At 53.7% G+C, this 68,352-nt stretch overlaps 1 protein-coding gene across 2 annotated transcripts; it reads left to right on the top strand.

Moving 5' to 3' along the window:
• The first annotated feature begins 35,259 nt into the window (after window positions 1-35,259).
• Window positions 35,260-45,011, top strand: RASD2 (RASD family member 2). 2 transcript variants are annotated; one of them, XM_034987265.1, is made up of 3 exons: window positions 35,260-35,937; window positions 40,715-41,108; window positions 44,448-45,011. In XM_034987265.1, exons 2-3 carry the CDS (start codon window positions 40,838-40,840, stop codon window positions 44,975-44,977), a joined length of 801 nt encoding a protein of 266 aa, XP_034843156.1. In that variant the 5' UTR covers window positions 35,260-35,937; window positions 40,715-40,837; the 3' UTR covers window positions 44,978-45,011. The 2 variants fall into 2 exon arrangements, with proteins under 2 accessions (XP_034843156.1, XP_034843155.1); XM_034987264.1 differs by lacking the exon at window positions 35,260-35,937 and having other exon boundaries at window positions 40,291-41,108.
• Window positions 45,012-68,352: the final 23,341 nt, after the last annotated feature.

Below are 68,352 nucleotides of genomic sequence, written 5' to 3'. Positions count from 1 at the left end.
CTCTGACCCCAACCACGACGCTCCCCTGTGCTGGTTCAGAATCAGCAGATGTGGTTTCGAATCCTGGGCCCAGCACTTGCGGGCAGAGCACCTTGGACTATAACATCACCCTCTAAGCCCAGTCTCCTCATCTATAAAAAAGCTGCCTCTTGGGGCTGCTGTGAGCTTCGGGTAATTTACTGGAGCTCTGACTCAGCCCCCAGAAGTCCGCCAAGTCTTCATTTCAATGTTGCCTTCTCAGCGAGGCCTGGCCTGACCATCCTCTTTACAATGGCAGCCACCCCGTTCCTCTTGCTCTGCGCTACTTTGTCCTGTCCTCTAGACCCCGTACCATCTTTTGGCCGATTCCATTCATTGTCTGTCTCTGTCGCTGGCATGCAAGCTCCAGCAGGCAGAGCCTCAGGCTCCTTAGTCTTCCAGAACAATACCAGAGTGGTCAGCTAACGTGCGCTTTCCGAGGGAGTGAATACACAGGTGGGTGTTCTCATCCCCAGTCTCAGGTGCCCCGCGGAGATAGGAGGACCCAGGGGATGAGATCTAGCTGGATCTTATCCAGCTAGATGAGGCTGGAGCAGCTGGGGGGAAGGTGTTCACAGAGGGTGAAAGAAAGCACATGGGATTCTGGGCCGGCAGGGAGGGAGGCACAGGGAAGGATGGGCTTCTCAGGGTGGGGGGCTGCCATTTCACATTTGTCTCCTGGTCACCCCCTCCCCGCCATGATCCCTAAGCCTGGATCAGCTGGTCCAGAGCGTGCCTTTACCTTCCTCCAAACTCCCCGTTCTCTCCTTTCCCCGGGGGTCCCCAGGCGACGCAGACAGGGCCCTCCCTGCCCCACACCCCGGCCTTCCCCTGGCCTCATGCTCAGCCCCACCCTGGGCCAGCACCCACACGCTCCTCAGTAATGGTGCTGAGGAAAGGTCATTCCAACCTCGAATCATAAATGTCAGAACTTCATGGACTTTTGAAGATTCCTATCCTTTGAGGAGGGAACAACGAGCTCAGAAAGGAGAAGTTATCGCTCAAATCAGACAGCCAGGTCAGCCAAATCCTCTGTTCCGGAATGAGTGGATGAGCAGTCCTGTATACCACCCACACTTCTCCCCTGCACCCGCCCCAGGTCCCGTCTTCTGTAAATGCAGCCTGGTCTTCAAGGCTCTGTGAGAGCCAGGCACCCCCCGCCGGTCCCTAGCCCCATCCCCCTCCCTGACCCGGGTAAGCTCCCTGCCTCAGCTTTACTCCATGTTCCAGCTATACTGCACTCTAACCACTCCTCAGGAGCTCACTCTGCCCCTGGGCCTTTGCACAGGTGATTTATCTGCCTGGGATGCCTGCTCTCCTCCAGCCAATTGTCACCCCACTCTTAGGATCCAGAATGGGTCCCCACCTCCTTCAAGAAACCTTTTGTGTCTGCTCTGTGGTTGAGCCGCCAGCTTTGATTTATAGGATACCACCTATTGCATGTTTTCAAATCTGCTCTGAGTCTTAAGGGATCAAGAGGGGATGTAGAAGGAGACAAGGCAATATAGATGGGCCTATATCTTCCTGTTCCTCCAAAGCTCTGTGACCTTGGATCAGCGACTTATCTCCTCTACACCTCATTTTGTCCTTGTAGGAGGTGAGTCTAGTAAAGAATCCCTTCCCTAGCTAACTCATGGGCCCATGGGGAAGGGCTGGGTACATGATAAAGGACAGTGCACATGTGAGGGCTAGCCTCATTCTCGGGGGTCAGGAGCTGCAGTGCGCCCCAGTGAGCCTCCAGCAGGGAGACAAGCCCCTTGGTTGGGTCCCATGTTCTCCATCTGGCCCCGAGCTGCACACCCAGGAGGACTCAGTGTGTATAGGAGCACTCAGCTCAGGGTACTGGAATCATTCCTGTATGGTCTGTCCCCCACAGCCTGCACCCTTCTCGAGGGACCGCACCTTCTTGGCTTCCTCTCCTCAGTGGCTGACATGGGACTGGCATGGAGCTGGGGCTGCGTCTCTGACCCTAGAACCAAAAAGCAGATGTGTTTGATGCTGGGACCATGCTCCAAACCAGAACGAGCCCTTCGAGATCATCTCACCAAACACCATCCTTGTACAGATGGGGAAACTGAGGCCCAGAGAGCGGGAGGGACATGCTGAGTTCTGGGAGTGGCACCTACTTTGGGGACAGACGGATCCAGGTTTGGATCAGTTCTTCAACCTGCTGCGAGTGGGACCTTGGGCAAGTTACTTGTGTCTCTGAGCTTTGGTTTTCCCACGTGGAAGCAGGGTTAACAATGAGGGTTGCCGTGGGGATCACGTGGGGTGGCGTCTAAGCACGTGTGTACACAGGGCCTCACGTGCACGAGATCTCCAGGGGAGGTATGTTCTTTCCTCTTGCCCACAGTCCTGCACGTTACAGCAGATCTTGGGGGGCGGGGGCAGAGCCAGGTCCTGTTTCCCCCTCAGTTTACTTTCCACCTGCTTCGATGACGAGAAGCTGGGGGGTTCCCCTCCTTGGCCCAGGCAGCCAATACCTGATTCCACCCCACGCACCTTATCTATGGAAAGGAGCTACTGCATCTTCCCAGGAGGTTCTAATCAATGCAGCTACAGGCAGTTCCTGCCAAGGTCTAGGTCCGGTTTCCTCACCTTCTCCATTACACTGGCTCTAGCACCATCTCTCAAGTCGCTTCCAGCACCGAAACTCTGCTCACTGAAGATCGAGTCACCTCCCCGCCCAAGACAAACGGTTTCCTTCTTCCCTCCTTCTTAGAGAGGTGCCCTTCCCCTCCAGGCATCCTGGGAGAAGGAAGAGATGCATTCCAGGGACCACAGCTAGACCAGTCAATTCCAGAAGACAGTACCCAGCAGGGGATGCCACCTTCCATGGGAGTGGCAATGTGGTTGGAGGGGCAGGCGCTTTGCAGTCGGACAGACCTGGGTTCGAACCCCAGCTCTGCCCCTTACCGACTGCATCACCCCAGGCCAGTCACTCTGCCTCCCCCTGAATGGAGACCAGAATCTCTACTTTGTACTCTTGTAGGAAGTGCCCAGCATACACCTTCTTTACTTTCGGCTGCTCCTGTTCGGTATTGGGCAGCCCCGTCCTCCTTCGAGGAGGGCCCCATTCCCTGGCCCCCGTTCTCTCTGGCCGTCCTGGGCCCGGGACCACCTCCACCTGCCTTTCCCATCGCGTGTCCGAGCTCTCCAGGGCTGAAGCACCCCAGCACGGCATCCTCCTCACGGTGCTATAGCAACTCATTTAATTCGCATGGCAACCCTGTGAGCATGGTATTAGTATCATCATCCCCATTTTACAGAAGGAAAATACTGAGGCATGGAAGGGTCAAATCACTTGCTCAAGGTCACACAAGTAGGAGGAGGTAGAGCTGGGATTCCAATGCAAGTCCACAGCAGCTCCCACTTCCCCCACACTGTCCCCAAGCTTCCCACCACCCATCTCTCTCGTTGCCTGCTTATGCACCCCTCCTTCCATTGTGCCGTGGATCTGTCCACCCACCTACCCACCCCATCATCAGCTACCACCACGACACTGCCCCCTGATTTTTGCACTGAGCGCCATGGCTACCGTGCTGGCCATGGTCCTGCTCTCACGCATCAGTCTGGTTGGGAAGACCAGTGGGCATTCAGGTGAGGGCAACCTTGTGAGGAGTGTTGTGAAGGGCCTCGGCCTCTGCGGGAGCAAAGAGGAAGCACCTGGCCCAGGCTGGGTGTCCAGAGAAGGTAACCCCTGACTTGAGTCCTGAGGGGAGCGGTTCAGAGAGAGGAAGAGCATCCCTGAGAAGAGAAGGGCAAGTGCAGAGTCTTGGCCTCCCAGGAGATCATGGGACATGACGGAAGCTGCCAGTGAGCCCTTGTGGCTCAAGTCAGGGTTCCAGAGGCCGAAGACAAGGCTGGCAGGGAGGTTGAGGCCAGGTGGTGCCGGGTTGTGACATCAGGCCAGCATGTGGTCAGTGGTGACGGGAGTCACCGGAGGGTTTAAGTGGGGAAATGATGTGGCCATAGGGCAACAATGGGGTACCTGGCCACTGCAGGGCAAGGACAGTGAGGACCAGAGGCCGAGGGAGAGGGGAGCAGGCTGTTGTGGTGAGCCTGTCCCTGATATGATGAGACCTGGACCAAGATGAGGAGGAGAGAAGTGGGTGAATTAGAGGCACGTTCGGGACTTAGCCCCAGTGGCCATAAGTGGTAGATTGAGTGTGGGAGCAGGGATGTCACCTCTTTAGAGATGACCCTCACTTCATCTAGAGCTTCTTCAGTGGCCCCCCCTTTGGGGTTTATATCCCCAGGCTTTTGCATAGGCCACTCGTCCTGCCTGGAAGGCCCGACTCTGAGTCAAGTGAAAAATTTCAAGTTAGCGGGCAGGCAAGCAGGAGGCCCTGTCAGCTTACAAGTAGGAGTGTGGCATGGTCAGGTGCGTGTGTTAGAAATACTTAGGCCCCAGTGTAGGCTCAGCACTGGGGATGGTCAGAGTCGGGGGGTTGTGGGTGTCAGGCCTCAACAGAGCCATCCCTTCTTCAGAGCAGCCCTCTCTGACCCACTCACCCCCCCAGACGAAGCCAGGCCTTGCTCTTGTAACCAATTTTCCCACTCTGGTTCCATACTTTGCAGTTTTATATTTACATGCATTTATTTATTTAATTATTGTATATATTTCACTCTAAACAATATGCTCTGTGAATATGGGGACATTATCTCTAGCAGAGTCCTTGGCACATACTAGGTGCTCAATAAACATGGAGCGAATAATGCACAAACGATCCTAGCTGGAGTTTGGGCAGCACGTTGGATCACTTGATATAAGGCTAAAAGGAAGGAACTGCCAGTCTGGGGGGCGCTTGAAAGCCAAGTTTAGCTGTTTAGATCAGAACCCCAACTTCCTGACACTGAGACTGAGAAATATCCACAGCAGATTATTTTTAGGAATTCTAAAATACTAAATGGGCTGAAAAAGACGTCCCAGAGGGAAGCTGGCAGGGCTCAGGGGCTGCCCGTTTTTTGAAATTACTCATCCGGCGCCGGCTCTTCATTGGCACAGAGAATTTAGCCACCGTCCTGGCTGTTTTGTACACAGGGCCTGGATCTGAACCACGTACTAAATAAAGGCTGGAACAAAATGTACCACATTTCCAACCCCGAACGCATCTCAGAGCTGACGGTAATATATATGTTTTTTTTATTTTTACCGAACTACAAAGTGCACATGATTTTCTCGTGAACACCCGGTGAAGCAGCTGAAACTCGAAGGCAGATGTAATGGACAGAGCTCAGATGCAGAGCGGGGCTTGTGGGGCATGCTGGCTTCCCAGCGGCCGGCTCCGGGACCACTCGTCCCCTCGCTCTGTGAACCTCCGTTTTCTCACCGGTAAAACGAGGTGTGCATCCTCTCCCCCTTCATCACAGGTGTGGTGGGGCTGCGGGATGTGAAAATGCATTGCAAACTGAATGGTATTAGATAAACAGGAGGTATGGCTTAATTAGCCAAACCGATGCACCTTTCAAAAGCTAGGGAACGGAAGCATCCACCTGTCCTTCCAACCTTTGTGAGGCGTGTGCATGCATTGCTGTTCCTGTTGCCATTCGCAGAGAAGCTGGTGGCCCAGCTCAGCTTTTCACCCCCTGCCAATGGGCTGGCTGCTTCTGTGTGGGCGCCTGACTCTCCTCCAATCAGCTGCAGCCGAGGGCTCACGTGCCATGCAGGCCTCCGAGCTTTCTAACACGCCCTTCAGTAGTCCTGGGCAGGTGCCGCTATTATGTCCATTTTACAGATGAGGAGTCTGAGGCACAGAGAGGTACCTTAACCAATGACCAAGAGCTGGTAAATGCAGAATCGTGATTCGAACGCTGGTTTTTTTGTGTTTTTTTGTGTTGTTTTTTTTTTTTTTATTCATGAGAGACAGAGCGAGAGAGAAAGGCAGAGGGAGAAGCAGGCTCCCAAGGAGCAGGGAGCCCGATGCGGGACTCGATCCCAGGACCCTGAGATCATGACCCGAGCCGAAGGCAGACGCTTAACCATCTGAGCCACCCAGGCGCCCCGAACGCTGGGTTTTAAACCTTTTAGTTCCATCATCTTGTTCATCTCTGGATCTTCGGGGCTTAGCAGAGTGCCTGGTGCGTAATAAACATTCTGTATGTTTGCCAAGTGAAGGTTTAGGAATAATAACATTTATTCTACAGGCTTATTATGAAAATTAAGAAAGTTAGCATCAGTGAAAGCGTCTGGCACAGACTCTGGGACTGAGTGGTGGTGAATAAATATGGGTTTAACTCATTCGTGGACCATTCATTCTTCCACCCTTGTGGGCTGGGGCCATTGCTCCTGGCAAACCTGGAAAGAAGGTAAACTCTATCTTCCCTCCGTCAGCCCTGCATTCTGCAGACCGCCTGGCCTTTAGAGACCTGGTGCTTTCTTCCTCTCTTTTTCCTCTGCTCATCCTGAGCATCTTTGACCAGCCTCCCTGGGCCGCCTCCCTCCTCTCCCAGGGGACCTTCCCCACCCCACCCCCCACCCCACAACCACAGGGTTCACTTGTCTTTCCCTCTCCTGTGTTTTGCTTACATCTGGCCCCACTCCTGGTAGGCTTCCTGTCCAGCTTTCAAGGATCTTTTCTTCCAACCAGAAATCACCTCTCCCACTCACTGCCCTCCTCCCCACCCCGGGAGGGCTCCTCTCGTAAGTCACTTCACACCAGAGGTGCCACGGGTTGTCCTAAAAAGCGCGTGGATGCTGGGGTGGGCAGGTGCGGCTGGGCGGGTCCTCACCGGCTGTGTGCTGGGCAAGTCAGGTATCCTCCGCGAGCCCCCGTTTCCTACACGTTAGATGGTGAATAATCACCACTTCTCAGGGCTGCTGTGAAGGTGAAATCAAATGATGAAGTTAGAACAAATAATATTAGTTCCCTTCTACATATGGTGTCGAATGTCAGGCCTGAAAGGGACTTTAAAGGAATATTGGACCCAGCGCTCCTCCAACTGGCGTTTCGCTAAGTGGAACCACCGTTTCACCCAGGTTAAGCAGAAGGGCAGTGTATAGAAACACTTGAACCCCGACGGCTCTGGGGGAGGCGGGGCCTCGAGCTCCGCCCACTCGGCTCCTCCCTCAAACCCCACCCCCAAAGGCCCCAGGGCACCTCCTGAGAGCCTCTCTGGGTAGCAGTCACCTAATCGCCCGGACAGTGACAGTCGAGAGAGCTAGAACATTTCCATTCCCTTAATTCTCTCACGCCCCTTCACAGTCAGTCCCTCTTCCTACTGCCAGCCCCTGGAAACCACCAATTTGAATGAAAGGTTTGATTCCTGTCCATACCATTTTTGTCTCTTCCAGAATGTCACAGGCAGATAATGGTGCGGTGATTAGCCTGTCACTTAACCTACAGTGTTTGACAGCCAACCGTGTCGCCACGTGTGTCCCTATTTGCTCCTGTGGATTGCCGAGTAATATTCCACTGTATGGATACACCGCACAGCCTAATCTATTTATCCCTTTGCCACTTGATGGACATTTGGGTTGTTTTCAGGGTTTGGTTGTTCCGAATAAAGCTGCTGTGAACTTTCATATAAAAGTCTTTGTGTGGAGACACAGTGCCATTTCTCTTACACAAATCCCTGAGTGTGTGAGTGTTGGGTCAGTCTATGTTTAACTTCATATCAAACTGCCAAGCTGGAATCGCCTTTTGGTTAGTGAACCGTGTTCCTTTGTCTGAGACTGTGTGACTCACAGCTTTATGAGGGTTGCTTTGTACTTTTGTTGAGTGAATTATAGCTGCCCATGTTGTCTCTCTCAAGGACGTTTGCATTTTAGCCAAAAGTCAACTGTTCCATTCAACAAACACTCCCCCAAAACCCATAAGTCAAAGGATTAGCTTCTTCCTCCATGAGGAAATGTCTTCCGTGAGCTAGCAGGTAGGGCTCGATCAGCCTAGGCAAGGCTAGGATGTGGGATGCCAGTGGACCATGTGTTTGCCTGGAACTACGGGCAGGTGGATCCCCTGTGTATCTGACTTCTAGAATTCTGCCAAGGAGGGTGACGAAAAAGTGCCAGAGAAAAGGGGGCTGTCAGAATGGACCTTGCTTTTTGCACCGTTCCTTGCTTTTTATTCTCAGATCCCAAGGTTCTCCCTCTCCGACTCCACTCTCTGCCACCAGGTACAAAATGACCAGCTTTTAGACAAAGGAGTGATGGAGGAGGGCTCCCCAGGGGACAATCTCTCCTGGTTCAGTCTCCTCTTCCATTCGAACATGGACAGAATCAGAACAGGACGGGCTGTAAAAAGAATTCAGTTTTGCTCTATGCATGTCCTTTGACTCCATCCCCTTCTCTGCACCTGCACAGCCCTGTTCCCAGCTCCCAGACGATGACTCACTGACCTGCTGACGTCTACTCTCAGCCTATCAGCCCCTTTTTTCCACAGCAGCCAGAGGAACTGCTTTATTCGTGAAGTTTTGCTCTATCTATCCATCAAGAGATCTCGCAACCTAAATCAAGAAACACATGGTTCAAAATGTAAAAGGTACAAAAGGCTGTGCCGAGAAAAGTCTCCTTCCCACCCCTTCCCCAGCCACCTGCTTCCCTCTCAGGAGACAGCTCAGGCACTTGTTTCTTAAGAATTCTTCCAGAGTGTTCTGTGTGTATGTGACTATGTAGACGTGTACATATTTATTCTCTTCCTGCTCTGTTTCACACAGATGGTAATTAAAATGAAAAATCTTTGGAAAATTTAAAAAATAAAAAAATAAAAATAAACACCGTTTACCATGGGAGGCTTCCTGGAGGCAGCAGTTTTCAGGCCAAGAGCTGAAGGGTGGTGGGGGGGGTTCCCCCAGGTGAAATGGGGGCACATTCCAGGCAAAAGGAGCAGCCTCTGTACAAACCATGAGGTGGGTAGGTGAGCCGAGAAACTTCCGGAAGGCCTGGGGGTCTGCACCTCTGAATGGGAGGGAGAGATTCCCAGGGGCGGAGCTGTGCAGACCAGGCCTGAGCCTGAGGCCGCATTGACTTGGTATTTTATCCTCAGAGAAATGGGAAGCCACTAAATGGCTATCCACAGGCGAATAAGATGATCACCATTGCATTGTGAGAAGAAATCTGTCCAAAGATTGGAGGCAACCTGAATATCCATTGATGAGGGACCAAGTAAGCAAATTATGGTACATCCATACAACGGAAAACGTAACGTTATTTTTATTTTAATTAATTAATTAATTAAGAGAGAGTAGGGTGGTGGGCAGAAGGAAAGGGAGAGAGAATCTGAAGCAGACCCCACATCCAGCATGGAGCCCAACGCAGGGCTCGGTCTCACGACCCTGAGATCATGACCTGAGCCGAAATCAAGAGTCAGCCGCTTAACCGACTGAACTACCCAAATGCCCCATCTTACGCTATTTTAAAAAAGAGCAAGGTGTGTGGGGGGGTGATTCTTCATGTACCCAGAGGGAACAGTCTCCTGGTCTGCCACCCCAGAGCACCAGCCCACAGAGCCAGAACCGCAGGTGCAGCCCACGACCGAAGCCACATCTCCCCGCCCCCCACCCCCGCGCCGCCCACCTTTCCAGTCCTTCAAATTATCCCCCTCTTCCCTTCAGCTCCGAAGCTTCTGTGTGATTCTGGGAGTTCCCTCCTTGGATTTATTCTAGCAAAGAAGCTTTGTCTGTGTTAAGTACACATGTCTCTTAGCAACATTTTGTAGCTCGTCTCTTCATGGAAGGTATTTCTCTAATGATCAGAGGTCTATTTTTATAGACTTTTTCCGACTCAGGATTGCAAGAATAATGTTCCTGTCTCCTATCAGGGTTTCCACTCACTATAACCCTGTGTGGCAGCTATGAAACACCCCATTTTACAGATGAGGAACTACAGAGACCACCCCTCAGGGGTGAATCCTGATTGGTCCAAACCAAGCCGGATGTGCTCATTCCCCTTTGTCAGTGATTGGTGTAGGGTGCACATGGACCTGACTCTGGCCAATGAGGTATAAAGAAAGGGGTTTCCTCCCTCATAGAAGAGAGGGCTACCCCTGGAGAAGACAAGCCTTTTTTTAAAAATAATTTTTATTTTTTTATTTTTTTAATTTTTCAAAAGTTTAAAATTTTAATTCCAGTATAGTTAACATACCACGTTACATTAGTTTCAGGTGTACAATATAGTGATTCAACACCTCCGTTCATCATCAGGTGCTCATCAAGGTAAGTGCACTCCTTAATCCCCAGCACCCGTTTCACCCATCCCCCCACCCCCTGTCCTCTGGTGACCATCAGTCTGTTGTCTATAGTTAAGAGCCTGTTTCTTGGTTTGCTTCTCTCTCTCTCTCTCTTTTCCCCCCTTTGCTCATTTGTTTTGTTTCTTAAGTTGCACATATGAATGACATCATATGGTATTTGTCTTTCTCTGACTTATTTCGCTTTGCATCATACTCTCTAGCTCCATCCACATTGTTGTAAGTGGCAAGATTTCATTCTTTTTTTATGGCTGAATAATATTCCATTGTGTGTATATACCACATCTTCTTTACCCATTCATCTTGGGCTGCTTCCATAGTTTGGCTATTGTAAATAATGCTGCAATAAACATAGGGTGCATATATCCTTTTAAATCAGTATTTTTGGGACAGCCTTTTAAAATTTATTTATTTTTAAAAAAAAATTTTTATCGGTAGCTCCTTCTAGCTTTGGATACATTTATGAGGATTTGATATCCTGAGCTGTGGCAACCATTTTGTGACGTGAGGCAGTAAGCTTGAGGATGAAGTCAAAATGCTCTGAATGGCAGAGCAGAGAGCCTGGATCCTTGTTGACATGGCTGAGTCAGGGGCCCAACCCCCTTGGTCTACCCCCTTAACTTTACTTACTTATTAAGTAAACACTAATGTCCCTACAGTCGAGAGGCCACTGCCCTTGGTTTTCTGTAACTTGAAACTGAAAGCATTCTTTACTGATGTCTTCCCTGACCCCTCTGAAATGCCTGTGCCTTAGGATGTGCCACAGGGATCGCAGACACAAGGCACAGGGCAGAAGCACTGACCTGGGAGCGAGCCGAGAGCGTGGGCCCCAGGCCCTGCTCCGCCACCAATTAGCGGTGTGGCTCAGGGCAAAGTCACTCCCTTCTCGCTCTCTTGTTCTCTCAATAAAATGAGGGGTTGCATCGTATCCGGGGCATCTCCTAACAATGACTCACAAGCCCTCTGAGCCACACACGATTGCTTGAACTTTTACTGCTTACGGTGGTGAGTGGTGGAGGTCCATGCTCAGCTCAGTGGTGAGTGTTTGGAGGTGACTCTGAGGATTCAGACGGCTTCAGAGTCTTTACTCATTCCTCTTTCTCATTTGTCAGCAATCCTTCATCGTGCCCCAGTTTCAGGGTGTATTTTTAGTGGAAATAAACTCAAACAGCTCAGGATGACACAATTTGCTCAAAGGGTTCAGCATCATCCCCTGGCGGAGCCAAGCCGGGGAGCGGGGCACGTGGAAGTGGTGAGGCCCACTGAGCCAGCAGGTCAGGCTGGTGGGCTCATTAGGGAAATCATCAAATTGTGCCATAAAACCACAGGCCTCCAGTGGCTGCAAGCCTGGGTTAGATGAGTGTATTTGGCCTGGGACCCAGAATCAGGCCTGCAAGGTATTTACCATCTAGCTAGGGAAGCAGAGCTCTATGAAATGCCGTTTACTTCTAAATTCGGGCCTGGATCTTGCTTGTGTTTTGCTGAGCACATGGATAAGTTTGGAAAAGCGTGTTTGGGAGTGGGCAACTGGGGGGAGTTTAAATCCTCTGACTAAATAAGGGAGGAAGATTTCGTTTCTAGAGCCATGGAGAAGGCACAATGTCATAGATGCTTTTGGTGACCTGCCCGGACCCCCTTTGCAGGACCCATTCGCCCAGGTCCCTCCTGCTGTGGATGTTGAATATACCCTTCAGCTGAGAACTGCTCTCACCCACAGAAGACTGGGAGGCCATCCCACCTACTCTTTTTGTCTTTTCCTTCTTCCTCCTCCTTCTTGCCTGGAACGTAGTTGTGATGACTGGATCTCCAGCAGCCATCTGGAGCCATGATTTGATCCTGAGGGTATAAGCCACACACTGAGGATGGCAGAGCAGAAAAATCCAAGGTTCATGAGTCTCTGAAGACCTCATGGAGGTGTCATGCCAGCCCCTTTTGGTTTAAACTACTAAAGTTGGAACTCCAGTATTCATGGCTGCACCCAGTTCCTGGGAGGCCACCCCACCTACCCTCAGCCAAAGAATGACCAAAGCAGGGGTCTAAAAGCCACCTCGCCCCCCTCCCCTCATCTCAAGGTAGGGTAAATCTGTGGCACCCTTCTTCTCTCCAGGGGTCACCAGGGATTGGGTGAGGCTAAGCTTCCACTGAACCCCACTCTGGGGAACCTCTCCTCCTCCATTCTGCTTCCCTCTTTCCCTTACACGGTCCTCCTGCAGGTATTCCCTCAATAGGGCATTTGCACAAGGTTGCTTGTCTCAGACGCTGTTCTACAAAACCAGAAAGAGGGCTGGACGAAGCCCCTTCCGATGGGACAAAATGACCAAAGTCCAAAGCCTTTTAAGCACATGAATATTTAACATTCCATTTGAATTGCTGCTTATTAGATGGGCGGACACGGAAAAGTTTTTTTAAACCTCTTGCTGCGATGTAACCTCTTAGTCCATTCCCTTTGATCTAGGACACACAGGAATGCCTTGCAAGTACGGATGTGTGTGTGTTTGTGTGTGTGTGTAAGCATGAAACACAGGGTAAGGGGTTGGGCTCCCCAGCTGGACTGACCCAAGGCAGAGACAGAAGTGCAGGACAAGGAATGAAGAAATGGAACGAACTCAGCAGAAACAGGAGCCAGAGGTGGTCACGAGAATGTGAATTCTCTGGGAATTTGCATAAATGTTGGGGAGGGCTTGGGACTTCCTGGGGGGAATAGAATGGATCAGATCTTAAGTAGCAGAAAGACTGCAGCTGGGGTGGACGATACTACCAGTTATATGCACAACATTCCTTCTCTTTTCCTTCCTTGATAACGGAGCATTAGTTTACCCTGGACAACCATGTGCCCAGTTAAAGGAATACATTTTCCCAGAGCAGTTGGATAGCCAATGAGATGTAGAAGAAAATTTTTTTGAGTCGAACTGCTCAGAAGTATCCTTAGAAAGAGAACAGCAAGGGCTCTTTTTGTATTTTCCTTCTTCCTCCTCCTTCTTGCCTGGAACATAGTTGTGATGACTGGATCTCCAGCAGCCATCTGGAGCCATGATTTGATCCTGAGGGTATAAGCCACACACTGAGGATGGCAGAGCAGAAAAATCCAAGGTTCATGAGTCTCTGAAGACCTCATGGAGGTGTCATGCCAGCCCCTTTTGGTTTAAACTACTAAAGTTGGAACTCCAGTATTCATGGCTTCACCCAGTTCCTGAGGAAGGTAGGCTTTCATCGGTAGAGCCTTTGCCAGGTACTTTTCTCAGGATTATCATTGTTCATTACCATATTTTCCTTGGAAGCAACTTTGGGAAGCAGCCTAGTGAAGGGGAAAGAGCATGGGCTGTGTAGTCAGGCTGAGTTGGGTCTGGTCTCCTGCTTCCCACCTGCATGCCTTTTGACAAGTCAGTCTCCTTGATTGTCATTCATTCTGTAAAATGGGTATAATAAAGTTTTCCAAATATGTCCCCAGATTCCTGTTCATTAAATAGAACTGCAGGTTTGTTGTAGGGATCCTAGGGGATCGCATATGTAGAAGGCACCGAGCTTATGGTCTGGCACATAGTAGGTGCTCAAAAATATTAGGTACCTTGACTCCATGGATCCTTCCATCTGTCTGCCTTGATGAAGTTTGAATGAAACAGACTGACGGCCCTGAACAAAAACACTGTCCAGACCATGGGGCTTGGGGTTGAGAGTTGGGTTAAGCAGAGTGGTTTTTAAGACCCTTTTTGTTCTAACGTGATGAGCACCAGAGCTGTGGGGTGGAGTGGCGGAGGGAAGGTGGGACTGAATTTCCTCCTGTCACGTCGTAAATACAGCTCCTGGGTTTACTTGTTCAGGGGCTGATGTTAAAGAAGCCACAATAACTGGAGAATTCTCCCTTTCAGCTCCAGGTGGCTGGGCCACAAACACATGTCCCTCAGCTGATGGCGCCCTGAGTGTTCTGATGTACAATGGGGCGGGGGGGGGCTGCCCTTCTCCAGGGAAGGAGGGGTGGGGAAGCCCAAGGGTCGTAGCCACCCCTTGGCTTAGTCTAAGTCTGTTCAGGCTCAGGTGATCCTCGTGTGTTCCCCTCCTCTTGAATTCGTAACAGCAGGGCGAGACCGTGTCAAATCCTTATACGATAATGACAGCGAAGGCTTATCCATAGTGCTAGACATACATGATGCTTTATAAGGATTAATTCATTTAATCCACAATAACCCGATGAAAGAGGTTCTGCCATTATTCCCACTTTATAATGGGGTTAGTTGACTAAGAGCGGCCGTGACTGACCCAAGGTCAGCGGCTCTGAGCAGAGGGGCCCTTCTTCCTGGCCCCTGTGCAGTCCTCCCGCAGAGCTGGAAGGGGCACTCTGGAGAGGAGAGTATGCACTTCAGGCACGGGGTGGGTGGGGTGGGTGGGGGGGAGCCTTCTGAATGAGCCTCCCTTCCCAGGTGACTTGCTCAGGTAATAAACGCAGCAAGAGGTCAGACTCGGGAATGGTCAGATCGCCCTTGCCATTTCTTTAGGTGCCGCTCGGCGGCCGCACAGAGGGTCTCCCATCAGACCAGCATGGCCCGTTTCCCTCCAGCGCTGGCTCCGATGCCCATCCTTCACCTCTGTTCGGAGGCAGGAGCTGGTGTGTGTTTAGGGTCCCTGGAAAACATGGGTCTCGAAACCCTGGACTGCAGCCAGGAGGGGCGCGCAGGAGCGGAGATGCAGAGGTTGGTGGTGGTGGTGGTTGCGGTCCGGGGCGGGGATGCTCCCTCGCCTGAGGGGAGGGTCTTGGGTGCAGAAGGGGCCATGGCATTTGGGGCGACAGCTCTTATGTGTAACATAGTAACATAGTAACAGCCCCTCATGGGACAACACAGATGTCCTCACATACTTCTAAATGTGGCCTGGGGATGGGGGTGCGGGCAGAGGACCAGCGAGCTGGGACCTCTGCTCGTTGAATGACACTGGGCAGAATTGCCAGGAATTGTGATCTTTCCCCCTGGTCTCCATCTGCGTCTGTCTCCCTTATTGCCCATGGGGTTAAGTGTTATAACTCCATCCAACTCTGGGGAAGCCTGCTGTCACCTCCACATGTAATAAAAAGGAACGTCTGCTTTACTTCCCAAGGACGAATTTGTACTTCTTGTTTGTGCCATTTTTTATAATATTTTTATTTTAAAGTTTGTTCTTCCTTAAGTAGGAACTGTTCCGAATGTTGAAGGGGGTACCACCAGCTTACTTCACACAATTCCACACATACTCTGTGTAGGTCTTTGGTCCACGTTGTCATTCGTTATGCTGAGAATTATTTCTACACCAGCATTTGGAATGGGGAATCAGTGCCCCCAAGCAAAATAATTTCGACCTGTCGAGTTCGAAGCAAATAACCTGAACTGTGTAGTTCTCAAACGTGAGCGTGCGTGCTGGGGGGCTTGTCAGAACACAGATTTGCTGTGCTCACCCCACGGCTTCGGATTCCGCCCATGCATCTGCATTCCTAGCAAGCTTCCAAGGGATGCTGCTGGTCTGGGGACCACATCATCCTCCCAGCCACTGCACTACCCTGATGATAAAGTCTCTTCCCTGTCAATAATTTAACCACTGGGTACTTAACATGTGTGTTCATTTCAACACATGGTTCATTCATTCACTGGACAACTCATTGTGGAACAGCTACTGGGTGCCAAGGTCTAGGCACTGGGGCCTCGGCCATGGAGAAACCAAAGCCCCCTGACATCAAGGAGGAAGCTAACATCCCGGGGGAGGGGGGCGGTGGTGGAGAGGATGGCAAGTCAGAGAACCACTTAGAAACATAACAAAGTGACAAGCAGTGATAAGCACTGGGAAGAAAAATAAAACAGGGAAAGAAGGTGGAACGTGATGGGAGGTGCTACTTTAGAGAGAATGGCCAGCAAAGCACTTTGTAAAGGGGTGACATTTGCAAAGACTCCGAATGAAAAGCATGTGAGCCATGTGGACATCTAGGGGAAGAACATTCCAGGCAGAGGGAACAGCAAGTAGGGAGGTCTCGGGGGGGGTGCGGGGAGAGGGACAGGTTTGGTGTGTTGGGGAACCAGCCGGGACATCTTCAGGGACAGAAGAGAGGAGCAAGGAGGGAAGTGGGAGAAAAGAGGGCAGAAATGTAGGCAGGGCCGGCACATGGAGGGGCTGCGAGGGCACAGAAGGGACTTGAGTTTCTGGCTGAAGGAGAAAGGGAGACAGTGGAGAGCGTGACACAATCTGATTTTTGTTTTAAAAGGAGTTCTCTGGCTGCAGTAAGGGGGGGATAGAATGTAGAAGATCAAGGGCAGAGGCAGGGAGCCCAGATAGGAGGCTGCTACTTCACCCAGGCAAGAAATGATGGTGACTAGGCTAGGACAGGAGGTGGCCAGGCCATGGAGGTGGTGGTGAGTGGACAGATTTGGGGAGGGTTTAGGTGGACAGAGCCAGTGGGGTTTGCTGACAACTCGGACGTGTGGAAGGAGAGCCAGATTGGAGACTAGGACCACTCGCAGGTTTTTAGCTTGGGCGGCCAGGTAAATATGGTGGTTATTCAGTAGTGCTTTACGGGCTGGGGCTGGTGCCTGGAAAGGCCCTAGGGAAAGAGACGGTGAAGACGTGATGTCTGCCCTCGATATCTCACATCTGGTAAAATACTCCATAAACACCGAGGGTCTGGGTCAGATGAGTCCCCAGAGCAAGGGCAGTTCCTTTTGGGCCACCTTTTGTCAGTTTATCGGATTAGAGGTATCCCTTTCCGGGCTCTGCTGTTACAGATCATGGTCGGGGGGCTGTCCTGGAAGCTGGCTGGACAGCCCCGTAGGTTAGAGACGTCTGGTTTATAAGCTTGCTAGACTTGGAAAGAACCAAAGAAATTAGTTGAGGAGAATCCAAATCCCTCAACATCTATAGGGCTGATGATACAGGAATGGTACGCTCTAACAGATTCAAACTCTGCCAGCCATGGGTGGCCGGAAGTGATGTTTTAGTCTTGATTATTCATCACGGGGCTAGCTGGCAGGAGAAATGATGGGGACCGTGGATTTTCTTGGCATTTTTTGTAGTAGTCGATTATTTCTAGGTAATTCAAATATCGGATGGAGCCTTCCTACCCTCTGAGAGCTTCAAAAATACCAGTATGGACTCCCCAGCTCATTTTTCCTCCCTCGTTTCCCACTGTAACCCGATGATAAGCGGGGATCCCATACTGCCCGGTCTTTGCATGGAGTGGTATCCAGGACGCACAGATCCAGCAAACAAAGGTCGTTAAAAAGTAACTCCAGCCCCTGTTTTCCTCTTTCCAACCAAACTGAAGAGGATCTCAGTCAGATGTCAGAATTTCATCTCTCAAGACTTCTCTGCCTTGACAGTCCTGGCTCACGTTCCCGTGTGCTTCTATGCTTTATCACCTGCCAAACCCCCCGAGCCTTCTCCCGCGTCTTCCCCCTGCCCTTTGGCATCCAGAGTCCCTGTTCGTTTATTTCTGACCATTCTTTAAATGAAGTCTTGCAAAAGACCCTAAAATAGGATGTATTAGAGGGTGTGTGCACGCAAGTGCGTGTGCGCGTGGTAGAAGCAAACTTCGTTAATGGTTTTTATACCCACCCCCTTTTCCCTAATCTGCCTACTGAAGCACTAAAGACAGTTTTCTCTGTGCACTTAACCTCTCCCCTCTCCTGCCGCACTCACACAAAGCAGTCATTCATGTGGAACACTTCGCTGGCGATTTGGTGGGAGAAGGGAATGAGCAGCAAGCGAGGGTTTCCATCACAGAAATGCAAGTACCTTTAAAATCACATTAGGCATCTGGGCTCTTAACAGACCTTTCTGCCACCTGCCACTGGAGGTTTGTCCCACATTAGCCCGTCTTAACCCCCACTGTGGTGGCGTTTTTACTGACCTCTGATGTCTCTCTTTTCATGGATTTCCACTCCTCGTCCTTTGTGAAATAGTTCAGCCTGTCCTTTGTGAAATAGTTCAGCCTGTCGGCAAAGGGGTTGAAAGCATGGATACTGGAGTCCATCTGCCTGGGTCAGAATCTCGCCTCTGCAAAGAGCTTCATAATGACTCACTCGCCCTTAGTTCCTTTGTCTGCCAAATAGAACTAGTGCTCTTACCTTCCTCAGGATTGTTGGGAGGATCAACTTGAGTCATCGACTCTTAAAGTACTTACGGAAGTACCCAGGACCGAGCAAGTACCCATGAAGCACCAGCTCTTGTGACTTTGTTTTCTGGGTCCTTGGGCTCATGTGTCACATTTTAACAGAGAGACTTGTCAAAGTCTTTTCCAAACAAAGGCCACTTCCTCCCCACGAAAAATTTCGGTGCCACCTGTTAGGGCTGTTTTGCCTTGTTGCTTCTGTAAAGGGCCTTGGGTTTGAATCCTGACTCTTCCGTTTTCTAGTTTTGTGGCCTCGGGCAGATCCTTCAATCTCTGCGGGTCTCGGTTTCCTCACCTTTAAAATGGGGATAACAGCGGTACCTATTTGCTGTGATTGTTGGGATTCAAGGAGATTGTATGGGAAGCTGCTATGATAAAAATGGTATATCGAGTATCAGCTGGGTACCGGGTGCTTTTCTATGTATTAATTCTCAGCACAATGAGCGGTACCCAGGACACTGTCAAGTATTATTGCAGTTAGCCCCAAAGAGCTGTGGAGTGGTGATTCCTTAGAAGGACAGGTGCTCTTAGGTAACATATCAGTATGGACTCCCCAGCTGGCAGCAAGGAACAAGGTGAGCTCAGGGGAAGGCAAGATCCCTGGGGGCTGGAAAGGCTCCCCAAGGGACAGGGACGGAGTCCTTGAGTTGGGCCTCATGACCAAGGGAGGATTCGAACAGGAGAAAATGTGGAAGGACCTTCAGAGGGGTGGGGCACAGGAGCAAAGTTTGGGGGTGGGGGAGGGGGTGGGGGTGGCCCTGAGCTTGAGTGCGATGATGGACCCCTGGCACCACCGCGCCCTTCTGATTCAGCTAGTCCCACAGCCAGGGAGCTGCGCTGAGGGTTCTCGTAGGGGAGGTGTGAGAGCCGAGAGCAGAAGAGAGAGCTGTAGAAGGTGCCCTGCCAGGGGGAGGTGTTTGGACTTCGCTGTTACAATTCATAATAATAACGAAGCAGTAAGGATGAACATCATTCGTTGTGCTCTGAGATACCAAACTTGGTGCCCTGGGACCGAGTTCTCTTCTTTCTCCCGTTTTCCAGATGAATGAGCTCAAGCCCAGAGAGCTGAGGCCACACGTCCAATCAGTGTCAGGGTGTGGACTGACACTCAGGTCCGCCTGACCCCTGGGCTAAGCCCTGGGCTGCATCATCCTGGCGTCCCTGGCAGCCTGTGTGGTGACAGAGGCGTCTTTACAGACAGTTCTCTCCCAGGATGGAAGTGTGCGTGAGTCTTGTCCTCCTCACCTCGCCCCGCCCTTTCTCTCCCCAACTCCTTCTGCACATCCTCAGGCCATCCTCAACCCCTGGTGGGTCTGCCATCCTTGGGGTGGAGTTTAATGGCCTTCGTGGGTCCCCCCCCCTTTCCTTGCCTGGATGGGACCACGCAAGGTGGAGATGGCGGAGGCGGGAGAGGGAGGAGAGAAGCTTCTCCAGAGAGGGAGGGGACTGCACCTCTCCAACCCTGGTTTGGCATTTTCTGTGTGGGGAATGAGAAACCCAGTGTTGCTATGGAAACTGCCATCCCCTGCTCCCTGTGTCATTCTCTGTGGGAAGTTCCCGCGTGTAAGGGGTGGGGGAGGTGTGCAGGGGACACTCCTGCTGCACGGGGTGCTGGAATGCAAAAGGGCCCGCTCTGGGGGATGGGGGGGTGCAGGGGCGGATGGCAGCTGGGACAGGGGTCCCTGGGTGGCCCTGCTCCCATGACGGGCTGCAGGGCTTCTGACTTGAGGGTGAGGGGCAGCCATGGAGCTCAGGTTGCTTCTCTGGAACCATCCTGAGGATGGTCACTCACACTTGAAAGGCAAAGAACAGTTTGCAAAACCCTGTCATGTGGGCTCTGGAAAGAGCTTGGGACTGACAGTCACTGAGACTCAGGCTTGAATACCCGCATAGCTGGCTTCCCCGTGCCTCAGTTTCTCCATAGCTACAAAATGTGCCGAGGGACATAATCTCATAGAGTGGTGACATGGGACCGTGACTCCATGCACCTGTCCCCTGCCTGGTGTCTATATCGGAGGCAGCATCTAATTAAGTGGGGTTCCCTTCTCACTTGACCCCATTCAGGTCGGCAGTATGAGCCCCACTTTACAGATGAGGAGACCAAGGCCCAATCAGGGGAAGGAAGGGGCTCCCAGTCAATGGGGAGTCGGGGCAGGACCCTTTCCCGGTAGGTCCTCTAGCTGGTGGCTGCTACCTGGAGTTGACCTTAATTGCCGGGTGTGTGACCTGTCGGACTCCCTCTCCCCGAGCCACCCACTGAGCCCCAGTGCTTGCCCCTGTCATCAAGGGACCAGGCCTGTGGCAGAAACAACTCTCTTTTGGCTTTTAATATTAAAGTAGAATAAAGGGCTTTGCTTTCTCTGTGGAAACAAAAGATGGGGGTGGGGAGTAAAATAACCCTCCAAGCTCCAACATCAACACCCCCCCCTCCACACAAGCACCCCTCTCAGCTCCCAGAATGGAAAGGAATCTTCCAGGTGACTTGTTAGCTCTTTCTGGGGCAGAAGAAGGTGGAAAACTAATTTTAACTTCTCAGGGATTTTTTTTTTTTTTTTAGCCTTTATGTTTTTCAGACCAGGGGTAAGACATCAGGTGCCCCCTGAGTCCACAGAGTCAGGGGAAGAATTAAAGAAAGTGGTAATTTTGCAGGTCCTGCAAATCGCAGTAGGTAGGGATGCCAAGAAGTTCAGGGTCTTGCGGTGCTCACCTTCTCCCCTCCCCAGAAAAGCTCCTGCTCATCCCTCCCCCAAATTCAAAGACAGTATCACCCAGGGAATTAGGAGGCTGAAGCCAGATGCATGAATTTTGTGAAATCCAGATTTGCTGTGTGGCCTTGGGCAAGTCACTTCCCCTCTCTGGGCCTCAGTTGCCTCATCTGTTGCAAGAGGACAGTAATTGTTGTCTTGCCCACCTCCCAGGGTAGCCCTGCTAGGGCTGATTTCTTGGCCCCAGCAGTAAGAGGGAAATAGCAAAACTGGAGAAGTTCCCACAATGATTTGAATGGGGCAGGGACCCCCAGTCTACCCGTTGGAGAAGGAGGACCAAGAGATCAGGCTCTGTTTTGTGCCCAGCCCAGTGCTTGACACTTGGCATGTCTCTGATGCGTATTTTTGAATGACAATCAATGAGATTCCCCACGGGGGATGGTGACAAAGGTTAGCCTGGAGAAGAGTTTCGTGGGAAATCGGCTAATTGATCTCCAAGCAGAGGAAAACTGTCATGTAGCATGGGGAAGAGATGGTTAGAGACAGATCCTGGGGACAAATGAGTAGATGCTATAAGGGGACAGATTTCAATTCCATACAAGGGCCGTGCGCTAACAGTGTAACAGTGGGAGCAATGAGCTCCATTAACTCGCAAGCTTTTTTTTTTTTTTTTTTAGTACATTCCCCACCCAACATGGGGCTTGAACTCACAACCTTGAGATCAAGAGTCCCATTCTCTACAGACTGAGACGCCCCTTGGAAATGAGTTCCCATTAAGCTTTTACAATGTGTCAGGGAACTGAATAGAAATTGCTAGGGCTTTACTGAGTCTCAGCCGGAAGGCTGTGAATGTTCTCCTGAAGTCCTGTGAGCGCTGATACTGGGGCCCCTGCAGCAGGCACCGCCCCTCCCTGCAGCAGGCACCGCCCCCCCCCCCCCCCGCCCCCCCCCCCCCCGCCGCAGGCCCCGCCCCCCCCGGAGCAGCCCCCCCCCCCCCCGGCAGCAGGCACCGCCCCCCCCGGAGCAGGCACCGCCCCTCCCTGCAGCAGGCAGGGCCCGCCACTAGGTGAGCTGGACACATCTCCCACCACCGCCACCACCCAGCTAAAGGTGGAAGAGGCTGCTCCCTCTGGGCTGGCCTGTCTCCCACACCCCCCCCTACCCTGATCACCCCAAGAGACGGGCGTGTGTACCCAGAACGAAGCCTGGAGAGTGACCAAGGCCAGTGCTGTCCCGGCTGCAGGTGTCTGCTCCTGCTGAATAAATCATTATCGGGCCCATCAAGCATCTTCCCCCAGAGGAGTGCTCTCTGCCTCCAGATGCTATCTCGCCCCAGGAAGCCAGGTGGCACTTATGTGTCCCTTCTTCAACAGATGGCGAGCAGGGGGCAAGCCTTCCACCTGGTCAGGCTTACGTTTCCCAAGCTGGAACCAGGCCGCCTAGCGATCCGTGCGAAGCCCAGCTAACTGCTGCTCAGCCCCACCACTGAGCCCCGCTCAGAAGCTCCCGGGGCTCCCCAGCAGCTGCTGAAGGGGGCCCCCACATCCTCACCAAGCCCTGCGCCTGCCGCTCCCCCAAACGAACCTCTGCCAGAGTCACCCGAGCATTCTTACACGCTCTGCCTAGGTCCACCTCCATGGCTTTGCTCACGCCATCCCCTCCTGCAGCCGTCTCCCTTCCCATCTCTAAGGCGCACCCTGGTTCTGGGCCATTCCGAGGGCCACACCGGCAGGGCTGGGTTTTGTCAGCTGAACCCCATGTGCTGACTGTAAGCCTCTCCAGGGCAGTGCCCACGTCCCCAGTGTTTCTCAATTAGCACGTTCCGTGCTAATTGCCCGCTCACCTGCCTTGGCCTCCCCTGGACCCAATGTTCCAGAAGGGCAGGGACGTGTCCCTGTTGTCCACCAGTGCCTATTTCTATCTCCTTTGTATTCCCAGGGAATAGAACAGTCTACCCTTGCTCCCGAAAGAAAGAAAGAAAGAAAAAAAGAAAAAGATAGAAAGAAAGAAAGAGAGAGAAAGAAAGAAAAGAAAGAAAGAAAGAAAGAAAGAAAGAAAGAAAGAAAGAAAGAAAGAAAAGAAATGTTATTTGTCTTGAAAGCTGGATCTCTCCAGACGCCTCCAATTCATTGAATCTCTATTTTAGAAACCCTCGAGCTGGCGTATCTTCCTATTGTTATCTTATTCCACCTTTATATCAGGATCCTTGTCTAAAATGCCTTGGGAGCAGTTTTAACTCGATTCCAGAGAAGATGGTTTACAGGTGATACAGACCAGTAACAACTCTTAGATTACGTACTGTTGCTCTGGTTGTTTACGCCGACAGCCGTCAGGCTGACGTGGCGGGGCACTGCTCCAGTCATCCCCTTTATAAGATGACCTTTGCAGGCAGAGAAATTCAGTTCAAATTTGTAACCGACTCTGGCTATCACATGTCTCTGAATATTCTTCTGCCAAAAGTAACAAAATCTGAGGGGATCAGATAAGAAAGATGAAGGATTAATTACTCATCTTGGTTGAGTGCTGCTGGTGGGCTGGGCACGGTTCATTCTCTGGAGAGCGAGGGAAGGAGGAAGGGGTGGGGACAGACGGACACACGCGTGTCACGTTTCCGCCTTCTCCAGACCTTCAGCATTCCTCGTCTCATCCAGTCCCCCAACCTCAGGGTGCAAGAGGGCAGACAGGTCACCCGGTGCGGTCTTGAATCTTGGCATTCTCCCCGAAGATGCCCATCCCATCTGCACAGGCCCAGGGCCGGCGACAGGCAGCAGCTCGCTCCAGCCGCGATGGCACCTTGGTTAGAAGGTGTGGCCGTGGGGGAAAGCAAGCCTGTGGGCTTTGGAGCCCAATCTTGGAGTTCTGGCTCTAGGCAGCTCTGTGACTCTGAGTTCGGTACTTGCTGCCGTCGGGACCTCTGCCCCCGGGGGGCTGGGAAGTGGGGGCATGGTGGTGTGTTTCTCAGGGGGATGATAGAGCATCACAGCGGTTATAGGAGTGCAGGCTTCCCAGTCGGCAGAGTGAGACTCAAGCGGGACTGCCATTTTCAACATGGGTGACCTTGGGCCCGTCGCAGGAGCCTCCGCTTTCCCATCTGGTAAAAGGGGTAATAACAGCACCTCTCACAGGGTCATCATGAAGATTCAATGAAACCCAGTAGCTTGGGACCGAGGGAAAGTAGTGATACCGGCCATCAGTCACATAGCACTTGACTGAACGCTTACTGTTGGCCAGGCTCTGTTCTAGGATAGATGTCCGTGTGTATCCCTAGTTCCCAGAGACACAGAGCTGGGAAGTAACTCTCCCAGCATCACGCCAATGACTCGTGGCAGGGTCAGGATCCAAGGGCAGGTCGTGGCTCCAGACACCGGGTCCTCACCCCGACCTTTACCGCCTCCGAGCAGGGTCAGCGTGGCTGTGTCCCAGTAATCCCAGGCAGAACCCTGCAGACCCCTCTCGTGTTGTGTGTGTGTGCTGTGCCCACACCTGTGTGCGGACGTGCACCTGCTGCTTGCACACCGGAGCTGTGCCGGTTTTTCATAAATCCGAATAGGCGCTATGTTAACAGTGACTAAGCAATAGTAAATCATCACTGATAAAACATAGCTGGTGTTGGCGGGCCATGCCCCATTTTCCGAAACCGGCTCCCATCCACAAAAATATGGTCTGTTGGTCTCATCATAATCCTGGGTGGTGAAGAGGGTTTAGAGAAGGGTCACCCAACTAGCTAGTGACAGCACGAGGAGAAGCCAAATCCGCTGGAGGCCTTCTTCATAGCCCAGCTCGATGAGACAAGGGTCTCTCATGATCTGCCCCTTGGGGGTGTGGCGTGCGCTCCTCCAGGCCGGCCTAGCAATTTTTAACACTTCTAACTTAATGCTAATTTTGTTTAGAAAATTGTTTTGTTTTGTTTTGTTTTGTTTTTTTGATTTAACGATGGGAGAGAGGAACCTGGGGACTCAGAAGCTAGTTAAGAGTTCAGATTAGTCACCTAATGTTATTAGTCCAAGTTTGCGTTTTTACCATGCACGACAAAACCTAACACTGCTTCCCGCCTTCTCTGGATGTGTGGCCCTGAAGGCTGGGGCTGACCGCAGGCAGGCACCGCTCCAGCCCAGCCCAGCCTTTCAGTTTCCCTAATGCGGATTACCTTTTTTTTTTGAAAGCTAAGCACTTTGCAAGCATGCGCTCAGTGAATTGCGACAGTAAACCCATTAAGTGGGTATTAATCTTATCCCCATTTTGCAGATGGGGAAACTGAGGTCCAGAGAGGCTCAGTGACTACGTACTTACAGTTACTAAGGCAGGAAGTGGTGGTGCTGAGAGCCACACCCAGGCTGTGTGTCCCTAGTGCCTGGGGGAGTCACCATCCCCGTGAGGCTCTACGGGCCGCCCTCGACTCAGGCTTCTTTGCCAGGGGGGCTCCTCCTCCGCTCCTTGGACCCCAGTTGGGGAGGACCATGGAGCTGGGAAGTGGATGGGGAGGGAGGGGCAGCCCTGGCCTGCAGCAGCGGCCACCCAAGGCCAGGGCAACTGCGCGGTTAACCTGCACGAGGCGCCCCATCAGGCTGCTCCCTGCAGTCCCTCATTACAGTCCTTAATTATGTACTAACAGCGGTTCCGAGTGGAGGGCGAGGAGGAAGGGTGGCAGAGCCAGCATCCAGATGGCCCTTCTGGCGAGCGTGGGCTTCATCTGGTCTTTATGTAAGAGTCGCTCTGCTTCCCAGATTGCCTTTGAGGCAGACGTTTAAACACTTGTTTTGTGTTTACCATACAGAGGAAGAAATTAAAAGGCCCCCAGAGGAAAAGGAGAAAGGAAAAAAAAACAACCCAGGAGTGATTCTGGGGACTTGTCAGGCAAGATGGAAAGAGAAACCAGGTCTGGGACTCGTTTCAAGAGAACGGCAAGCAGGTGGCTTCCCTGGGCGTGGGTGGTGAGATCCAGGATTCCATGATCACGAGCAGCGAGGAGGGCGAGCACCCTTCCGGTGACAGAACAGGGCAAGAAATGGCCCGTGATCGAGGGCCCGGCGTGTGCTAAGCACTGTGGTAGACTCGATATATTCTCTCTAATTCTCGCGACATCATTACAGATGCAGAAACCGAGGCCAGGGAGGCTCAGAGTCTCGGCCAACATTAGCTTGCCTGAGAGCTCGCCTTGGCCCGGGACTTCTTTTTTTTTTTTTTTTTAAAGATTTTATTTATTCATCTGAGAATGAGAGAAAGAACACGAGAGGAGAGAGGGTCAGAAGCAGAAGCAGACTCCCCACTGAGCAGGGAGCCCGATGCAGGACTCGATCCCGGGACTCCAGGATCATGACCTGAGCCGAAGGCAGCCGCTTAACCAACTGAGCCACCCAGTCGCCCCTTGGCCCGGGACTTCTACAAGTTTTCCACCAGGAACACCTTCCCACACCTTCCCGCATTCCATCCCTCCTCCTGTGGAAAGGCTCCCCGGAAAACCCAGCCCAGGGGTGTGGGCCTCTCCTCCCCAAGTTTCCCAGCCTCATGGCTTCTGAACCAGATCTCTAACTTCCTCTGACCTTGCATTGCTCTGGAGCTCAGGCTCCTCGGATCTGTTGGAAGAGGACTTGGCGGCCATCATTCCAAGCCACTGTTGGGTTTTTAGATTCTCTCTGAGGCACCCCGACCTCTGCTCGAACATGCACGAACAGGGAGTGAACCCTTCGCACAAGTTTGGGCAGAGATGGTGGTTTGGCACTTCTCCGTTAGAGAATCGCCTAACGGACAGCAAGTAACGAGGCTTTTCTTTTCTTGTCGACACCCTTCAGGTGGGAGATTGCAAGGGTATACAATCAATCACCATGCCTTTGTGGATGAGGACATGAAGGCCCAGGATGCTGGGGGTTTGCCCAAGGTCACACAGCGAGCTGGGGACTGAACAGGAAGGAGAACTCAGGCCCAATCCCTAGCCTGGTGCACCTCCCTCTGTCTGCCTAGCCTCCGTGATGAGCCAGGACCCCCGGAGAGGGTGGGGTTCTAAAGATCACAGGGCTTGGTGGGTGGGTGGGGGCGTGAGTAGGGAAATAGAGCTGGAGGCAGAGGGAGGCGTACTTGACATGAGCCCAAAAGTGACCTGATGAGAAAAATAAGGACTCCCTGGATGTTGACTTAGAATAAGCCAGTTTTCTTTCTGGGATTTTATGGGCCTGTATATCCTTGCAAGACACTGGCCAAAATTGAGGGTTACAAGATAGAAACAAAGCAAATGGATCTATTTCTGTTGTTTTTTGTTATATAACAAACCATCCCAAATCTTGGTGGCTTAAAATAACAATGGTTTTATGATTTCTTGTGCTTCGCTGGTAGGCGGGGCCACAGCTGGACATGCATGTAGCCATTCAGCTGGTGGCTGGAAGGTTCTAGAAGGGCCACATCAGTTCCCCTCTATGTGGCCTTTCTCACCACCTGGTCTCTCCTTCCTGGAGGACGGCTTGGATTTCCTTACTACATGGCGGCTGGATTTGGGGAGAGCGAAGGCGGGAGCTTCTGGGCCTCTTGAGGCCCAGGCTGGAACTGTCACTTCTGCCACATTCTGTTGGTCAAAGCGAGTCACGATGAACCCAGGACTCTGGTGGGGAGGAAATAAGCTCTACGTCTTGATGGGAGGAATCGTGGGTGGCCATATTTGCAGACAAACTCCCACAGGAAGTTGATAGGGATCAAGGAACGTGGAAGGGACATAGGATGGGATTTGCCCCAATTTGACTTATGCACAACTTTCTGGAAGCACGGTAAAGGGAGGCTCACCGTCCGTCTGCATGGGGCTGAAGCTGGGGATTCTGCGCAGCTGTCTCCGCCTCTCGTCCACTACCCTGCTTTCTTCTTCTTCAAACAACCGTATTGGCGGGAGACCACTAGAGCGAGAGAGAAATACACCAAGACTACAGTCATTAGCATCCTGGAATATTGGATTCTATTTCCGGCAGATCTGAGGTGGTTGGCAAACCTCTACCCCCTGCGTCCCTGGCTCAGCACTCCGAGGTAATAAGCCCACTGTATTATGTAGCATTAGCAGAAACGCCGGGGCCGACCAAGAGAGGAAGTAGACACCCCATACTCCATGAGCATCAGCATGCACCTGGCGCTTGGGGTTCTGCTCTGGGCTCAGGGGAAGGCAACTCACCTCGACTGAGTGCTCACTGTGTGCCAAGTGCTGCTGGGCACATCTGGCCCCTGCTTTTAGCCTCCACTTGTGCTCTTTTCCCTCTCCCTGCCTTCCGGTCAATCGGGGTGTGTTCTAGTTCTTCGAATGGGCCACTTGTTCTCTTCCTGGCCTTTGCGTGTTCTGTTTCTTCTGCCTAAAACACCCTTTCCCTGTTTAACTCCAGGGAAACTCCTCAAATCAGGACCCCTGCCTTCTCTGCTAGATTGTAGGCTCCCAGTCCAGTGTTCTCCAGATGTTTGTTGAATGACTGAATGACTGACTGAATGAGACTTCGCAATGGCCCCTTTGACAGATGAGACAACTGAGGCTCAGAGAGAAGTAAATTGACCCAGGGCAGAAGGAAGTGAGAGACAGAGCCAGATGGTTTGGTGGCCACGCTTGCATCCTTTCTACCACACCTGGCTGATAAGGGTAAACTCAGGTGTGGCCAGCAGTGATGGGGAGGGGCAGGGGGTGCTGGGAGAATACGTGAGATCCCGGGTACTTCTCTGCCCCATTGCTCACAGAGAGTAATGCCAGACGCAGGGGTGGACCCTGGAGCCAGGCTGCTGAGCTGCACAGTGTTTGGCTGAGCCTCTATGGGTCTGGTCTCCCTCAGTCTCTCTTGAATTGAGGGTTTTCAGGCACCTTCTTGGTAGACAAGAGGTGCCAGACCAGCAACCCAATTGGCTGTCAGAACCTGGAAAGTTGTGCTAACCCCTAGGGTCTTTGACACCCTCTGGGTAAAAGGGCCAAGGGCAGATTCCAGGTCAGAATCAGGAGGTGTTAATCCCAGAGGGCCAGTCAGAATGCTGCATCGGAGATGACTTCCCACCATGGAGAGAGCACTGTCCCACACAGATTCAGGATCCCAGCTCCACCAATAAGAGCTGAGCGACCTTGGCCCAGTTCCTTAACCTCTCTGAGTCTCACTTTCCTTGTCTGGAAAATGGGGATAATAAGATACTCTTCATAGGGTTATTGAGAAAGTTAAATGAATTAATTGTGCAGCATGCTTGGAACAGGGCCTGCCTCCCCAACTTGAGCCTGGCATAAAGGAAGCAGTTGACAAATATTAGGCTAGAAGACCTGGTGTTCTCCCATTGCCATTGAACCTTTCCTGCCTTGGTTTGTCTTCCATGTAATGTTTTGCTCTGCATGCTTCCTGGGGCTGTGGGAAGATTAAATGTGATGAAGGATGAAGAAGACACCTGTAGAGTCCTGTCCAAAGGGCAAGGCTAAAGCAAGTTGTGTCGGCTTTGTGTCTCCATCTGGACCACACCAGGTCAAGGCCAGGGGCCTGATAAACATCCAGAGAGGAGCAGAAATTTTGTGGGCTTGGGAAATGGCGATGGTAAGGATGGTGGTGGTGGTGGTGGTGAGATGATGATGATGGAGATGGAGATGATGATGATGGAGTTGGAGATGATGGAGATGGAGATGATGATGACAATGATATGACGACAATGATGGAGATGGAGATGATGATGGAGGTGATGACCATGATATTGGATGGATAGATGGATGGATGAGAAGGCTCATTATAGCATATTCAGGCCAAGCCTTAAGAAGACAATAGGATGTCATAGAAAGATCAAAGGACTGCTTGTTCAAAGACTCATATGCTTTTCAGTCCAGGCTCTGCCTCTTACTAGTCAAGTGACTTTGGACAAATCACTACACATCACTGAGCTTCAGTTCCATCCTGCTTCCTTCACAGGGAGCACCCATGGAGATCACACCATGATCATTTTCATGCGCATAAGCAGCTGTGGTTGTTGCTGCTGTATCTGAGAGTGAACCCTACCCACAGGCAGTCATTGCCATCAAGTGAATTGACATCAGCACAAGCTCTGTTGCTTCCCTACCCCCATGTCTTTAAGCCAATGAGATCCCTCCCAGCCTCTTCATCTACAAATGAGGCTAATATGCTACCCCCACATAGGGTTGTGGCCTGACTAAAATGGGTTCTTGTAGTTGCAGGGACCAACCCAGTACCTGAGAGAAGTGGGGGCTTCAGAAATGGTCCTCATTGTGACTAAAAGCCTCTGGTCCATTCTGGCTATTTCTTTCCTGGCTACACCCTTAGCTTGGCCTGACCTGCTATAATGATCCTACTCTCCTGGGCATCACTGGTCCCTGCAAAACACTCTTGTGGCACATTCTTCAAGGTCTAGATGAGGTCACAAAAGGCTGCCCCGTATGGTTGTGCAGGTTGCTTACTGGCTCAAGGGTGCTTAGCTAAGGAAATTCAACTTGTGCTCCTCCCTCTCCCCTGCCTGCCAAAGCTGTGAACCTTAGAGAAGGTCTGCTTCTTCCTGAAGGAGGCAACTTTTCTAATTGGTATAAAAACTAGAGCTAGGAGGGTACCAGAGTCATTCATTTAGCTTAGAATTGTAGAAACAGATGGGTGTCTCAGAGAGGATCTGATCCAATGTTCTTGTTGCAAAGAGGAAGAAACTAACCACTACTCATTCATTCATTCATTTCGATTGGACATTTATTGAATACTTACCACATGACAAATGACATCTCTATGCTCAGCAGGAGGCAGAAGTGGTTAGATGAGAAGAAGGGCACAGGTGTGGTTGGTTCACCTGTGTTCCTGCTGACCCGTCCTTACTGTTCCCACCTCAAGGGATGTTTGGCAAGGCCCTGTGATGCTGGCACCTGACCCCATGCTCCTGATCCAGCTAGACTCACGCTGCTGATGACCCAATGACCCAGGCTAAAGGCTCGAGGCTGATTCAGATGCCTGGGCTCTGGGTCTAGCCAGCTAGTAACATGTGTTGAACTTGGTTATGAAGCCACCAACCATCCCTTTGTCTTCAAAACAGAAAGATTGGGCCACATGACTGCTAAGGTTTTGCCAATTTTAATCTTCTAATCAGTGTTTCTCAAACTTTGGCATGCATCGGAATTCCTAGGAGGGCTAGTTAAAACCCCAATGGCTGGGCCTTGCCTCAGATCTTCTGATTCAGTGGGTCCGGGGTGAGATCTGTATTTCTAACAAGTTCTCTAGATAGAGCTAATGCTCCTGGTCCAGGAACCATACTTTGAGAACCACCGCTCTACCACTGAGCAAACCAAGCTGCACATTAGAATCACTTGGGAGAGGGCGCTTGGGTGGCTCAGTTGGTTAAGCGACTGCCTTCGGCTCAGGTCATGATCCTGGAGTCCCGGGATCGAGTTCCGCATCGGGCTCCCTGCTCGGCAGGGAGTCTGCTTCTCCCTCTGACCCTCCCCCGTCTCATGTGCTCTCTCTCATTCTCTCTCTCTCAAATAAATAAATAAAATCTTTAAAAAAAAAAAAAAAGAATCACTTGGGAGAGCTTTAAACAGTGTGGATATCAAGCCCAACACCAGAGCAATTAAATCAGCGCCTCTGAGCAGGAGCCTGGGCTTTGTTATCACGTAAGCCTCCCCCAAGGTGATTTTTATTCTCTGCCAAGGATAGGAACCACTATTCTAGAAAAGCAGCCAGGGATGTGACAGGACATTGGTTGGGCAAACACATTACTTCCCTTTGGAGAAATGTCTTTCGGATCTCTCCCATTAGTGGCCTGGTTCTGAACAGCCTCCCTGAGCCTCAGTTTCCCCTTCTGTAAGTGGGGTTTTTAGGAGAACTTAACGGAACTCTGCCTCGCTATGCGTGCCTGCCCTCCCCTTCCTCTTGTTTCCAAGGAGAGCTTGTGCATTGCTTGTGCTCTGCGGCTGTTGAGCTGAGCACAATTCAACAAGCATTTATTAAAAATGCACAATGTGTAAGATGCTGCCCTTAATGATGTGGGAATACGAAGATGAATCAGGCTCTGTCCCCACTCCAAGGAGCTCACGTGCTAATGGGGATGATGAGGCACGTGTCCAAAATGTATGGCAGGATGTGACATAGGCCATAAAGGAAGTAATCATGATGAAGACTACTGTATGCAGGGCCCCCAGTGCAAGGCACTTTACAGTATATTTTAATCCTCCCAACAACCCATAAGGTGGATACTATAACACCCACTTTACAGGTAAAGAAACTGAGGCTTAAAGGAATGGTCAGTTACCTACATGCAAGAGCCAGGTTTTGGGTTTTTTGGTTTTTTTTGTTTTGTTTTGTTTTGTTTGCCGCGGGATCCCAGAAGAGGACGACACCACTAGAAAGGCTAGGAGACTTTGTGGAGAGAGGTGTGAACACCATGCTTTGAAGGATGTGTAGAAGTTCACTGAGTAAAGATAGAGAAAAAGTTCTCCCAGATAGAGGGATCAGATACACAAAGGCCTGGAGGAGGGAAATCCCAATGTCTTGAGGGACCTGGAAATGGTTTGATTTAGCTGGAAATGCAGGCTGATGGTGGGACGTAATGGGAACTAGATTCTGGTTGGAGGCTTTGGATGCCAGACTAAGGAGTTTAGATTTTATGTCTTAAGCCATGACAATTCTTGAGCAGGGGGTGGCATATCTTTGAAAAAGATTAAAGTGGTCATGGATTGGGGGGGCGGGACAGGGAGCCCACTAAGCAGGGAGGTGACGACAACAAATGGGCCATTCGAGATGGTGAGGCAAATGGGCGGGGGAAGGATAGGAAAGAGGGAAAACTGGGAAGCGTGCTGTTGCCACGTGAAGCTTCTTTGGGCATCGATCCCTTATGTGCACCTGCTTATTGACTGAGCCATTCTGCGTTTGAGGAGGGACAGGGGTAGGGGCAGGAGCAGGTGGGTCTCCCGGGGCCCTGCAGCTCCATGTGCAGCAACCCTCAAGATAAGGTCCGTGGAGCGTGACCGGCTGAGTGGAGGATGGGGCTGAAGCAGCAAGTAATGGGTCTTGGGCTGGCTCAGAGCTAGCCACCTGCCACATTTCCTGGATGGGAGTGGGAGAAATGGCCCGAAGGCCTGAGTGCTTCTGACGCCAGCCTTCCTGGTGAAGCATGACACCTTGCCTGCCTCCTGCTGTCCACTTACAGCCAGCTCAAGGCTCACAGCCTCTGTGTGTCGAGCTGAGCACAAGCCCTCCTGGGCTGAAGCCAGTTCCTAGAAGCAAAGTCTGGATGCGGAAAGAGTGCTGGGCTGGGATCCTGCCATTTGCTGGCTGCGTGACGTTGGGCACATCCCTTAGCCCTAGCCCAGATTTCACATCCTCTGATTGGGGGACTAAACATAATCAAGTAATGCAAGTACCACACTTTCCACCTCCTCCTCCACCTACCCCATATTCTCTGGTTGATGTCCCTAGGGAACCTCGAGACCACACAGCGACAAAGCAGAGCAAGCTACTTTCTATAATCAAAGTCTAAGATGATTTTGGCACTTTTGGCACTCTGTGGACCTAGCATATCATACCCATTTTATAGGTGACACAACCAAGGCCCAGAGGAAAGCACAAGCTGAATTTCCTTAGCTAAGCGCCCTTGAGCCAGTAAGCAACCTGCACAACCGTACAGGACAGCCCTTTGTGACCCCATCTAGTCCTTGAAGATTGACTAGTTATGGAAACATGACTGGCCCAGGGCCAAATATTTGAGGGGTTACAGAGGCAGGACTTGAATGCCAGTCTCTCACCCATTGGAGCTGGACCCTCAGCTTGGTGCCCCTCAGACTCCCACCACCCACCATGAGGTGGGAGGATAGGTCTGGTAGTGGAGGGAAGATTGGCAGACATCCTCCAGGTTCAGGGTTCTGCAAGTGGTGGACAGTTCTCTGGATGATACAAACTATGGTTTGATAGACAGTATGTGTCCCTTCACCCTATCACACAGTGAGAACATTCTCTTTTCAGCCTCCTGAAAGCATGAAGGAAGAAGTCTCTGATGGGTGCTAATAAATAGGTCTTTGACACCTCTCCAAACTTTGCCCATCTCTCATCTTCCACTGAGGGCACTTCTCAAGCCCTGGCATGCGAGTTTCCAACTAGAATTTAATAACCTTGGTTTGTTTTCATTGTGTTTATTTTTACTCTTACCTTCTATTTATGGCAAGTGATACTGGCTTCCCATTTAAGGCAGTGATATAACGATCCTCTAAAAAAAATGTGTTGGGGGGAGAGTGGGTCTTGGACTTAAGAAAATACTAAGTAATAAGTGGTGTCTAGATATGGCATAATAGGAACGACTGATGTCTGCCCTAGGTCAAGGCGGGGAGAATGGAGGTGAATGCCCAAGGCGCCCGGCTCATCCCCAGCAAGACTCTACAGTGCTCTCCGAGACCTGCGCGCGCAGGCCTCCACTCGGTGACTCCGCGGCCCCTCCGGGCGGCACGTGCGGGGTCCACGCGCCATCCCGCAGGGTCCCGCGGGCCGGAGATCTCGGGGCGGGCAGGCCGGACACCGGCAGGGCACCTGGGCATTTCCGCGATGGACGAGGGCACGGGAGTCCTGGCGCGCGGGCTGGAGGGACCTCGGGCGACTGGCTGCGGGACCCTCGCAGGTCACCTGCGGCCGGCGCGGTGTGCGCGTGATTGCGCGTGCAGACGTCAGCCCCCGAGGCCCGGGCCGCCTTCCGGTCACGGTGCGCGCCCCCAGCCGCCCCAGCAGCGGCCCCGGCCCCACGCGCCAGGGCACGCGGAGCGCCAGACTGCGGCGCCCGGGCGGCCGCGGGCGGGGCGGGGCCGGGCCGCGGGACCCGCCGCCCATTGGCCGAGCGCGGTGCTGGGGGCGGGGCGCCGGGCAAGGCGGGCGAGCGCGCTCCGGCAGGCCGAGGCGGGCGCAGGGCGGCGGGACCCGCTGCTCGCGGGCCGGGGAGGGGGCGGCCGGGCGCTGCGCGACGGGTCCACGGAGGGACGCTCGCAGGCGCGGCGGAGAGCTCCCAGGCCTGAGCTGGGCTTCTGCCGCTGGGCTCGCCACTGGGAGCCCCGGCTGCGACCGCTTTCGGGAGGGACCATTGACCTCGCCCTGCGGGAGAGAGGGGCGTTCGCCTCCAGGAGAGGAAGGGAGGGAGGAGCTTGGGCTCGCAGAAAGTTCGCCTCCTCCGAGGGCCAGAGGAGGTGAAGTGGGAGGAGGAGCGGGTTTCAGGCTAACTCGGAGCTACGTGCGAAACCTTGGGGCGGCGTTCAAGGCCCCCTCCCACACGCGCGCGAAGCTGAGCGCCCTGCTCCTCCTCCAGCTGCTGGCGTCGCCTCGCAGGGAGAAAGGAGCCGTCCCTCCGGCGCGGGGAGAGCTGCAGAGCTGCAGGCAGAGGAGGAGGCCACGGCGAGCGGGGCAGCACCCCCACCCCGAGCGACCCCCTTTGGCGCGGGCGGAGAAGGTGGCATAGGCGGCCAGCACAGGTTCGCCCACTCCGGACGCGCACACACGCACGCACCCACAGGCAGCTCCAAAGGACCCTCCAGGAGTCTCTAAGGACCCTCTTAAAGCCCCGGACTCGCCCCTACAGCCCTCCCCCAGCCCCCGGAGACCTAGGCGGGGACCCCGGGATCGGACGTCCCCGCGCCTCCGGGCACCTGGCTCAGCAGGAGTCCCCCGGGTCGGGGCAGGGCAGGGCCGGCGGCGGCGAGCCGGAGCCCGCCCGGTGCCCAGGCCCCTCTGAGCCCTTGGAACCCACCCATGGGGCACCGGCTCCCCATGTCCCCTCGCCAGGCCGCGCCCAGCCCGGAGCCCGGAGCCGCGCAGAGGAGGAGCCCGGCGCAGTGACCCCGGAGCCGCTGCAGACTCTGGAAGCCTCGGCGGCGGCAGCAGCGACGGCTGGAGAGGCCAGCGGTTCCCCGCACCTCGAGGCGCTTCCAGGCAGCCCTCCAAGCTGTGCCAGAGCCCCAGCCCGCAATTCTCAGGTAGGAGAGAGACACCCCAACAGAACTGGGGAGCTGGCCGAAGTGGGCGAAGCCAGATAGAACGGTTTGAGACTTGTGGAAGGAAGGCTTTACATGACCAGGGAAAGTTAAGCTGATTGAGCATCTACTATGTGCGCGGATCATAGGCAACTTTACATATCTAAAGAAAATGATCCTAGTTGAGCACCTACTATGTGTCAGGCTGAGTGCTAGGCCCTTTACCTATCCCAGGTGGGAAAGACGTTCTGAGCTTCTACTATGTGCTAGATGTGTTGCTAGGAGCTTTCCATTTCAGGGACCCAGAGCAATAGACATTTAAATATGAGGACACGGGCTCAGGGAGGAGGGAAGATTAAGGAGCACCTTCCTGTCCAGTGTTCGTTGAGCTTTCTGAGGGGGGTTGGTGCAGGGAGTGAGTTTCCTGGGTGATTCTTTGCCCCGGAAATGTTTCCTGTATTCAGCTGGCCCGGAGGGCCTTCAGATACCCCTGAGGAGCTCTCTCTGACCTTTCCTCCCTTTGCCCCCTGCCCTGGGAGGATGACAGAGGATGTTCAGAATTCACAGCAGGTAGGAGGCCAGGCTGGGATGGGGGCAGCCGGCTCAGGAGCCCATGATTCAGGCTTACCCTGGCGTCCTAGTGACAAGATGGGGCCCCCCAAGACCTCTGCCTGCACTCCAGTCCCACCCCACCTGGCTGTTCTAGGCGACCCCTTGAATGCCAAGAGGGGGTGCCTCAAAGGAACCCGCTTGCTGCGTGTCAAGAGCTGTATTAGCCTCTTGACTTCTTGCTGAACAATCCGGGCCACCCTATGGGGTTGCTTCTACAACAGCAATTTGATAGATGACCAGCCCCACTAAGCCAAACCATTTGCCCCAGTGTGCTGAACTGGTGAGAGGCAGGGCTGGTGTGCTGGAAGCCAATGGCCGCCTGCTTTCTACCATCCCGAGCTGCCAAGGGTGGTGAGGCTGACTTTGCAAAGCCCCCAGGACACCCCTCGGCGTAGGGATGGAAGCCAGTGAATAAGGTGTATGTCCAGAGAACTGGCATGTGTGCTAATGGAGGGGGCTTGAGGTGTGTGGGAGGGAGTGGCGGGGGGGGGGGGGGGGAGACTGGTGCAGTGCACCCAGCTCTGGGGACTCACAGGGAGAAGGACATGTCCAGACTCTTGTCCTGATGTCCTTGTCCCTCTGATCCCCTCCATCTTCCAGGCAGGCCCTGGGCGAGGGGCTTGAGGGTGAAGAAAGGGGTGAACCTACAGATGCAGTTGCTGAGAGCCGGCTGGGCAAGGTTGGGGGTGAGTCCTGGGCAGGGTGCCTGCCCCCAGCCACCTGCGGGGAGAGAGAGGGAACGAGAATCTAATAGGCCTCAGGGTTCATTCTTCTGCCTGACACCAGCTGAGGCTTCACTGAGTCAGGCACTGTTTTGAAAAAGGCTGGTTTTGGCCAGGGGGTGGGTTTTTATGGAGGTAAGAGCCCAGGCTTTCGAGCCCAGCAGCCTAATTCTCATCCTGGCCTGGCCGGTGATCTGCGTGAGCTGGGGCAAGTGACTCAGCTGCGCGGACCCCCAGTGTTCTCGTCAGTCCAGCGGATTGATGGTGGGCTGCTCTTCATGGGACTGTCGGGAGGTCATTGGAACAAGGTACGCGAAGCACCCGGTGTGACGGAAGCCCGTCTGGCTTCGGCTACTCTTCCCCCAGGATGGCCCTGCTCCATCTCTGCTCTGGGACTTTCTGCCTCCCCGGGGGCCCTGGGAATGGTCCTGGGGTGGGGTCAGCTGAGAGTCACAGAACTCACCTTTGGGTTCTCATGCTGTGAGGGGTCCCCATTAACCACCTACTGAGCCTCCAGCGTTGAGCTCTACATTCTCGAAGGGCCCCTGGCCCTCTGCTGGCCCTCTGCTCCTCGCTGTGTGAGGTCGGCCCGGCTGAGGATGGAGAGCAGAGAGCCAGCAGCAGAGGAGAGAAGCCATGCCCACAGCATCCCCCTGTGCCGCCTCTGGGGGAGGAGAGGGAAGGAAGATATGGGGACAGGAGGTGGGGCTCACGGAAGCGCCGTCAGCCGGCGTCCAGGTGTCTGGGTGCCACACACAGCCCCACGTGGCTGGGGCCACGTGAAGACTCACAGTCTTCTGTCAGAGAAGAAAGCCGCTTCCCCCCCTCCCCCTTGCCTCTTTCTGAGGCCCCGTCTCCTCTCTGACTCTCGGCCTCTCCTTTCCGACTTGCTCAGGCCTCTTCAGCTACTGATCCTAGCACGTCTGTACCAGGAGCTCCAGGCTAGAAGCTGGGCAGGCGGTGATGGGGACTAGCATTGTCCCTGGGGGCTGCTGGCCTCCTTCCCTCTCTGTCTAGACAGAGGTGATCACAGCAGAACCCAGCTCCCCGCAGAGGGACCGGGGAGGGGGCTGTCGTGGTGTGGGGCCTCTTTCCCTCCCGTCTCCACTGAGGGCCCAGGCTGGCTTGCCGAGAAGCCTTCGGCCCCCTCTCCTCACTGCGCACCCACGGGTGTGTCCAGGGCACAGAGACCCTCAGCACAGCACCTGGGCCAGCCAGGCAGGGCAGGAGAGGAGGGGCAAGGCCTCAGAGGGAAGCTGCAGGTGAGCTCCAAAGGCAGACCCTTTTGCTTCATTCATTCCTGGATCATTTATTGAGCACTTGCTGTGTACATGGCGCTGAAATCCTGTGGAATAAATTGAGAGATGGCCGCAGGCATGCACTAGAGGGGGATGTGGTGGTCTTCGTCTTGGAGTCAGTGTCCTGGTTCCCTTATTAACTACATGGGCCAGGCAAGGAGACTTTTAAGTATCAGAGTCCTTATTTGTGGAATGGGCAGATAATATCTTCCTTGGAGGGAGGTGGTGAGGAGGCTCCATTGCGTGGGGCAGACGGCCTGGGGTCAGATCTCTCCTTTGCTGGTTACTGGCTGTGTGGCCATGAGCAGTTCCTAAATGTCTCTGGGCCTCAGGATCCTCTCCTGTAACCTGGGGGAACACCACCTTCCTTCTGGGGTTACTGAGGGGTGGAGCAAATGAGTACACGTTAATCAGAGCGCTTAGAACACCCTGGCATACATTGACTGCAAGGTCAATGTCAGCTCCCGTTTTTGTTCTGTACTTAGCACAGTGCTCGGCACACGGCGGGGGGGCTTGGTTAATGGTGATTGTCAGGGCTCCAGGCTTAGGGTCAGCGGTGTGCAGAGCGGGCTTATTGTATGCATCTCTTTGCAATTCATTCATCGAGATCCTCTTGGTAGCTGGGAATTGGCCATGGTGGGAATGTGTGTGCCACGGAGGTGGATAAATGCTACCAATAAAAGCGTTTTTAAAAGGTATTTTTTGAGAGCCAGTTTACTGCATAGTGGCTCTTGGTTGGGCAGGGCGAGCAGAGGCAGATGCCTGGATGCCCCAAACAGGACGTATGCCAGGAGACTCACAAACAGGTCTCTCCACCTCCAGTCTCTTAGTATACGGGCAGAGAACAATGTGCTGTTGGAGAGAGCCTTGGGATAAGTGGATGAGGCATTCCGGCTCCTGAGCTGGAGCAGCCAGGGGTGCGGACCAGTGGGAGCTGGTCTGTACAGCTCCCAGTGCACATTGAAAAGAGGTGCCTTCTCTGGGCAGATCAACTCCACAAAGACAGCCCCCCACTTTCCCACCCAGCTGGGTGCCTTGTGCAGTGCCCAGTCTGCGCAACCGTGCGTGGCCGCAGGCTGAGGACAGAGGGGACCGATATTCCAGCGGGCCTGTATCCATTTCTAGTTCCTCTTCTCTAGAGAGGGGAGGGATTCCTGCTGGGGTGGGCTTGGGAGCCAGAGAAGCCTTCAGAGAGGAGGTGGTATTTGAGGCAGGCCCTGAAACATAAAGAGAAGAGGGTGTTCTGGCAGAGGGACGAGCACGAGCTAAGAAGTGGAGGCAGAGCTCAACAGAGCTCTAACAGAGGGATGGGCTCAGGGATTCTAAGTGGATTCTGGTGGGTGCTGACAGAGGAAAGGAGGGTGGCGGGGCTGTGACTGGCCTTTGGGGTGGGGCTGTTGGAGCCCTGGGGGGTTATCTCCATTTGGGCTTTGACCCATTTGAGCTGGGACCCATTTCAGTCTCTTCCACAAGGCTGGGAAGCCCCCATAGAAAGTTCTGGGTATACCCCAGGACCATAAACACTTGGAGCTCTGAGGGACTCGAGTTGTTCCTGGGTCATTTCTCTGACCCACATCCCCTAGGCCAGGTCTCTGGACCTCCCAAGTGAGCAAATTCCCAGGGCCTGGTGCTGAAATCACCCGGCCCTGGCTAGGGAGGATGTGGTCTGGACGTGGCCTTTTCCCTGTTTCTGGGAACAGCCTTAGGCCCAGGCCTAAGAAACGCTCTCTAGCGCCTTCCCCACGTCGTGCCCTGGAGTCACAGCTCCTGGGAGGCCAGAGTGGGACAGGACCGAGGGGCCAGGGAGAGATCAGGTTCTAGCAAGAGTTAACGTTTTGTGACCTCAGCATGTGCAACAGCCCTGGGAGTAGAGTCCCTTTTATAGACGAGAGAAGTGACTGTCAGGTCAAAGGGGCTTCTGCAAAGCTACCTGCTAGCCCGGGAGCAATAGGGAGCCGGGGTAAAGCAAAAATTCCGGCCCCAGCAGTCCTGGGCCGGGATAAACAAGGGGTGGGCAGACACGAGGGCGATGAGCGCCTGTGTGGTGGGTGGATGCGGAGGAAGGAGGCCGGAGAGGGCATGAATGATGGAGCTGGCAGGGCTGCAAGGCCCCTAGAGACACCCCAGTCTAACGTCCCCATCTTACAGACAGAAAACGGACACCTAGACCGGAGCCACGCAGAGGAGGCCAAGGCTGCCAGCAAGAGGCTGCAGGGCCGGGTACAGGGCCTCCTGACGTCGGCTCCCCGCTCCGTGCCGCCGTCCCGAGCCATGATGAAGACCTTGTCCAGCGGGAACTGCACGCTCAGCGTGCCCGCCAAGAACTCGTATCGCATGGTGGTGCTGGGCGCCTCGAGGGTGGGCAAGAGCTCTATCGTCTCCCGCTTCCTCAACGGCCGCTTCGAGGACCAGTACACGCCCACCATCGAGGACTTCCACCGGAAGGTCTACAACATCCGAGGCGACATGTACCAGCTGGACATCCTGGACACGTCCGGCAACCACCCCTTCCCTGCCATGCGCAGGCTCTCCATCCTCACAGGTAGGTGCCCGGGGTAGGCATGTCCGCTCACAACAAGACTCCCGGGGAGGGGGGAGGGTGCGCCTGGAGGGGCAGAGAGGGCGGCTGCTTGCCTGAGCAGATGATCGAGCTGGGGCCCAAATTCCACTCTGGCTGGCTGTGGATCGAGGATCAAGTCCTGCAGGGCTGCCTTCCAGAAGATCGGGAGCTGATGCAGGGGGGTACGGGGGTGTGTGTGTGGGGGGTAGTCCTCTCTGGGAACTCTCCTGCTGGAGGTAGCCCAGGGTCAGTCTGCTGGCCTCAGATCTCTTGACACCCCAGGCCTTTGCTGTCTCAGTCAGGGCAGGACCCGGGCAGCGGTCAGTCGAAGGGTAGGCAGGAGCCCTGCCCAGGCCGGGAGCTCAGTAGTAATCAGAGTAACAGTGGTGGCCATAGCTAATGCTTATCAAGCCCATTCTTAGAGCTTGGCATGGATTTATTTCATCCTCACAATTAACCTAGGAGATGGGTCTTTGCTTCCACTTTACAAGTGGGGAAACGGAGGCCCAGAGAGGTTAAGTTAGTCCAGGTGGTAACAAAGATGGTCCCTGGCCGTCTGGCTCTTATTCTCTACCACTAAACTGTCCCGTAGTCTCTTGGCCCTGCTGGGAATGGTGGGGAGGGAAGGGAGATTGTCAGGGATTAAGGGGGCGCGTGGAGATGCAGGACTGGGCATTACTCAGGCAGTTGTGCGTGGCGGTTGTAGGAGGGCGGGCCAGAAACCGGTCTGCCTGGGGCAGCGGCTTCCTGGTTTTGTTCCTCTGGGCAAGTGACTTTATCTGTCTGTGGCTTGGCTTTCTCTGTGTGAGAGCATCACGTCAGCGCCCACCCCAAAGGTCACTGTGAGACGGAAATGAGTTAATACAGCAGAAGTGCTTGGTGAACAGAGAGTAAGTGCTCAGTAAACACTTGTCTTAAATTAAGCCAGTATTTATAGAGTGCCTGCTCGGGGCTAGGCAGAGTCCTTTCCTAAGCCATGTTTCTCCCACTGCTGGGCAGTGATGAAGGGAAGGAATGAGCAAGTGCCTCTCTATCCATCACTAAAATAACCCCCCAAATGGAGATGTTCTTGCACCAAGAAACGCACACCATGCACGCTCCTGCCCCTGTACCCTGGCCGAGCCCCCTCCCTGAGCAACCTGGGCAGATGGCTTCTTCCAGCAGGCTGTCCTTGCTGACCATCTGACCCACATCACACTTGGACCCCCCCACCCCATATTTTGGAGAGGCAGTGTGTGGATCGAAGGAGCCCTGGGTTGACCTGGAGCCACTTGGTGGCTCCGATGTGTGACCAGAGGTCTGAGTCTCAGTCTCCCCAGCCGTACAATGGACATCAGCTTGGTTCCCCCCGGTGTGGCTGTGGGGAAACTTCCAGCACCTGGTGGGGGTGCAGGGATGTCCACTCTCCTTGCCTTGGGGAGCGGACTGGGTGCCCACCGATATAAATAAGGCTAACATCAGAGGGAGGGAGAGCGATGTGGAGGAGGACCACGTGCATATTTCCAAAATGCATTTTTTAATTACACCAATGATATGCAAACACACCCTCCTGTAAACACAGAGAAGCCTAAAGAAGCCCCTTTGGCCTGTGTCCCCAACGCCAGCCTCCTGTCCCCTCCCTGGAGGTGGCTGCCCCATCAGTCTGGTGGGGACACCTTTTGGACCCCCACGAACACACTGACCTTTATATTTGTATCATCTTCGTAACAGGGAGGGTTTTTGCCCGTCTCTTTTCAACATGCACTTACGATTCGGAGCACATCTGTCTGCTGCTTGCTTTTTTCACTCACAAGCCCGTGCCTCATTTCCGACCTGGTGCTGGTGCGCAGGAAATTCTGAAAGCCATTAACTCTGCCACCAGCTCTCTTTCCAGCTGCCAGCCACGCTGTCTCTGAAGCTTGGCATCACGGTCTTGCATTTGAATATGTCAAGACCGCCGAGTCCTCAGGGGCCCAGGATTAGCCTAATGGGACGGGGTTGGCAGCCCAGGGAGACACGGTTGCCAGGCTGGGGCCGCCTTGCAAGTGCCTCTCTCAGCAGCCCCCATCCCCATTCTTCCCATCCCACCCCGCCCATTCACCCAGCTTTATGGACACCCGCTGTGTGCTGGGCACTGGGGGACAAGGTCGTGGGTGACACCGTCTCTCACTGTCCTGGAGTGCACGGTGAAGGGTATACCATTGGCCAGAGCATGGTTCTGAATGTGGCATGGGCCTCTCAGCCTCAGTTTCCTTGTCTGGGAAACAGGGAGTTTTGACATCTCCCCACAGGTTCTTACGAACTGAAGCCAAAGTTTGAGTGTGAGCCATAATCCCAGTAGTAACATCCAGAGATTGGGATGTGGGCATTGCCCGGTCTCTCTCTCCTTGCCACCCCCCCACCCCGTCCCCGCCACCCCTGCATGGCCCATTTCAGACCCAAAGACTCGTCTTGAGTAATGCAGTGAGTTGAAGCAGGGACCGCATGGGTCCTGGAGGCTAGCACTCACTTATTCATCCATGATTTATTCAAGAAGCAGACAGCACCTGCGTGTGCCAGGCAGTGGCTGGGTAAGGACAGCAGCAGGTCCACGTCTCGGCCTAGCCATGTTCACACTGTGATTTTGGGCAGGTTGCTCGCCCTTTCTGAGCCTCTGTTTGCTCACCTATCCCAGGAAGGTACTGAAATCCCCACCGCAGAGGTTTTGGGAGGAGTCGGGGAGGAAAGTGCGCGTGAAGCACGTGACCCACACTGGCTCTCGCAGGGGCTTGTTCCCCTTGTCATCTCGATACCTAAGACCTCTGAGCCCAGGCCACTCTCCGTTCATTATCCGGTGAAACCCTCACAAGAAGGTGTATTGCATCCATGTGGGACAGATGGAGAAAAGTCAGGTTTCGAGAGGCTGCCTGACCCTCCGCAGGCTGTGTGATTAGTAAGTGGCAGGGGCCAGATGTGACCCGAGGCCTGCCAGGTGCCGGGACTCTGAGCTCCTACGATGTGTCGGGCACCATTCCAGGCCCCGGGATGCGCTCTGAACAAGTCGGGCAAGACCCCTGCTGCCATGAAAATTGTATTTATTATTATTATTTTAACACAGTCTGCACAAATTCACAAGCAACTCGCTCCATCTCCAGCTCTGCAGCGAAGTGTCGGGGGGATGAACTGTGTCTGAGCCAGGCTGAGCCACACATTCGCTGTGTGACTGTGAACAAGGGCTTTGACCCTCTGGGCCTCAGCCTCCTGCTCTGGAAAATGGGGAGAACAGCCACTCCCCCTTAGGCCGGGAGGGTTGAGTCAGTGACCAGGAGGGTGGCCTCACCACCTGGGTCCCTCTCCCCGCAGGTGACGTCTTCATCCTGGTGTTCAGCCTGGATAACCGGGAGTCCTTCGACGAGGTCAAGCGCCTCCAGAAGCAGATCTTGGAGGTCAAGTCCTGCCTGAAGAACAAGACCAAGGAGGCGGCGGAGCTGCCCATGGTCATCTGCGGCAACAAGAACGACCATGGCGAGCTGTGCCGCCAGGTACCCACCACCGAGGCCGAGCTGCTGGTGTCCGGGGACGAGAACTGCGCCTACTTCGAGGTGTCGGCCAAGAAAAACACCAACGTGGACGAGATGTTCTACGTGCTCTTCAGCATGGCCAAGCTGCCGCACGAGATGAGCCCCGCCCTGCACCGCAAGATCTCCGTGCAGTACGGGGACGCCTTCCACCCCAGGCCCTTCTGCATGCGCCGCGTCAAGGACATGGACGCCTACGGCATGGTCTCGCCCTTTGCCCGCCGCCCCAGCGTCAACAGTGACCTCAAGTACATCAAGGCCAAGGTCCTTCGGGAGGGCCAGGCCCGCGAGCGGGACAAATGCACCATCCAGTGAGTGGGAGGGACGCTGGGCTGGGGCTAGGGCAGTGCCTTACAGGAGGTGGCCCCAGGCGCCCGCTGCCCATGTCCCCCCCCCCCCCCCCCCCCGCCCCTCAACGAGACCCCGACAGCAGCCGTGTTCGAAGGCCTCTGGCGCCAGACTGGGCGACCCCAGCCTCTGACCTCTGTATGTTCTCCTTGCCTTCTCGCGACTTCCCTCTGATTCTGCTCTTCTGAGGTCCCCCTGTGCTTTCAGCTCCTCCGTGCGGGGCCGGAAACAAGGCTGGGAGACCTCGGGACTTGTTCCGGCACCCAAGTCAGAGCCGCCCTATCCTTGGGGTTGATGCCGGAGGGGCCAGACTCCCTACCTTGACGGAACCTCCTGGAACAGTCGCGGGGTGATAACGAGCCCCGGAGCCAGATGGGAGAGGACGCTCACCCTCCAATCTCGGCTCAGCCGTTTCCACGCCCCCCACCCCTGGGGTGGCCCCCAGGCGTCCCCACCCGGGAGCCAGGGCCGCCGACCCTGTGTTGGGAGAGGGGCGTGGCCACGTCCCCAGACCCCGCCCATCCCGGGTCGGCCGGCCTCCGCCGTCTCCCGCAGATTCCTCCCCTGTCTGCTGGGTGTGCTTTGCTGTCCTCACGTACCGCGTTGTGCGTGGCTGCAGGAACGGAAATCCTTGTACTGTAAAAGCTACCCCCGCCTCGTTGGCCGGACCCCCCGCCCAGGTTAGACCCGCTGCCTCTGCTGGGGACACCTCCCTCCCCGATCGGGATCCCGATCCGGGACAAGGTTTCCAGGGCCTGCCTCCGGCTAGACACTGCCCTCGGTCGTGAGCTTCACAGTTTACACTTGCACTGGGCGGGGGCGGCGGCGGGGGGGGGGGGGTGCAGGCTGGGGCTGCTTCTCCTCCTGCACCCCCACCCCCCCGTTTCACAGAGGAGGCGGCTGAGACTCAGGGGGGAGGTGGCACGTTCCAGTCCATCCCCACCCCACCAGGTTCAGGGCAAGGCTCTGCCTAGAACCACGCCGTCTTCTACTGTGCTCGCTCCTCAAGCATTTATTGAGCACCTACTGGGTGCTGGGTCCACTGTGTGCTAGGAAACAAAGAGGGTGAGCAGTGCACTTTATGCCCCCAAGGCCAGGCCCTTCCCCAGCCTCAGCCTGTTTCCCTCACCCGCATGGCCTGTGCCCACCCCTGCCGCCCCACTGCCCTGTGCCCTGTGCGCTGTTTGGGGAAGGGTGCAGGAGCAGCAGGGAACCCCCGCCGAGCCCAGAGAGGTAGGTGGGAAGGCTCCTCGTGGGTCCCTAGCTTGTGCCTAGCGCTGGGCTGCTGCGTCCCAGGTGTGGCGGGATTTGAGCCTGCAGACCAAAGGTCTTGTCATCAGCTCTTAACAAATACATTTTGTATCTTAATCTCCTTTAAAATATTGAGATTTAGGGCTACAAGGAACCTTAGTGATCATCTAGTGAATCTTTCTGAGGCCCAGAGAGGGTGAATGACTCTTGCTCACTCCAGCCCACACAGCAAATCTGTGGGTGGCAGAAGTGGGGCTAAGTCTGGATATTCGGCACCCCCACCCCCTCTCTTGATGCTTCTTCAGCCCCGGGGGTGGGGGGCCCTTCAGAAACCGGAGGTGTCTTTTCCCTGACCCTCTCTCTAGATCGGTCTTCGAGGGCTCCTATAAATTCTGTGTACGTCATGCCCAGATACGTCCATGTACACACATGTGAACACAAAGCTATGTACGTGCCCCAGCTCCAGGCCTGCATACTCCATACCTCTACCCTGGCGCCCTGCTTCTGTGCCCTCACCCGGCCCCAGCCTGCATCCTCTAAGCAGACTGGGTACCCTGGCCAGGACAGGTGTGTGGCCTGGTCCCACCCGTGATGCCCCCGCTACCCCAGATCTCTGTGTGCACTACCAATTAAAGTGGGTTTGTTTCTAAGCTGTGTCCTTGACCATGTGAATTTTCTGTATTTCTAAGAGGGTTTGCTTCTTTCTCCAACCAAAGCTGGCCTTGGCCTCCCTAGCTTGCACCTGCCCTGGTGGAAGCACCGAGTCAGTCTTCAAGTTTAAATAGATGGGGGAGGGGGCACCCCAAAATAGGAAGTTGTGCCCCTCTCTTGGCCCTTGCCCTTCTGGGCCTTCTGGGAGGTGTGTGCTGAGTTGTCAGTGTCCCTCTGGAGGGGTAGCGAGGTCAGACAAAAGAGATTCCCCCCCCACCCCATGGGTCATCAGCCCTTTGGGGCCACCATATGTCTGAGTTCTGTGGGGCTCCTGTAGACCATTGATTTTGCCCCAGGGAACGTTTGGCATTGTCTGGAAACATTTTTGAATCACCAAGCCTTGGGTGGGGAGTACTGCTAGCATCTAGTGGATAGAGTACCCTCGTGCTCAGGTCATGTCGCCCAGTAAAGAGTTATCTGCCCCCAAATGTCAGTAGTGGGCAGCCTCAGTTGGACGTTTTGTCCTCAAGGTTGGGACAGAGCCCAGGTCTGTATGGTTGATTTGATGTACAACTTTCTGGACAGTATTTAATAAACGCTGGGCGAGCAGAGCGAGCTTTCATTGGAAATGAAGCAGGATGGGGGTGGAGGCAGAGGGACAGGGGCTTGAATCTGTGCCACCCCAAACCTGCCCCCAGGGTGGAGGGAAGAGGAGGAGACCAGCCTTGCACCTGCTGTGTGCTTTACACTTCGTGTCTCGAGCCCCGGCCGCCTCTTCAGCTCCATGAGAAACCTGCTCCTCATGTTCACCCTGCTGTCCCTCCACCTTGTCCAAGATGGCACAAAGCTGGTGTCATGGCAGATGGGGGATTCGAAACCAGAGGCCATCTTAGCTTCATGTGGGTGAGGCAAGGATTTTGCATCAATGGTCTGTGTTTTTGATCAATCAACAACTGTCACCGAGCATGTAGGTGATGGGGCTCCCAATTCAGAGGGCGAGATCTCTGTCCGGACATTCACAAAGTGAGGGGAGCCTGGCCAGGGTGGAAGCAAGGCCAGGTGGGCCTGGGGTGTGGGGGGAGCAGGAGGAGAGCTCCCCGCTCTGCCCACCTGGGAGCCTAGCTCCCCTCCCATCCTTTGGCCACACTGGGCAGAGAGGGCAAGTGTAGGAGGCAAATCACTTTGACGCTTTCCCAGTCCTGGTCTTTGTAAGCATGAGACATGGAGGCCAACACCGCCCCTGGTTTCACGGGCCAGCGCGGTGCTGGAAGAGGGGCTAGCGGGACGCGGCTGGGCTCGCCAGGGCAAGCCTTCCCCTGTGCGTCAAGCCCCGGGCCACCTCTGCCACTCCCTGCCTCCACTGGGGACTATGAATAAGTCATGTCCTTTCCCAGACACTTCAGCTTCTTTATCTCTACAGGGGAGGTGGGGACAGGGCAGTTGGACCAGACAACATACGAATAGCCCCTTGCAACCCTATGTTCTCTGCAAGGAAGAATTACTATTCCCATTACATAATCCACAACATTCCACTCGTTGCTAAACAGAACACGCTTTCTCCCGCCCCGGCCCCGGCTCCCTGCATCCCCCAGGCTCACCCTGGGACGGGGTTACGGAGCGCGGGGCTGGCTGCAGCAGGGGACGCTTGCCCCACAGATCTCTGCTTAGCCCTGGGACGGAGGGTAGAATGGGATGGTCGGAAAACTCCCCACAGTGAAACCATTCAGAGACAAGCGCGGGACAGCCGGCTTAGTTCCCGACCCTAGGAAGGGAACGCTGGGAATCTGATTTCAGAGAATTCTGTGCTGCGAACTCCAAGTACTTATTCCGTTCTGCCTCCCTGAACCTGTCACTTACTCAAAAGAAAAACTTCAGTCTGGGTCACGGTTTGCTGGGGCTGACGGGAGGCCAGCTGGGGCTCAGCAGCAAAGGCTGCTGGGAACAGGGGTAGGGAGGGAGGGTGGCCTTTGTTGAAGACCTGCTGTGCACTGAGCACCGTGCTGGGCCTGTCACCTGCAGCCTCTTGTTGGATCCTCGGGGCAAAGCTGTGTGGGAGGATTATGACTCCCTTTTTACTTTACATACCAGGGAATCAAGGCCCAGAGAAGTGAAGCCACTCATCTGAGGTTGCACAGCTCTAAGTGGCAGAGCTGAGCTAGAATCCACGTCTGATCGCAAAGCATGTTTTCTCCCCAGAGTTTTCATAACTGAGTTGGCTGAGGGGCTGCTCTCTGGAGGGAGAGACTGGGAGGCTGAGGTGTGACATCTGAACATAGTTCAGCAACCTTGAGCGGATGTCATTCATAGGGAGTGAGATGCTCTACAGCTCGTTGCAAAAGGTCCAGACCCTGCAACAGAAGAACTCTTTCATGGGAAAGTCTGAGATGAGTGTGCTAGGCCAGGGGGTGGCTCTGCTCCATGGGTCATTCGGGCATCCAGGTTTCAGGCCACCCCATCTCTAGGACCATGTCACCATCTGCAAGGTCAAAGCCATAGTCACCACATGAACCGCATTCAGGTTCAGCCAGCGGAGTAGGGGAAGAGACTGCAGAGGATGCTGCTCTCAGGCCCTCCCACTCACTTCCACTGGCCATGCACACCTGTGGGAAGGGCTGGGAAATGCAGTTCCTTGCCAGGTGACCCCACGCCCAGTGGCGCCTCCACCTGGAGAAACGGGAGAGGCCATCTGGCTGGCCAGCTAATGGTCCACCCTGCACCCTCACTCATCGGGTCCAGAACTCGGGCCACCGTGTGCAACCAGACTTCACTCAGAAAGCACCTGGACCTCCCGCTGCTTCCTTAAAGTGGGTGTGGGCTTTATTTTCCCCTGTCCCTTGATAAAAACTTGGACTGTCCCGTGGTTTTTCTCATCGATACCAAAGACTCTTCAGGTGGCAGATGCAGCCTCAGTTAAAAATCCTTGGCCCATGTGATGATGGACAGTTCAGTCTTTGGGCAAAGGAAAGACCTTCCCTCCTCCCCCCAGCTGTGGTCTGCTCACACAAAAGGGTAGAAATTGAGGAAGAGAAGGATGGGCAGGTTCTCCTTTCCTTGCTCTCTGGCTTCCCTTTTAGCTAATTCTAGTTTCGCTCTCCTCCGCCCTTGATCCTTGGGAGGTGGGTCTGGTGGGGGTGGGGGGAGGAGGTCAGAGGAGCAGGGAAGTTCTTTCTTGCCCGGAACTATGGTGTCACGGTAAGACAATGTCGCGCTCGGAGCATGGGAGATGTTTAACAATGACATTAAAATCACAGGTATAATTTCATTGATTTTCCCGACCCCATCCCACCATCCTTGGCAGTGGCTCACCTGCAGGCATTGTGATGTAGTTCTGTGCATTTTTATGTGGGTTGCTTGCTAGGTCCTTTCGCGGCCTCTAGGAATGTTCTAATACCTGTCGGTTTCCCGTGCTGAGACCTCTTGCCCATCCACAGTGTTCTCTTGGACGGGGCTCAGGCATTTCCCTGCCAGCTTTCTCTCGTGGTTTCCCCACATCTGGTCTGTATGAAACTCACATCCTTGGCCCCAATCAACTTTAGGAGTATAAACTGATCTGAGTTCAGAAAGGGTCTCTGGTCTCTAACTCAGACGATCTAACACTCATTAGATTTACCAGGCAGAGGACAAACAGTGGTCCACAGAGCCCTCAGCTACGAGGACATGCGTCAGGCACTCTAGGCTTAAACTGAGGGGCAGACACTCCCACAGCATGCCATAGCGCTCTTGGAAATGTCCGTTTCCCAAAAAAACCCTCTCACGACGGATTCTTTTATATCTTTGACATAGGTGAGAAGTATGAGAGTCAAGTAGCTGGTTCTTGGCCAGATATGTTGAAACTTTTGCCTTTGGTTTGGCACCTGGCTTTGGAATCTGAGATCAGTCTCCTTAGGGTCTCCGCAGAAATGAAGGGGAGAGGGTCAGGACCATCTGCCAGGTGGAGGGGGCTGGAGAATGGAGCCAGGGAGGGACTCCAGCCTCATCTAAGAAAAGGAACACGGCACAGGGCTGGGCTGGGCTTCAATATGGATCCTGTCCTTGCTGGAAATGTGGATATTTTGTTCATTGTGAATGTCTCAGTCCATTTAGGCTGCTATAACAAAAATACCATAAACTGAGTATTAACAATACTCATACTACTAGATAAACTCATACTACTCATACTCATACTACTAGATAAACTGCCTTATAAATGACAGAAATTTATTTCTCACAGTTCTGGAGGCCGGGAAGCCCGAGATCAAGGCACTGGCAGCTTCCGGATCTGGTGAAGCCTGCTTCCTTGTTCATGGATGGCAGTCTTCTTACATGGTGGAAGGCATAAGGAAGCTCTCTGGGGTCTTTTTTTTATAAGGGCATTAATCCCATGGAGGCTCTACCCTCATGACCTCATCACCTCCCAAAGGCCCCCCCAAAATACCATCCCCCTGGGAATTAGGCTTCAACATATGAATTTTGGGGGACACAAGCATTTCATCTATAGCAGCAGATTTTTCGCATTACTTTTTATTTTTAAAATTTTGCGTGAAAATATTATTTGGCTTGATTCCTGAGTTTTTTGACAGCTGTCTAAATTTTGCCCCAGAAGCAGTTGCCACACACACCTCACTCTGGCCCTGGCCCTGGCTCCGGGCTCCAGGTTGGGTTCCAGTCTGTTCCATGCATTCGTTTGGGGACACCCCCCCCCCTCGGGCTGAAGAACTCGCAGCCACCCAGGGAATGCACTTCTCAGGACAGATCATCGGATCACAAAAGGAGGGGTGGGAGTATGAGATGCCTTCTGAGCCTCAGCCTGGGACTGACGCACTGTCACTTCTGCCATATTTCACTGGTCAAAGCAAGTCCTATGACCAGCCCCCAATCCACAGGGTGGGGAAACGCACTCTGTCCGCTCCAGGGGAGTCATGCGGCAAAGGGCTCACACGTATGGTATGAAGGATGGTGAACGTGGCTTAATCTACCACACCTAGCTTCTCGGTGACTCGCTTTCCTCTTTTGTAAGAGAGGTAATCACAGGCGCCTGGGTGGCTCAGTTGGTTAAGCGTCTGCCTTTGGCTCAGGTCATGATCCCAGGGTTCTGGGATCGAGCCCTGCATCGGGCTCCCTGCTCAGTGGGGAGTCTGCTTCTCCTTCTCCCACTCCCCCTGCTTGTGCTCTCTCTCGCTCTGTCAAATAAATAAATAAAATTAAAAAGAAAGAGAGAGGTCATCACACCACCATCTCACTGGGTTGTAATGAGTTAACGAGTTAATACCTGTGGAACTTTAGAAGGCTGCCTGGCGTCTAATCAGTGCCAGCCACGATGACTTCTGTGCCAGGAGGCTCTGTGGCAAGCCCCCCCTGGGCGGGCACGTGCCCCTGCCCTGCATCAGCAGCTCAGGCCATGTGCCTCCTGGGAGCCAACCTTGGACACATCGCTTCTCTGCACCTCTTGCTTCTTCCTCCCTGAACCTCAGTGTGGACCACGGAGACAAGGTGTACATGAAAGCACTTGGCAGTCTGTAACATGGGGTGCAAACATCCACACGTGTTCACTGTAGGGTTTTAAGACATGGCTCCCAAATTCCATGACGTACCTCCCTTGCGAAAGGTGGGGCCTATGTCCCCTCCCCTTGACCTGGACAGATTTCTGACAGCTTCAATCAACAGAGTGTGTCGAGGGGGATGCTATGTGATTTCTAAGACCAGCTCAGGAAAGGCCGAGTGCCCCGCCGGGTTTTCTTAGAACGCTGTCTTGTTTTCAGGACCCAGCCGCTGTGCTGTGAGGAGCCCCATCCATGATCCACGTGGGGAGGCTGTCAGTGGGAGGTGCTCCTGGCACCATCCTAGCTGAGCCCAGCCTGGAAGCCAGACATGTGTGTGCAGGAGACTCCAGGTGGCTCCAGCCCCAGCCATTCGAATCTTCTGGACGTGATGGAACAGAGATAAGCCATTCCCACTGTGCTCTGTCCAAACTCCTGATCACAGGATCTGAGAGCAGAATAAAGCAGTTGCTGTTTTATGCCGCTGACTTTGGAGTGGTTGGTTAGACAGCAAGACAAATTTAAGACATTTACTAAACCCTCTTTACTGTCCAGGTCTCAGGGAACAGATATGAATCAGATGCAGTCCCTGCTCCACAAAGAACAAACAGCCAATAAAAAACAATTGCAATGTAGTTTGTCACATGCTATGATAGGGGCTGTGGGAGCTCAGAGGAGGGGCCGCTAATCCAGCCAGGGTGAGGATCTGCACTGACCTCTCTGGGGGAGATGATGCTGGAGTTGAATCTAACAAATTAAAAGCTAGCCAGGAGAGTGAGGGAGTAGGTTTCTAAACAGAGTGTACAAGGGACTAGAGCTCAATGTAGGTGGCGAATGGAGGGCAAAAGCCTACTAAATACCTAGCTGCCACAGGGCCTTTGCACTGGCCGTTATCTCTGCCTGGAACACTGCTTCCTCTACAGACCCCACTGGCTCACTTGGCCACTCCATTCACAAATATCGCGTCCTCAAAGAAGCTTCTCCTGACCTCTCTACTGAAGATTCCCCCAGTCCATCCCTCTCCATCCTCTTCCCTGCTTTATCTTTGCGGGTAAACTTATCACCACTTGACTGTATAATGTATGGCTACTGGTCTCTTCCCCTAGGATGTGAACTGCACAGGACTAAGGCACATGTCCCACAATGCGTAGTGCCCGGTGCACAGTAGGTCTTCAATGAACACAAAAATGAGAAAGCAGGGTGGTTAGGGACACCGCTGGCAGGAGCAGGTAGATGAGTGAGAGGGACATGATCAGCTAGCCCTTTGGAAGCCCACTCTGGCTGCAGGGGAGGGCTGGGGGGCAAGAAAGAAGGCACGGGAAGCAGGCAAGAGGCGGCAGCAGTTGTCCAGGTGGGACCTGACGGCATGGACGAGCCTCTTCAGGGACATGCTGTGGGATGGTGGGGGGTGCAGATTTGAGGGGGCAGAGCTGGGATCCACCAGCTGTGGGGTGTTGCATTGGGTGGAGAGTTGGTGTTGGGGTTTGGGCAGCTCGGTGGCTAGTGGTGCCAGTCACCAAAATGGGGACTCCAGGCAAAAGGGTGTAGGTTGGCAGGCCATGTGGGGGGGAGTGGGAGGGGAAGACGAACTGAATTTGAGGGTGTGGAGTCCGTGGCAGCCCCCACAGACCTTCAAGTGCAATTGCCCAGCAGAGCCTGGAGGTGAGGGTCTGAAGCCTGGGGGAGAAGGCTGCCTCCGTAGATCTGAGCTCCTGTCACCGTGGGGAGAGCGTCGACAGGACAGACCAAGCAGGAAGAAGAGGACGTGGAGGAACACGGTGGTTTCGGAGAGGACAGAGAACCGAAGAGAGGAGAGGGGGGCGGAAAACCAGAGTGTGGGGCCGTGGAAGCCGAGGCAACAGGAAGGTTTGAGAAGGCACAGATGGGTCCAACTGTCAAAAGCTGCCAAGAAAGGGGCCGAAGAGTGTTGATGGGACAGTGGAGGAAGCCGGACTGAGGGGCAGAGCGCGCGGTGCAGAAGAGCGTGGTGCACACAAGGGCGCCTTTTCCTCCTTCCTTCTAAATGATCGTGGCTGTGAAGGAGGAGGGATGCAGGGTACAAAAACGAGGAAGCTGGGTGGCTAGGAGCACCGCTGGTAGCGTCCTCACCATTTTCCAAGATGGAGAGGCTTGAGCTTGCCCAGACGCTGTTGAGAAAGATCCAGAAGGGAAGGAGAGCAGGAAGGCCTGGGGTCCAGGGCCCAGGCAAGGCTCTGAGGACAGCCAAGGAGGGAGGGCGCGGAGGGGTAGAGCCCGACTGGGCCAAACTGGGCCACGAGGAAGCCTGCCTTCTGGGGCAACTGGAGTCCTGGTGTGCTGCCCGCTGGGGACAGAGGTCGGTCCCCCAGAGACCCATCTCAGCTCTCCAGTGTTTTCGCAAGAAATTAAACCCCGAGTGAAAAGCCTGCTCCATTTTCATCCAAAATGAGAGAGAGCAGCCGTGCTGGCTGCCGTCCAGGGGGTGGGGAGTGGAGTCCCCAGAGACAGCGGAAAGGAAGAAGCCCATGTGACATTTATTTTTTATTTTTTTAAAGATTTTATTTATTTATTTGAGGTCGGGGGGAGGAGCAGAGGGAGAGGGAGAAGCAGACTCCCTGCTGAGAGGGGAGCCCAATACGGGGCTCCATCCCAGGACCCTGGGATCATGACCTAAGCCAAAGACAGATGCCCAGCTGACTGAGCCACCCAGGCGCCCCCCCCCCCCCGCCGTGTGACATTTAATGTCCACCCCACAAATCCGAGCTCTCTCTGTGCCCCGACCCGTGCTGGGACTGGGGAGGAACGGACAAGGTCCTCGGGATCTTAGGGGTGCAACGGGGACAATTATCGCGATCGAGGGAAATAATCGCTGACATGGGTGGGACAGGTTCCTCAGAGGAGGTAACAATTTTAGCAGCCTCTGAAGGATTTGTAGAATTTCACCAGGAAGAACTTCCCGGAGGTGGGAAATCATATTATTCTACTTAATATAATTATACTTAAGATAAAAGTTCTGAGCTTAGCGTCTGCCATATTGTCAGCTCTCAATATAGATGAGCCATTAAAATATTAAAACTAATAATTTCCATGCATTTATAAGTTTGGCGCCACCCAAGCCCTCGCCGGGCTTTTGACACATGCAAGAAATAAGACAAGAGATCTTTAGGAATTGCACCCCAGGCATCGTCTCCAGCACAGAGCATCCCTCTAAGAAGGAGCAGAGCTGAAATGTGACGCTGCTGTCTCAGGGGGTCAGTGACTTGTCGTCAAAACTAAAGCCAGTTTTGTACCCGCCCCTCGGCAGCCTTGCCCGAGGCATCCTCTGTGGAGCCCGGGGGGGGGGGGGCAGTCACTTTCCCGGGTGTTCTAATCCACTCCCCGCTTCCCCTCTTCAGACTAAAAGCCGATAGAATGTTTCAGATGTTCTTCATCTCTCTTTTCATGATTAGCTCCGGCAACTGGCATTCTTTGAGGGCCATTTTCCTGAAAGAAATAGTGTTTATCACTGGGTGACCAGCGAGGCTCATTTACCAGCTAAGTTCCATGCTGACATTTTGGACTCATCAAAAATATCAACGATGATAAGCCACGGGCCTTTGGGTTCCTTGAACTGAGCCCACACTGCATGCTAACCCCTCGGATATCAAGGCTTTGGGGGGCTTTCTAATCCCCCTCCCTCCTACGGAGCACAGCCTTTAAGTCATCTAATGTTCCATAAGGCCTGACACACACACGCACACACACGTAGGCATGTGCACGCAGACATACACAAGCACACACATGCACAGATAATGCACATGCAGGCACATGCATTTGCTCGTGGACGTATGAGCACACGCGTGCACATAGGCACACGCATGCACACACAGGTTCACAAGCATGCTTGCACACGCAGATGCTTGTACACACACATGAGCACACATTCATACACGTGGCTCACAGGCACGTGCACATCTACGGCCACACGTGCACACACACACGTACAACCCCATACACGCACAGGAACACGCATGCATGTGCAGTCATCATGCACACGCACACACACATACAAATGCTTGCACGCACACCATGCACAGTGTGCATGCACGGGGACAGCCTCCACACCTCCACACATGCACACACAATATGCATGCATGCAAGGCACACCCTTCGCACACTCGTGCACGTGCACGCATATAGCACACACACGGACAGGCATTCTTGCACACAACGTGCACAGGCATGCAGCCAAAGGCAGGCACAATACGCTGCTTAGAACAAGTGAGGAGGAGGAAGAGGAAGAGGAGGAAGGTAGACCTATCATTCTTTTTCCTCTAGTTCAAATGACTTCTCTTGGCACCAACTTTTGTTTTGATGTCTTTTGTTATTTTATTAGATCACAAAGACATGGGACTGGAACCAAACCCCGGGGTTTTACAGATGGGTAACGTGATTTCTAGCAAAGAACCTGCTGGAACAAAATGACATATAGAAAGAACTTGGAGGCCTCTCGGAGTGTCTGCAGCACCCACCCCCACCCCCACCCCCCACCGCCAAGCTCCCGGCAAGGAGGGGACCCAGCGGAGGGAGATTCGCTGGACTGGGAGCCTTGCTCTTGCTTCAAGCCACTGTCACTCTAGCTGTTCACCCCTAGCCACTCCGCTCCCTGTCTCTTGTCCTTCCAGCTTCGACATTGGAAGTCCGGTCCCCTTATCTAGCAGATGGAGAAATTGTGGAACTTTCCTAGGTCACCTAACCAGAATTCAAGTGTCGGAGCTTCCGTCCCAGGGCCCATGACTACAGGGCTTCCCAATTTGAACATGCATATGAATCGCCTGGGGATCTTGTTAAAATGCAGACTCTGAGTCAGTAGGTCTGGAATGGCCCTGAGATTTCTTTCTAACAAGCTCCCAGGTGACTACACCTTTACTACAAAAGACTAATGCTCTTCCACGGTTTTTTTTTAAAAGGTAGGCTGAGGCTGAGATTTGGCTCCCCCAAACTGCACCCAAAGTTCCTGGCTGGGGTAGGGATGATGGCATCTTCTCTCAGAGCTCCCCCCTCTTCCTCCCTGACTCTGGGTCCCCCCCCCCCTGCCGCTGGTGTCACCTACCTCCCTTTGCCGAGCCAGCTCCTCACCCCACCTCCACCTTTGGGGCCCTGAGGTGCACTGAGCCGGCCTTGGGGCTCCTTTCTACTGGGAGGCCTGGGGCAGGTCCCTTTGCCTCAGTTTCCCATTTTGTAGGAAGAGGGGGCTGGGCTTGCTCTCAGCCCTGGCTGCACTTTACCAAGTAGCACGGCGTGGGTGCCACGTTTGAAGATTTCTGTTAATGGGACCGGGGTGAGGCTCAGACGTGGGTGATTTAAAACAACTGCCCAGATGCTTCTAACAGACGCCAGGGCTGAGGAGCACAGATCTGGTGCTCATTAAGGGCCAGTGGTGTTGACTGTTAGCGTGTGGTGCCGGGCTGGGTCTGCCCACTGGCCTCACGCTGTCAGATGCTGGGCTCCGGGACAGATCAGGGAAGCTTCGGAAGGATGTGGGCCCAGCTATTAGACGAGGTCACGCTCCCCTCCATGGGAAAGAACTCTTGAAATCATGCTCAGGATAATGACCCCAGCTTCAAGGTGAACTTTCTTTTCTTCTGATTGGCACATGATGCCTGTTTTAATTAAAGACTCAACCCCACACGTCAATCACCCGCAGACCTCCCCCACCAACGCACCTTCCCACGGGAGGGCTGGAAACAGCGTCTCTGTGCGCATGGCAGGGAGGAGGGCCGGTCCCAGGCTGCTGCGCGCTGAGTTAACCTGACATCCTGGCCAAACTGGGGGCTCAATTAGCCAGAGCCCCCTCGGCCGCCTCACAGCCGGGCCTCAACGGGGAGTCATAGACAGTTTTCCTCGAAGCCAGCCAGTGCTGTGGCTGTAGAGTCCCGTGGTTTCCATAGCGACTTGTCTCTTCCTAAGGCTGACACGGGGTTCTATCACCAGGGGGACGTTTCCAGTGTTGGAGAAGCCTGGCCCGGCCCAGAATGGGTCAGCTGCGCCTGTCTGATCCCGGCTCTGTGATGCCTGCTGGTGGTTCAGGGCACATCCGTTCGGCTGGAGACTGAGACATCACATGGATAGCAGCCCCACCCACATCAGCCCCCCAAAGGATGGGAGTCAGTGGGTACCTCTCAACACTCACTAGCCAGGATAGGGGAATGGCCAAGCACTGGACACTAGAGCCAGACTACCCAGGGTTCCAGTCCTGCTTCTGCCACCTAGTGGCTGGGAAACTGTGTGCAAGTTACATCGTAGCTCCAGGCTCAGTGTTCCCATCTGTGAAATGGACCATCCTATTCATCGGACTCTTCTGAGGATTACACGAGTTAATTAAGGAGAGTCCATATAACAGTGTCTAGCACATCATAGCCTCTTGGTTTTCTCTCATTATTTCCAGCCCCACAGTCCTGCACAGTGAGACAGTCCAGGCTCCAGGTAGAAGTGCTCTGCTAGGCCCCCCTGGTCTCCCCTCCGGCCAGGGCAGTGGTTCCGAGGCTTGGCCTGGGGGATCTTGTAGTTCTGATGTCCAGTGCAGCCCAGATCTACACCTGAATCTCTGAGTGTGGGACTCAGGCATCAGCTTTTTTGGAAAAGTCTGCAGATACTGTGAATGCTCCACCAAAGTTTGGAACCAATAGAAATCTGGAAGCATTGGCCCCTGGAAGGTTTACTCAGCCTGAGATCTGAGTCCCTTGGGGGCTCCTGAGGTCAGAGTGGAATCCAAGGGTGGGGAGTGGATAGAAATTAAGATTTGCCCAGGCTGGACCACCCTCTGCTCATTCACCCACTGCACACAAGCACTTCAGCCCCTGCAATGAGTCGGCCCGTGCGTACAGCCAGGAATGAGGCCGGGCCGCTGCCGTGTGGGGCTCACTCACTTGTGGGGAGACACACGTGTATCCCCTATCACACAAATGCACCTGTCGGTGAGGGCCGTGAGGCGCAGACTAAGTGGTCAGAGAGGGCTTCCCACGCGAGCCGAGACCTGGAGGGTACGGACGTGTTAGCAAGCAGAAGGGGGGCATATTCCAGGTGGAGAAATCCCACAGGCCGGATGGAGTGTGGCATCTTCAGGAAACCAGGGGAGGGGTGTGTAGTTAAATCTGGGAGAGGGAGGGCGGGGAGGGGGAGGGAGAGAGCACAGGCTGACCGAAGTCCGGGGAGTGCGAGGCCATTGATGGGTTTTAAGCAAGGGATGACACGATTGGATTTGCAATTTAAAAAGATCCTTCTGGCTGCTGTCAGGGACCAGACTGACAACCTCACAATGGTGCTGTCAGCTAAGTCTATTAGACAAACAATGAATGGAGGCCCAGAAGCCCGGGTCACCTGTCAAGGTCATGTGGCTAGTGAGCAACAGAGGCCGCGTCTTCATGCCCAAATCTGGGCTCTTTTCACTCCTCTCCCTAGGCTCTGTCAGCCCTGTCCTTCTCACTGCTTCCCCATTTGTCCTACACAGCCCCCCTCAGCCCCACAATCTCATTATAAACTCCAAAAGCCCCACAGATACCAGTTGGTTGCGCTAATCCCTCTTGGCTGACATCCTTTCCCAAAACCATTGTGAGGACAAATCTTCATTCTTTGGATATTGAGCTGATTTTGAGACGCATCCAAAGGCTAGTGGCAGCCACACTTGGCAGGATGAGGTGGCTGATATCGGTCATCTGTTGCTGTGTAACAAATCATCCCAAAACTTAGTGGCTAAAACAACAATAAACACTTATGATCCAGACAGTTTCCATGGGTCAGGAATCTGGGAGCAGCTTAGCTGTGTGGTCCTGGCTCCCGGGCTCTCATGGGATTGTAGTCAAAAGTCGGCCAGGGGCTGCCCTCATCCAAAGGCTGGACTGGGACTGGAGGACCCACGTCCAAGGTGGGTCCCTCACACGGCGGGCCACTGACTCTGGCCACTGGCTGGGCGTCCCTCACAACATGGCAGCCGGCTTCTCCCGCACTGAGCAGTCCCAGAGAGCGAGGAGGAAGCCACAGTATTTGTTACGACTCAGCCCCAGAAATCACACACATCCTTGCTGCAATATCCAGCTGGTTATTCAGTGTGGAGGAGACCGCACCACAGCGTGACTACCAGGAGGCCAGGATCATTGGAGGCCCTCTTGGAGGCTGCGAGCACGGTGATATTTTGGGCATGTGGTTTGGTGGTGTCTCTTGGGGTGTTGCTTGGTTCCTTGGGCCCTGGCAGGAACTCTTTCACCTCTTTCTTGAGGGGCAGGACCTGGAGAGTCACTCAGGAAATGCAAGCAGTCACCTCCAATTCAGCTCAGATCCACCAGCACTGATTGGGGGCCTACTGCCACATCCCTTACCTCATCTCTCCCTCACTGCCCTGCTTGTGGTAGGCGTTTTGGGTTTTCCTCTTTTACAAATGAGGAAACTGAGGCCCAGTGGGGAAATTGGTCAGGGACCAGGTGCCCTCCTTAGGAGCACAGTGGGCAAGAGCAGCCAGGCTGGGAACCCATGCTCAGAAGGCAGAGGGACAGATCTCCAGGTACCAGACTGTGGGGGAGGAGGCTGTTTGATTCCACTTGTATGAGGTCCCTAGAGACTAGGTCACATTCCTAGAGACAGGAAGTAGATGGGGGTCGCCAGGGGCTGGGGTGGGGGGTGGGGGATCATTGCTTAATGGGCGCAAGGTTTTAGTTTTGCAAGAGGAAAAGAGTTCTGGAGATGGACAGTAGCGAGGGCCACACAGTGATGTGAACATACCACTGAACTGTACATTTAAAAATAGTAAAAATGAAAAATTGTATGTCATGTGTGTTTTGCCACAATAAAGACACTGGGGAAAAAAAAATCTCCCAGGACCCCAATCCCAAGACAGCTCCTGGCCGTCAGGTCTTGGCCCTTGGGGGAGACAGGACTTGAAAACACCCCAGAGGCAGGAAACTCATGTTTTCTGAGTTATTACGTACACGGAACTTGCTAGAGTGGGGAAGACAACAGTGACCCCCCCCAGCTCACCCCCAAAATGAAAGACAGCCCTCGCAGCGCTCATCATTGAGTGGGGCAGACAGACATCAATCAAATAATCGGAGGGAAAGGGGGAAATTACTACTTTAGGAAGGGTTATTGGAGCAGATAATGGGGAGTGCAAAGTAAGGGGTGCTTGGGAAGGTTTCCTGGGGAGGGGGTTCGGCTGAGCTTAGAAGGAGATAACCAGGCAGGAATAAAATGAGGAAAAGAGTACCCCCCCTCCCCAATCAGGAGTGCCTTTGCTTTTTCAAGGGAGGGAGGGGGCGGGGAGAGTGCTAGAGAGGTGCAAGATTGGGGATGGGGTTAGGTGGCTAATGCAGCTGGGCTCTGAGCGTGGTGGGAATCACAGATCCAGCCTGGCCTGTCATCCTGGGCAGTTTTCCTGAGGGCTGCCACTGGGGAGGCCTTCAGAGGCCCTGTCAGCAGCCCGAATCCCAGCCAATGAGCACTCTCAGGCCTCGGCCCCACCCCGGAGGACACCCTGTGTCCACTGTCAGTCGCTCCCGGAAGCCAGAAGCCGGCACGCCTGCTCACTGGTTCCAGCCCCTGCGGCCCTCCCAGGGCTCTGACCTCTACGAAGTGGGGGTCAAGCCTGGGATTATCTTGGCCACATGCTGAAACCAGCCACCAGCCCCTCTGAGCCCCACGTGGTGGCAAGAGCCTCCTTCTTAGGTCTCCCTGACCTCGGTTCTTCACACAGCCTGTGCCTGTGTGAAGGCAGATCAGACCTCTCCCCGGATGCAAGCCATCCAAAGGCTCCCCACCCCACTCGGCAAGAAAGCCAGACTCCTTCCTGGGACCTCTGAGGCTCCAGCCCCCTCTCAGGCCTCCTGGCCCACTCCTGCACAGCCCTTCTACCTGCCTCCAACTCCCTGGTTTCACACCCACCTCAGGGCCTTTGTACCTGCTCTGTCTGTCTGCTTAAATCTCTAGTCAAAGAGGCTCTCTCTGGCTCCTCTGTTCAAAATATCCCCTCTGGCACTCTATCTCCTCTCTCTGCTTCATTATTCTCCTTAGTATTTACCCCACTTTGTATACATGCGGCTTATTTTATTGGTGATCTGGGTCTCCCCTAGCATGCAAATTCCCTGGGGTCAGAAGATTGGGTTTGCTCACTGCTATATCCCTAGCACTGAAAGCACGGTCTGGCACATAGTAGGCCCTCAGAAATACCAATTGAAAGAATAAATGGGTGAATGAGGTGCAAAGTATGTTTTTAAAATAGAGACGCAATGAAGGAGAATACTCCGATAGCCAAAATTTGACCCAGAGTTGGCGGATGGCAGATGTTTGTTGAATGAATATATGAACATGTACCCATCTGGGTGCAGATCAAAGAGTTCTCTGCCACTCACTGATCAGTGTCATACCTGTCTCCTCCTGAGGTCTCAGAACCCCTCTCTATAATGTGGGGGATTTGGATTAGACCAATGACTTTTTAAAAAATGTCTTATTTTTATTAATTTATTTATTTTAAGACGTCTTATTTTTTTAAAGCAGCTTTCAAATTAAAAGGTATGTAATGATCTGACAGAAGCCGCGGAGGTGTTCTTGCTGAAGGTGGTGGTCTGGGAACCCTGTCCGCTCTTGGCTCCCCAATCCCAGCATCCCCTAATTCACTGTGGCTCAAGGAGTTTGGGAGTGTTTCTGAGAACAGCTTAAAATCCACCAGACTCAGAGACCCCTAAATCTCAGTAATAGATAATATTATTGTTCAGCAAATAGTCCTCCCCAGCCCTGCTCATTGGTGTTGAACTTGGCCCTGTGACTTGATTTACCCCTCAAAATGTGGGCCCAAGTGACAGTGTGGGAGTTTCCAGTGGAGCCCTGAAGAGGTGTTGGAAGTCTTCTCCCACCTCTTTGGGCTCCTGGCCTCTGTCATGAGAACATGCAGCCCAGATAAGAGCTGCTTTTTCAGCTGCGGGCCTGGAATGAGAGACATGTGCAACAGACCTGACTCTGTGCACAGCTGGGATCCAAGCTGCAGCTGCTGAGGCCCTGTCGCTGACATGCAGCAGGAGTGGGAAATAGTGTTGCTGTAAGAAACTGAGCTTTGCGGCTGCTTGTTACACAGCTTAACCTGGTGAGAGCTGACTAATACAAGTCCCTGGTAGCATTGATGTGACTGGATCTTAACTCTGGGAGTGGGGGGGACCCAGATTTGGAATTTCTTTTCAAGCTTTTGGCTGCTTCTTCAGCTCATAATCTACCCCTAAGAATATGATTTTTCCTCCTTACCCTAATGCCCAGAGGTCTCAAGCTTGTGGTTCCTGGCTACATGTAACTTGAAGACATGTCTTTTTTCCCTGAAGATTTTATTTATTTATTTATTTGAGAGAGAGAGAGAGAGGCGGGGGGAGAGAGAGAGAGCTCGTGTGTGCCGGGGGAAGGGCAGGGGGAGAGGGAGAGAGAACCTTTTTATTTTTTTTATTTTTTAAATTATTATTATTTTTTATTCTTATGTTAATCCCCATACATTACATCATTAGTTCTAGGAGGGAAAGAGAACCTTAAGCAGACTCCCTGCTGAGCGTGGAGCCCAACACGGGGCTTGATCTCATGACCCTGAGATCATGACCTGAGCTGAAGTCAAGAATCCCACGCTCAACTGACTGAGCCACCCAGGTGCCCCAAAGACATGCCTTTTTGTTGACCCAACTACATCCATCCATCCATCCATCCATCCATCCATCCATCCATCCATCCATCTATCCATTCATCCATCCATCCATTCATCCATCTTACAAACATACTATATGCCTCTGCCCCTACACATGAATACAGAGAATCATGATTGTAGATTTCTGAATGGCCCTTCAGGAAAAACCTTCTCTTCAGTAAATGTTAGTGGTGCACCTACATTGCTAGGGCTGAAGAGATGAAAAAGAATCAGTCCCTGCCTCCTTGAAATTTAGGATATTACACTCAGGCTAGGAAAAAAGTCTGACATGAGTAAACCACCATCAACAGCAGAAAAAAAAAAAAACACAAAAAACCCTCTTCATCTGAAATTCAAAAAGCACCCGTCATTTTTAGTTAGTGAGGCTGGATAATTTCTGAAATTGATGGATGCTTATAGCATACACAAGAAGAGCATTTTTGCAACAACAGAACCTTTTATCCAGCTTTCAGGCAGCTAAAAACATCCCAACCCATGCTTTTTAGCTATCTTTACCGAGACTAATTTTCACAAACATCATTTTGAAAGAGGGCTGCAGTGTGCCAAAGTGGGGAGGCATGCCTCAAGGTTGAGGCACACTGTGCGATGGGGGGTCCTGGGGGGAAGTCCTTTTTCCTGTTCAAGCCTCAGTTTCTTCATCTGCAGTGTGGGCTCATGTGAACAAAGGGGGCTGGACCAGATTTTAAGAGCGTGTTCTCTTGTCCATCTGCTAAGCCCAAGCGGCTTACTACCCTTGGGGGCAGGGGTCTTGGAGGAATGACCCCAAAGAATGCTCCCTCTCCCTAGCCCAGGGAGGCAAGGATCCCTAAGCAGCTTCTATATCACCTCCCCCACCCCAACCTTTCCCTCTCTGACCCAATCCACTTCCTCCCACCTGCCTGGTTCACTGCACTCTGGCCCCAGCACCTTCTTGCCAAGCAGCATAGAGCCTCAGGGCTTTGCACGCGCTGTGCCCTCTGCCGGAAATGCATTTGCCCCAGCTGTGCACATGGTCCCCACCCAACTCTTTTAGGGTCTTGCTCAAAGGTGCCCCCGCACGGAAGAGGCCTTCTCGGACCCTCTACCTGACCAACACCCTAGTCACTCCCCCTCTTCAATTTTCCTCCCAAGTGCTCATCCCTACTCGCTCTGTGGAATCTCAGAGATTCCACAGATTCCGGAATGTCAGCTTCCTAAGGTATGACCTTGACCACTTCGTGCCCCCAGTGCCTAGAACCTGGCTTAGAGTAGGTATCAGAAGGTATTTGTTGAAGGAGTGAGCCCCCGGCCTTGCCCAGTGGAACCCCTGGCCCTGCAGCCCACAGGATGGTCCAGCTGGTGGAGGTCCCAGAGACGCAGTTGGACTAAGGGGAGACTGAGGCCCGGAGGGGGAAGGAGGCTCGTTGACTCAGCTCCTTAAGGCCATAGAGCAACTTTCCTGATATCAAGAGCTGTAGCTCCTTCACTTGCACAGGCCACCCCAGCCCCTGCCAGGTCTCCAGCCCCTGCCTCCACGAAACTGCCCCCGCCACCAGGTGCCAAAGGATGCCACCTCCTGTCTCAGACCAGCAGTCGTCCCTCTCTGCCTCTGGGGCAGTGGGGTGCGAAGGAACTGGGGTGCTCAGTCTGCTCGGAGCTGCATATTTTATATGCACCCCACCCAGTGGGGTCACAGCAATTGTCCCCACTTAATGGATGAGCAAAGTGAGGCCCAAAGAAGTGAAGAGGCTTGCGAATGTCACAGCAAGCCAGGAAGTGGCCGAGCAAAGCCCATCCCCTCCCCCTCCCCCCCCTGCCCCCTCCAGTCTGAGAAAAGCCATCTGAGGCTAGGGCTGCAGCCCCCAGAGCTCCCTGCCCGGGAGGGAGAGCTGTCAGTCGGGGCGAGCTCTTCTCCTCCTCCCTCCCACGCCCCCCAACCCGTGTCACATGGCCCCAGGAAGGAGCGATGCCTGCGGGGGCGCCTCCCCTGGGAGGCTGTGCAGGGAGCCCTGGGAGCTGCACCTTGTGGGTGGCGGCGGGGGACGTGCACGTGTTCAGGTGCACGCACATGCTCACGCTCGCACTCTTCTCTGTGGCTCTTGCACTTTCTATGCCGCTCCTCAAGAGGCATGTCAGCTGCTGGGTCTGCGCCCCCAGACTGGGGGCTCACAGGGAGAAGCCTCCAAGGTCAGAAATGGCAGGGAAGCTTGGGGACGAGCCAGGTCAGCCTCCCTCCCTTGTCAAGAGGATCTAGGGTCCCGTAGGTCAGAACTGGGGCAGCGTGACGTGAGGTCAGGCTCCTTTTGAGAGCGCATACATTGAGCATAGCCATTAAGTATGAGCGCTCCAATGTCAGACCCCCTGGGTTAGAATCCGGGCTCTCTCTCAGCTGGGTGACCCCAGACAAGTTCCGTAACCTCTCTGAGCCCCCGTTTCCTTATCTACTTTAAGACAATATTTACTGGGCCCTTGCTTAGTGGCAGGCACGGCTCTAAGCTCTGTTAACCATACTTACTCCTCCGAGCAACCCTATGCAGCACTTCGTCATGCAATTCAGAGCTGAGGAAAATGGGGCACAGAGTGGTTAGGTGATTGGCCCAAGGTCACACAGCTGAGGAGTAATAGTGCTAAGATTTAATTGCAGACAATGAGGCTCCAGAGTCCCGGAGCTGGATCTCTATTGGGTTCACTGTTTGCTGAGGATTCGATGAGATAAGGTGTGTTAGCACTTAGCACTAGAGTGGCTCAGGGTCGGCACTCAGTAAATGATTAGTAGCAGCAATATCATGGACCTCTTGAAAATCTGATGGACGATGGACCTCTTGATAGAAGATTGCACATGCACACACAAAATACCACATACGGTTTCAGGGTTCTTGTAGTCTACCCATGAGTCCCCAGTGGGGACCTCTGCTGAAGCCCAACCCTGCTATTTACATATGAGGATGGGAGAGGAGAGGCCATGTGGGGTGTGTCCACATCCCATTAAGTCATTTGATCCTCTGAGGTGGGTATCACTAGCCCCCTGGGCAGATGAGAAAGTTGAGGGAGATGTCGAGACCTCACAGCAAGCCGGTGGCAGACATGACTCTCCTCTCAGGGGGCTGCCCCCCTTCTCCCTGGTTGTGTGTTGCTTGGCCCTGAAGCCAGGAACTGGGCCCCCCAAGGTCATGCCCTGATGTGGTATATTTGGAGTGGGTAAGTCATGAGTGGGTCCACGCTGGGCTTAGCCATGTCCCAGGCCAGGGACTCCGAGCTCCCCCAACCCAGCTCCTCTCCTGGTCCTTCATGGCCTTTCATGAGGACGAGGATTCGGGAAGAAACAAAGAGCTGCAGGAATCCTGGCCCGTCAGGAGCCACTCCCACACCCCCCTCTTTTACGGGCAAGAAAACTGAGGTCCTGAACCTGACTTGTCATCCACGGTCACACACCAGGGTGGCCGCCCGGACTGGACAGTGAGTCTCTTGACACCCAGGCCAGAGCACAGGCAGCGGTGGTCAGATGGAGGAGCACTGAACTTGGAGTCAGGGCACTTGGGTGCAAATCCTGTCATTTGTTAGTGCTGTGACTTCAGGCAAACCCATGGCCCCAGTTTCTGCATTTGGAAAGTGATGACAGTACCTCCCTGATAGAGCCGCTGTTAGAATCAAGCAATGTGACAACTGTCCAGTTGAGGCTGTCCAGCCTGTCCCCTCCCCCCATCTGTCAAACAGGGTAGGTTGTTGGGAGGATTAAGTGAAGGTAGGTAGAATGCCTGGTGTAAAGCAAGTGGTAGTGGTGGTTATTCCCACAGCAGGTGGCGCTGCAGTGCCAGGCACAGAGGACACACCTCTATTAATGTGACATGAATGGGTGGGTGGGACTAGTACACAGGCCGGCAAGTCGGTTGGCAGGACACTAGGAAGCGGGGTGGGGAGATGGATGGATGGGAGGAAGGGGTGAATGGATGGCTGGGTGGAGAAATTGGTACAAGGATAGACGGATGGATGGATAAGCAGACCAATGAACAGGCAAAGAGATAGGTTTGATGCAGACAATAGGTGAATGAGGGAGAGTGTAAGATGGATGGATGGGTGGATGGAAGGATGGGTGGATGGGTGAGTGGATGGATGGACGGGTGGATGGGTGGATGGATGGACAGGTGGATGGACGGATGGGTGAGTAGGTGGATGGATGGGTGGATGAATGGATGGGTGGGTGGATGGATGGATGGATGGGTGGGTGGGTGGATGGGTGGATGGATGGATGGATGGCTGGGTGGGTAGTGGATGGATGGATGGGTGAG

The sequence above is a fragment of the Mirounga leonina genome, unplaced genomic scaffold (assembly GCF_011800145.1).
Source record: "Mirounga leonina isolate KUSES-001 unplaced genomic scaffold, KU_Mleo_1.0 Mir_418, whole genome shotgun sequence".
NCBI lineage: Eukaryota > Metazoa > Chordata > Mammalia > Carnivora > Phocidae > Mirounga > Mirounga leonina.
Note: the sequence above shows the minus strand (reverse complement) of the source record. Positions and strands in the feature narration are given on the sequence as shown.

What these genes read in the sequence shown, in the direction of transcription:
- RASD2 (XM_034987264.1), top strand. Translation starts at nt 40,415, where the DNA reads ATGTGCAACAGCCCTGGGAGTAGAGTCCCTTTTATAGACGAGAGAAGT. An exon ending in CAGGCTCTCCATCCTCACAG is followed by an intron (nt 41,109 to 44,447) that starts GTAGGTGCCCGG and finishes CTCTCCCCGCAG; the next exon opens with GTGACGTCTTCATCCTGGTG.